The sequence below is a fragment of the Aethalodelphis obliquidens genome, unplaced genomic scaffold (assembly GCF_003676395.1).
Source record: "Aethalodelphis obliquidens isolate GAN/ISIS:26980383/991018 unplaced genomic scaffold, ASM367639v1 scaffold47, whole genome shotgun sequence".
Lineage (NCBI taxonomy): Eukaryota > Metazoa > Chordata > Mammalia > Artiodactyla > Delphinidae > Aethalodelphis > Aethalodelphis obliquidens.
Genome location: NW_020837991.1, coordinates 6,156,908 through 6,228,996, shown reverse-complemented (window position 1 = coordinate 6,228,996; position 72,089 = coordinate 6,156,908). Strand labels below are relative to the sequence as shown.

The following is a 72,089-nucleotide window of genomic DNA, read 5'->3' as shown; positions in this document are numbered from 1 at the left end:
CTCCCACAGATGAAGAGTCTTTATTCTGGCACTGAGAATAGTTATCCTTAAAAAATGGAATTAATAGTTATCTAATATCTGAGGAGATTTCATCAAATACTTGGTACTTCAGGGTTAAGAAGGAAAAACTGCTTCAACCTTCAGGTGAGAGGAGAGAAATAGACCATGATTACAGATCTTTGTGTGTTTCCAAATTCATTTCTGACATAGGATTTATGAATGTTCCCTGAGGGATTAAAAGGATGAGTACTAAGCAGTGCAAGCAGGGAGAAAACGGGTAGGAAACAACTTTCAATGTTGGTCAATTTTCATTTAATGATGACCATGATGTCCAAGCAGAAATCTGGAATGGTCACAAGAGACCTCAATTATCAGTTTTAGACAAGTTTTCATTAGTGATCTTAAGATATAGGAAAAAAAACAAAACAACAACTTTAGTAGTCACAATCTGAGGAGTCCTTAGTGCTCTCTTTCTTCAATCTGAAATGATGCATTTCATACCTGATTTTGGGCAATTCTCTGAAAGAGTTGAGCTCTAAAAGGAGGTGTAAAACTTTCTGATAATAGCACTGGTGTATTTTTAGTTTTTAATTTCTTCTTTGATTTCTTCATTGATTCATTGCTTGTTCAGTAGCATGTTGTTTAATCTTCACATATTTGTGACTTTCCAGTTTTCTTCGTGTAATTGATTTCTCATTTCATACCATTGTGGTTAGAAAAGATGTCTGATATGATTTAAACCTTCTTAAATTTGTTGATACTTTTTTTTTTATCCTAGCATGTACTCTGTCCTGGATAGTTTCATGTGCACTTGAAAAGAATGTGTATTTTGTTGCTTTTGGGTGAAATGTTCTGTATCTATCTATCTATCTACCTATCTATCATCTATCTATAATAAGTCCATCTGATCTAATGTGTCATTTAAGGTTGATCTGTCCTTATTCATTTTCCAATAGAATGATGTATCCATTGATGTTAGTGAGGCATTAAAATCCTATACTACTGTTGTACTGCTGTTAATTTCTTCCTTTAGGTCTGTAAATATTTACTTTATTCATCTTGGTGCTATGTTGGATACATAAATATTTACAAATATTAAATCTTCTTTTTTAATTGACCACTTTATCATTATATAATACCTATCTTTGTCTTTTATTCTAGTTTATTTTTTAAATTTATTTATTTGGCTGTGCCAGGTGTTAGTTGCAGCACACGGGATCTTCATTGCCACATGCAGGCTCTTTAGCTGTGGCATGCGGGATCTTTTAGTTGTGACATGTGGGATCTAGTTCCCTGACTAGAGATCAAACCCAGGCCCCCTTCATTGGGAATGTGGAGCCTTAGCCACTGGACCACAAGGGAAGTCCTTATAGTTTATTTAAATATATTTTGTCTGATATGAGAGCTACCCCAGCTTTACCTTGGTTTCCATTTGCATGAAACATCTTTTTCCATTCCTTCATTTTCAGTTTGTGTGTGTCCTTACATCTGAGGTGAGTCTCTTGTAGACAGTATAGAGAAAGGTATTTTTCAAATTATCATTTATTCAACCATTCTATGTTTTTATTGAATGTTAGTCCATTTACATTTAAAGAGATTATTGGTAAGTATATACTTTTTTTCTTTTGCCATTTTGTTAATTGTTTTCTGGATTTTATTTATTTATTTTTTTTGGCAATACGCAGGCCTCTCACCATTGTGGCCTCCCCCACTGTGGATCACAGACTCTGGACACACAGGCCCAGCGGCCATGGCTCATGGGCTCAGCCACTCCACGGCATGTGGGATCTTCCCAGACCAGGGCACGAATCTGTGTCCCCTGCACCGGCAGGCAAACTCTCAACCACTGCACCACCAGGGAAGCCCCTGTTTTCTGGATTTTTTTTTTGTTCCTCTCTGTTGCTTTCTTATTATCTTGCTTTCTTTCCTTGTGGTTTGATGACTTTCTATAGTGTTATGCTTAGATTCCTTCCTCATTATCTTTTGAGTATCTATTATAGGTTTTTGCTTTGTGGTTATCATGCAGTTCACATCCTACATAAATAGTAACCTGTCTATAGTTGGTAACTTTAATATTTGTTGCAGGAACCTGGTCAAGCTCCTGGAGATAAATCTGACAATTATCTCCCCCACACATCCCAACTGAAGTTTTTAACTGTTAATGCTGTTCACACTGAGCTTCCAACAATTTGTTAATTATGGTTCAGGTTTTCCTACCCCAGCACTGGTTTCTGAGGTGGATTTCTGCTTGTAAGTCTATGCTCTGGTAAGCCATGACACCCTGTACCTATCTGTCTCTCAACCTTGCAGGCAGGATTTGCCCTATGTCCTCTCCTCTTTTATAGACTCACAAAAAGTTGTTAATTTTTCAGTCTGTTTAGCTTTTACTTGTTGTTAGGGTGGACTGGCAATTTCCAAGCTCCTTACATTCAGAATTGGAAACTGGAAGTCATCCTTAGCTTTGTTTTTCAAGTGAATTTTCTTTCTACTGCTTCCTTCTCTGGAGTAGAAATCAAGATATAAGGGTGCATGTATGTTTAACATATGCAGGTTCTGTCTATAAATACGTATGTATATTTATGTTTATATGACCTGTAGTTAGATATGAAATCTGACTTCTATTATATTACCCAGCCCAGGGTCTTGAACCTTCTATATGTTTCATTGCTAAAAGTGGTGCAATCTTGTCCAAAACATTCTTGCTTGCAAACTGAAAAGTGTCAATTTGTTGACACCTCCCAAGGTTAGTTAATTGTTAAATTCCTTGTGCCATAATTTGGAATGACACCTTGGCCCCCAAACAAAAACAAAACCTGTTTAATGGTCTTGGATTATATACTTGAAAAATTTCCTCTGTGTGTTTCTTACAATCACCCATATTTATATAATTGAGAATTGAAGATCTCTCTGGTTCTGTAATTCAGTGATTTTTTGATACATTTATTGCTCACCCATTTCTGAGGTGTGTGTGTGGGGGGGCTTGTATTAGACATTAAATTTCAATGCATGGGGAAAAAAAAAGACAGAAAAGAGAAGAAAATCCAAACGTGAAGACCATCTCAGCTCAATGGAAAACTACCATCATAAAGGAAGCAATCATAAAGTTAGGTTAATTGAGCTCTTTAGCATTATGCCAAGCAAGATAAGCTGCCAGGACCTCATTCCATATCTCAGAGCTGTTCCTTTACACTTGTTGTTCCACAGTCTTTTTATTGTTATCTGTGGATGGTCACTGGCAGAATGATCTGTTTTATTTCCTACATTGTCTACTCTTTTATTCTGTACACTCCCCCACCATTCATAATGTGGCTAGTTTCTGTGTATACTTGTTTGTAAATTTACAGAACATATCCAACAAATGGTCTGAGACAGCTTTCAATAAATATAACATTAGGTACAAAAATAATAATAATAGACACATGGTACACAAGCATCAACCACTAATGGTTTAAGAAAGTAAATTTCATAAGCAAAACCCTAGGTGAATGTCTTTCTAACTTCTGGCTAGAGAACAGTTTCCTAAGTAAAATATAAAAATTTCTAGCCATCAAAAAATATTCATAAATTTAAATATTCCAAAAACATAATTGCCAATCACAAAGTGAAAAGATAAGCTACAAATCTCCAGAATAAATTTATAATCCAGATAACCAATAAATAAAATTATGATTATATAAGAAACTACAAAATCAATAATATGAAAGAAAAAACAAAACAAAACAAAACAACATGAACATTGTACAGAAGAGAAAATACAATTATCTAGTAAATATATGACAAGATATTCAACCTCACTAGTAATTTGGGGTGAAAAATTAAGGCCATAATAATCTATTATTTTTCTAACCATACAACTGGCAAAAATTAAGCAGTCTTAAAATCTGAAATGTTGGAAAGAATGTGAATCATATTAGACCAACTAATGATTGCTATTAGGAGTATTCTCATTTGGGGAATTTGACATTATTTTATGAAGCTGAATATCTATACACCCTTAGATCTAGCAGTACCATTCTTAATCATATACCTAAGACTCACAAATCTTTACCAGAAAGTATATGCAAGAATGCTTGTAATAGCAAAAGTGGACATGATCCAAATGTCCAAGATAAGGTAAATGGATAAACTTCTATGTTTTTTTAATTCTCAAAAATTTTTATTGGAGTATAGTTGATTTACAATGTTGTGTTAGTTTCCAGTGTACAGCAAAGTGAACCAGTTATACATATGCATATATCCACTCTTTTTTAGATCCTTTTCCTATATAAGTCATTACAGAGTATTGAGTAGAGTTCCCTGTGCTATATAGTAGGTCCTTATTAGTTATCTATTTTATATAGAGTAGTGTGTATATGTCAATCCCAATCTCCCAGTTTATTCCTCCCTCCCTCCTTTCCCCCTTGGTAACCATAGGTTTGTTTTCTACATCTGTGACTCTATTTCTGTTTTGTAAATAAGTTCATTTGTACCATTTTTTTAGATTCTACATATAAATGATGTTGAACAGGTAAACTTTTGTGGTATATTCACACAATAGGTTATATTACAACAATTAAACTGAAATACAGTTAATTTAATTTAAATACAGTTAATTTAATTTAAAAGACAATGGCATGCAACAATATAGATGAGCCATAAAATCATTTTGTGTGAAAAATGTAAATACCAGAAGATTATCTGCAATACAATACCTTTTTAAAATTGAAGTGTGAAAACAAGCAACACTAAACTACATTTTTCATGGTCTGGTAACCAAAAAACAAAAGAAAATTTATTCCCTCCTTCATAGAAAAACCCTATATACAATAGTGAAGCTGGACCTGGATATACACAATATCAGCCCACATTTAAAATAGAGAAACAGAAGGCTTATAGCTGTTATTGGTCCATGAAAATAATGAAATCCTCCAGGAAATTATTGGGAGAGTTCTCTGACCTCACAGTGGGTGAGTTCTCTGACCTCACAGTGGAGTTCCCTGACCTGACATTTCTCTAAACTTTGCTTAGACCTCAGTTATGTTTTCTGGGATATCTGTGTTCTATGCATTACCCTCCATGGCCCTATGTTCTGAGAGTTTTCCTTATCTGATTACACACATGGCCACTGCTGAAGTGGATGTTGAGGAGCGTGTCTTCACTGTGGGTATATAGCTTTTGCTGCCTCCTTCATGTTTGTGTAAATATTTCTTGTTATTATTATATAAGTCCCCAGCTCATGGCTTGACTGGGAATGCAATTTTTTCAAATTAATAATGAGATAACTTACTTCCTCAGTCAAACCATGTGCCATTAGTCATAACCAAATTATTTCTCAAACTTATTTCTTCCTTCCTTCCTTCCTTCCTTCCTTCCTTCCTTCCTTCCTTCCTTCCTTCCTTCCTTCCTTCCTTCCTTCCTTCCTTCTTTCCTTCTTCCCTTCCTTCCTTCCCTCCCTCCCTCCCTCTCTCCCTCCCTCTCTGCTTCCTCTCTCTTTCTCTCTGTCTTTTTCTGGATAGATTGATATAGAGATATCTACTTGTCTAGCTAATCTTTATGTATATGAACTCTTTCCCATTTTCTGGCATCTGTATCTTAATATAGCAAAGTCTGTCTGGAGCCCATCTGGCTTGGGTGATATTATCAAACGTTATACTTTGCCACATGGATAGTCTTTCAGAGGGACTTTGTTGCTCAAAGACTTTTTAAAATCTTTTTTTTTCTGTTTTATATCTGGAAACAGTTGACTTTTCCAACCAGTTGTGACCCCACATTTATAGACCTTCTCTATTTTGTTTCATCTCTGCTCTTGAAACAGCCACTTTTTAAAAGTTCATCTCTTATTTCTAGTATCTTATTAAATGCAGCCAGTTCATACCAAATATCCAACTAAAAGTCAGTTTTCCAAACTCTTCTGCTAGAACCATAGACTCAGTAAGCATGTGCTTGCTTTCTCAGGCTTGCTGACATTAGTTAAGTTTCCTGGAACTCCATAACATGAGACTCCCTCTTTTCAGACTCTGATACTGATTTCCTTGCCACTCCAGCATTGAATTACATAGATGAGGCTTTTTAAATAGAAGAAGCCCACTTAAGTTGCCAATTATATATTGGTTATGATAATGCTAGCTGCTATAACATATCAACCCTAGATACCTGTGGGTTAAGAAAAATGTAATTTTATTCTTTTTACCTGTTGGATAGTATTCCACCACTTGGAATTATGATGGTTTATTTTACTGTTCTCTTATTAATGGACACTTAGATTCCTTCCCATTATTGTGCTATTATAAACAATGCTTCAATGTATATCTTTTTAGTTACCTTTTGTATTAACGTGGGAGAGTTCTTTTAGCTATACAAATGACTAGAATTGCTGAGCCATATAGTATGCACATTTTCTTTTTTATTTAATTTTTTAAAATTTATTGAGGTTACATTGACATAAATTATATGTTTCATGCACACCATATTATATTTCAACTTCTGTATACACTGCATCATCATGTACGTTTTAAATGTTAGCTTATTGTGTTAAATTGCCCTACAAAATTGCTGTACAGATTTAAACTCCTGTCACCAGTGTGTTCCCTACACCTACCCCAATATTTGATCCTATTTTGAAATAATTCTCAGTCCTATGAGTAAAAACATAATACTGTGTTTTAAAATGCATTTTTGGGGTCACTACTGAGACTTAGTATCTTTTCATGAATTATTGACTATCTGAATTTCTTTTGTAAATTACCTGTTTATTTATACAGTGGCTATGTTTTTGTTTACTTTTTTCTTATACTTTTTTAGGTATTTTTATATACTCCAGATATTAAAGTTTTATCTAGATAATAAGCTGCAATTATTTTATCATTCTCTTCTTTTACCTTTTTTTAAAACTGTTATAACGTTTTCTTTTTTGTTATCCATAAGATACATTTTAACCTTGGTAAATCTATGTATTTTTCTTTAATATCTTGTGTTTTATTTTAGAAGACTTCTGTATCTCAATGTTTAAAGCATGTTATCCTATATCTTCCTTAAATATTTTAAGGTTTTTCAGAATACATTTAATATACCTCGATTAAATAAGTGTGTGTGCATGTATAAGAGAGAGAGAGACAGAGAGGAGAATGTATAAAATAAGTACCTAACTCCTGACTTTCTTGCCCAAATAACCAGTTCAAATATTTTTTTTATTGAATAGCTCATCTTTTCCCCACTTATTTGAAATGTCATACTTAATGCAAACTAAATTGTCATTATATGCACTGACTTCTTTCTGGATTCTATTTTTAAATCTTTATGTTTATTTTTGCATAAATCCCACTCTTACTTAATTACTATGGCTTTGTCATATGCTTTTGCAAACTAGTGCTCCTGGCTTCATTTGTTTCTTTTCCAAATATTATTTTCCTTTCTTTTGCATTTTGTTGTCCATTTTCCTTTTCCAAGAAAACTCCTCTAATACCATGCAGTTTTGATTAGACTCAATAATTTGGAGACAATTCTCAGTGTTGTATTATTGAGTCTTCTCATCCAGGAATATGCTATATTTCTATATTAAGATTTTATCTTAGGCTTTTAATTCAACTTTAATGTGTCTTCAAATTAAAATAATAGCAAATTCAAATGATCCTGATGTGCAGGCAGTAATGGATTATTTTGTCTTAGCCCATTGAATATGTATGCCCTTCTTTGATTAGTTAAATATGGATAATACTGTTAACCTTATTGGATAATATAAGGAAAGAAAGGTTGTGGTTATACATGAAGCCCTTATTATAATTTGAACAAGGTGTTAGAAACTGAGATAAAGAGAGGATAGTCTCAGCCTCTAGGCCAAGTAGCTGTTGATCTAGTTGGGTAAGCACATAGGCAAACAACAAATTGCAACACAATATGACAGGTTGCCACAAGGGAGTATATTTACAAAAATCACCAGACCTAGACTGGCAAGGTATTGGAAAAACTTCTTGGGGAAAATGATGCCTGAGTTTTGAGTACATGTAAAAATGTGGATTTTAAAACTAAATTAAATGAGATTTAATGTAGCTAGCTCCGAATCACACAGCTTGTAAAAAGCAGATCCAGGATACATACCTAGAACTATGTGGCTTAAAAATCTGTGCCAGGGTGGTGGCACCTTAATATTTTTATTATATTTTTAATCATTGTTGTTTGCAATTGAAGAGACTTAAATAGCTGATAGGGTATATATAGTTTTATTTCTATTCTAATGCTCCTTTTTTATTAGGTTACTAAAAGTGAAATTGCATGTCCTTAAATATTTGGAAGCATTTAAGGATGTTGCTCACCTTGAAATATTGCTAGATCCTAAAAAGAATGAGATATTGCTTCTTCCTGGGTTTAGGGATGATATTAATTTAAACAGACACTTACAGAAACAATGAAAATTCTACTTGCCATCAGACCCAACCTTAACTTAATAAAGGAGAAGTCAAGAAGCAGAATCAGACATTATAACAACAGTGACAATTAAGATTTTAAGGGGAAAACCCCTCAAAATCCCCAACACCGACCTGTGGTAAGCTGCTGTCAGAGAGCATTAATTATACCTAGAAAAGGTCTATTTTTCATGTTTAACACAAAAATTGTTGATGAAAACTCCAAATGTCAGCCATGTGATACCATATCTGAATATAAAGAGCCAAGACTGTCCTGAGGGCTTAGTTCACAGATTAATCAAAGAAGACTGGTCCATTTAGATATGAGCCCTATTGCTTGGCAAGAATATTGATTATATGCCATGGAGCAAAACCAAAAGAACTCTGCCTATTATTTCTTTTGGGGACTCCCATAGCCAGCGTCCTGAAGTGTTTAAAGCCAACACATCTTTATTCATATTGCCTCTGTTGTGGTCAAAAGAATTCTACTGCTATATGGAAGAAAATAAGTCTCCTTTTAAACAGGAATTGGCTCTTTCACAGCAGAACATTTGGAAAACCAGTTACAGTCAATAAACCTACAACTGTTTTTCCCAAAAATATGCTTCTATGTGTTAATCAAAGTCTTCCAATATGTTGAGCTTATACAACTGATACTGGTTAAATACTTGAGGTTCTGTTTTATATGAAATGTTAAAAACACACGGGTAAATGCAGAAATATAAAGGATCATAAGAGACTACTACAAGCAACTATATGCCAATAAAATGGAGAGCTTGGAAGAAATGGACGAATTCTTAGAAAAATACAACCTTTCAAGACTGAACCAGAAAGAAATAGAAAATATGAACAGACAAATCACAAGTAATGAAATTGAAACTGTGTTTCAAAATCTTGCAACAAACAAAAGTCCAGGAACCGATGGCTTCACAGGCAAATTCTATCAAACATTTAGAGAAGAGCTAACATCTAACCTTCTCAAACTCTTCCAAAAATCTGGAGAGTAAAGAACACTCCCAAACTCATTCTATGAGGCCACCATCACCCTGATACCAAACCCATACAAAGTTATCATAAAAAAAGAAAATTAAAGGCCAATATCACTGATGAACTTAGATGCAAAAATCCTCAACAAAATACTAGAAGACTGAATCCAACAACACATTAAAAGGATCATACATCATGATCAATGGGATTTATCTCAGAAATGCAAGGATTCTTCAATATATGGAAATCAATCAATGTGATATGCCATATTAACAAATTGAAGAATAAAAACCACATGATCATCTCAATAGATGCAGAAAAATCTTTTGACAAAATTCAAAACCCTTTTATGGTAAAAACTCTCCAGAAAGTGGGCATAGGGGGAACCTACCTCAACATAATAAAGGACATATATGACAAGCCCACAGCAAACATCATTCTCGACAGTGAAAAACTGAAATAATTTCCTCTAAGATCAGGAAAAAGACAAGGATGTCTACTCTCATCACTCTTATTCAACATAGTTTTGGAAGTTCTAGGCACAGTAATCAGAGAATAAAAAGAAATAAAAAGAATACAAATTGGAAAATAAGTAAAACTGTCAGTCTGCAGATAACATGATATGATACACAGAGAAACCTGAAGATGCCACCAGAAAACTACTAGAGCTAACCAATGAATTTGGTAAAATTTCAGGATACAAAATTAATGCACAGAAAGCACTTGCATTCCTATACACTAACAACTGAAGACCAGAAAGAGAAATGAAGGAAAGAATCCCATTCTCCATTGCAACAAAAAGAATAAAATACCTAGGAATAAACCTACCTAAGGAGGTAAAACACCTGTGCTCAGAAAATACAGGACACTGAAGAAAGAAGTCAAAGATGACACAAACAGATGGAGAGATACACCATGTTCTTGGATTGGAAGATTCAAAATTGTGAAGATTACTATACTACCCAAAGTAATCTACAGATTCAGTGCAATCCCTACCAAATTACTGAAGGCGTTTTTCACCAAACTAGAACAAAAAATCTTAAGATTTGTTTGGAGACACAAAAGACCCCAAATAGCCAAAGCAATTTTGAGGGAATAAAATGGAGCTGGAGGAATCAGTCTCCCTAACTTCAGACTATACTACAAAGCTACAGTCATTGAGACAATATGGTACTGGAACAAAAACAGAAATATAGATCAATGGAACAGGATAAAAAGCCCAGAGATAAACCCATGCACCTATGGTCACCTCATCTATGACAAAGGAGGCAAGAATATATAATGCAGAAAAGACTGTCTCTTCATTAAGTGGTGCTGGGAAAACTGGACTGCTACATGTAAAAGAATGGAATTAGAACACTCCTTAACACCAGACACAAAAATAATCAAAATGGATTAAAGACCTACCTATAAGGCCAGACACTATAAAACACTTAGAGGACAACATAGGCAGAACACTCTTTGACATAAATCATAGGAAGATCTTCTTGACCCACCTCCTAAAGTAATGAAAATAAAAACAAAAATTAACAAGTGGGACCTAACTAAACTTGAGAACTTCTGCACAGCAAATGAAACCATAAACAAGACGAAAACACAACCCTCAGAATGGGAGAAAATATTTACAAATGAAGCAACTGACAAAGGATTAATCTCCAAAATATACAAACAGCTCATGCAGCTCAGTACCAAAACATCAAACAACCCAATCAAAAAATGAGCAGAAGATCTAAATAGGCATTTCTCCAAAGAAGACATACAGATGGCCAACAAACACATGAAAAGCTGCTCAACATCACTAATTATTAGAGAAATGCAAATCAAAACTACAATGAGGTATCACCTCACACCAGTCAGAATGACCATCATCAAAAAATCTACAAGCAATAAATGCTGGAGAGGGTGTGGAGAAAAGGGAACCCTCTTCAATGCTGATGGTGGGAATGTAAATTGATACAGCCACTCTGGAGAACAGTATAAAGGTTCCTTAGAAAAACTAAAAATAGAACTACCATATGACCCAGCAATCCCGCTCCTGGGCATATACCCAGAGAATACCATTATTCAAAAAGACACATGTACTCCAATGTTCATTGTAACACTACTTGCAATAGCCAGGACGTGGAAACAAGCTAAAAGTCCATCAGCAGAGGAATGGATAAAGAAGGTGTGGTACAGTGGATTCTGATCCTCAGCCCCAGGGTCCTGGACCAGCCTGCTTCCCCTCCCTCTACAGTGGCTCACTGCAAACCTATTACAACTTTGTAGCCTTTGCAGTACAATTCTTAGACACAGCTCTGTGTCTTCTTCATGGAATCAATGGGAAAACCAGCAAGAGGACAAGAGAGCTGGTTCCATGAGCATGTGAGGAACTGGTTGCCATGCCATTTTTTTTTATTGGTTTACTTTTTAAAAAATTAAACTACAGTTGATTTACAATATTGTGTTAGTTTCAGGTGTACAGCAAAGTGATTCAGTTATACATATACATACATATATATTTATGTACGTGTATATCTATATATTCTTTTGCAGATTCTTTTCCATTATAGGTATTATAAGATATTGAGTATAGTTCCCTGTACTATAGAGTAAATCCTTGTTGTTTATCTGTCTATATATAGTAGGTGTATCTGTTAATCCAAACCTCCTAATTTATCCCTCTCCTCCTACCCCACCATTTCCCCTTTGGTAACCATAAGTTTATTTTCTATGTCTGTGAGTCTATTTTTTTCATAAATAAATTTATTGTATTACTAAACATAAAAAAAAGGGTACGGTACATATGTACAATGAAATATTACTCAGCCATAAAAAGGAATGAAATTGGGTCATTTTTGGAGATGTGGATTGACCTAGAGACTGTCATACAGAGTGAAATAAGTCAGAAAGAGAAAAACAAATATCATATATTAATGCATATATGTGGAATCTAGGAAAATGGTATAGATGATCTTATTTGCAAAGCAGAAATAGTAACAAAGACACAGAGAACAAATGTATTGATACCAAGGGGGAAGAGGGGGGTGAATTGGGAGATTGAGATTGACATATATACACTACTGATACCACATATAAAACAGATAACTAATGAGAACATAGTGTATAGCACAAGGAACTCTACTCAGTGCTCTTGGTGACCTAAATAGGAAGGAAATCAAAAAAAGAGGGGATATATGTATATGTATAGCTGATTCAATTTGCTATACAGCAGAAACTAACACAACATTTTAAAGCAGCTATTCTCCAATAAAAATTAATTTAAAAATACATGGTGAAGATAGAGAAAGTAGTGGGTTAAAATTTTCTCTTCCAGTTATTTCATGCATATTCATTATGATTGCATATTAAGAACGTATTTTTTCTTTGACTTTTAAAAGTATAAGGAAATTGTTAAGATAGAGTGAATCAAAGTAGTTGTTCAGACCCCATAATTATAATTCTCAATAATTTGGTAGGTATAATGTAAGTCTTCAAGAACAAGTTGGAGAAAGTTCTCATCACAGAGTAAAGAGATCATAATATAACACAACAGTATCAAGACACTGAAACTTTTGAGATAGATGTAACATTGTTCATTTGGGACCTAGTCTTAAAGGAAAACCTACTGACAAAAATTTATTAGATCTCAATTCCATAAAAATTGATGACATGATGAAGAAAAACAGATTTGAGAGCCATAGTAAATGAAAACAATTCCTGACCTTGAATCAACAGTCAGTATTTTTAAAATCTCACTGTAGAAAATGTAACTTCTACTTTACTGTGTTTGCTTTATTTTAAGTTGTGATCTAATTTAAGACTCCCAGTGTTCCTCAGGCAAATCACAGTCACTGAGAAATCATTTACCCTAAATGGTAAAGTTACCTAGGTAAGAGGCAGCTCAATTTCCAAATTACAGCTGTCATCCTTATCCATCCTTGTGACTTTAAATTCAGAGCTCCAGTAGAAAATCCCTCTTTGTGTTCTCTACCTACTGTGTCTTATTATGTACAGCATGCTTGCTCCTTCATCATACAGTAATTCTTTCTCATTTTCAACTTCTGTGCAAGTGACTGCCTATCTCTCTGATGTGCCTTTCACAAATTCCCATAGTTAATTTTATAAATACTGTATAGTCTGGATTTTAAGTCATACATCACTAAATGTCTCCCAATGTGGAGAAATTCAAATGAATAATCTTAAAAGATGGGGTGGTGGAGAGATAAAAATGTGATTTTATTTAAATAAATTATGTATTTAATAATCTGCATATATTTATATATATAGTACTATTCTATTCATGCTTTATAATATAAATGTTATAATGCTTTATAATATACTGTATGCATAGTGCATACTACTCTATTTATGCCTTCATTTGGGTCCAAATTAAAGAACCTCTCCAACCATTAACACACTTAGATGGCTGTGAATGAGTTGATCTAACTAGAATTTGTAGGCAAATTTGGATGGGCACACTAGCTAAACAGGATCCTTAATTAATATAACTGAATCTAAATATACTGCACTTTCATATACAATTTGTTAGTGGGAACTTTAAAAAATATGCAAAATATGTTTTACAGAGTCATGGTATCTCAATGAGGTATGCAATTGAAAAGGACCTGTTAATGGGTTTACCACCAAAAGTACTGAATATTATGCACACCAAGTCTAGCAAATTCCAGTTGCTTTCCTATTACACAATATCAATTATCACATTCTCTTATAATTATTAATATCATTTCTCACAGACATAAGCTTAACTTCTAATAAGAATTTGAAAATAAAATATATTCCCTTAATATTTCAATCAGAGTCATGGTAAAACACTTCCAAATTGACTCATTTTCAATTTAGGAAGTCTCAATCTATTACTTGATTGATGTCAAAGTTTACTTTCAAATTATTTTGTCATCATTAAATTTATTCAAAAACTTTTGAACCCATAAAGTTATAGCTTCTCAGCCAAAACATTCTCTCTTCTATATGATCTTCCATAGAAAATAATCTTCACAGTAAAAAGCATCACCTAGGAGAAAAAGGTGACTTGGCTAATTTGGATGCTGACCAAACACATATTTTAGGCCAAAAGAAAAAAGAATCTGAATAATGAGAGAGTTCTAAAAAAAAAAAAAAAAAAAAAAACAGCCTTAGTTATACAAATTTGCAACAATAATGCATGGTATATTGAGGTTAAAATATTAAACTACTATGAAATTTCAGTTTAATTTATAACTTTAAAAAATTATCTAATTATCTAATTTTTTAAAATTAGCAAATGATTTCTTAGACTAGTTAGACTAGTTTCTTTGTATGATATTTTCTGTCAACAGAGATTATAATTCAATAAATAGCTATACCCAATTGATTAGTGTTTGTGTGAATAGTGGTTATAAATGAAGAGTTAACTATACTTAGTTTATTAATGTCAAATGGTGCATAAATGCATTTCCTGAAAAGTGCTGAAATAAAAGAATGAAGGTTGCCAATTCAAAGAATGGCTGCATCAGTTTGTTTTGATAAAAAAAATATATTAAGCTAGTTAATTGAATAATTGATCAATACAATTTCCATTGTTCAATGTTTATTTTACTATCATGGTAGATATAAGCTTATGACTTTTACTTAGATGCTCATTTATAATAACAATAATAATAGACATTAATTAATTAATCCAATCAATCAATATTTCTTGGGTTTCTATGTGCTAAACACCATGCTGGATATTGCAGGAGTGAAAACAGAAAATCTCTATTTTCATGGAGGTGGAAGCAGAAAATAAAATTAAAATATCAGTGACAGGCTAAGGAGGAAAAACAGGCAAGGGAGATACAAAAGTGGGGAAAGATGTGAAATTTTAGAGAGGGTGGCCAGGGGATGCCTCACTTTTTAGCTGATATTTGAGAAATAGCCTGAGGGGATGAAGAAGTAAGCTATGATGCCATCTGGGGTGAGCTATGAGGATCTCACACAAAAGGATTAGTAATTGAAATGGTCCTGACACAGGAATAAGCCTGGCCTCTTTTAAGAAGAATGAAGAGGCTAGTATGGCTGAAGTGAGGTAATTCAGAGAGTGAGGAGTGTGATCAACTCTGGGTGGTGATGGAGGGTGAAAGAGGGTGTATCTTAGGAGGACTTGATGGCCTGAGTCAAGAATTTGGCTCTCATTCCATGAGAAATCCCTGAAGATTTTGAATAGAGAAGCAACATCTTTGATTTATATTTTAACAAAATAGATCTGGATGTTGTGTTGAAAATAGACTTATAAAAAGCACAAGTGGAAGTTCATATAACAGCAAACAGGTGTTTACAACAAACCCGATACAGGTAATACTGGTTCAGACCACAGAGACAGCAGTGGAGGTGATGAAAACTCATTACTGTCTATACATATCTTTTAAGTAAACTTGAGAGAATTTACTGATAATTTGTGTTATCAAGTCCAAGCTTGTACTTCTCGCCACATGACAAGCCAATAAATCGAGAGACAAGGTTTTGTGACAAGGAATAGGGACTTTATTTGAAAAGACAGCAGACTGAGCAGATGGTGGACAAGTGTCCCAAAGAACCATCTTACCCAAGTACTAATTCAGGTTTCTTTTATACTAAAAGAGAAGGGAGTGTGGCTGGTTGTTGCAAACTTCTTGGTGCCGGAATCCTTTTATTCTTGTAGCTGCCCAGGTGGGTATGGTTACAATGTTCCTATAAACCTCCAAGGAGATAAATGTTACTCTCTGTTCTGCAACGTTTTATCTCTCTATGAATGGACTCAAAAGTCAGAGCCCTGAGAATAGTCTCTCCTGTACATTTCAGGCTCTAGACAACATTCTTTTACAAAAGGTGCAGAGCCAGCATGACTAAGCACAGGCAACAGAGCCCAAAATTAGAGCTCAAGGAATAGATCCAATATGGAGTTGAGTTTGAACTTTACTGTTACATTTAGAGGTGGAATGTGAGAGAAATTGGAGTCAAAATTGATTGCAGTTGGCCCTCTGGTGAGTGCTTCCACAGCGAGTTAGAGAGGGACACTGTAGTATGCCATTTTTCATAAGGAACTTGAGCATCTGAGGATTTTGGTAATCCACGGGGGTCCTGAGACCAATCCCCTGTGGATACCAAATGATGACTTTATAAGGTTGACTGTAAAGATTGAGCTGCAATTAAATGACTTGCCAAAGACTATAAGAAGGGCATATTTGAGGGTGTGGGATACAGCAAGACCTTGGTTTTAGACAAGTCATGGAAATATACCTAGTGAGAATTTGGATATAGAGTCTGGAGCTCAAGGTAGAAGCCTGGATTGGAGACATACATCTGGAAAATATGAGCATATACCTCGTATTTAAAGTTATAAGATCATCAGAGGTGAGTGTAGAAAGAAGAGGGGAAAGATACAAGAATTGAATCTTGAGTCTCGAATTAGGAAGAAACTGAAAAGGTGTAGCCAGGTATTGGCAGGGGCGTGAGGGAGACCATTACAGTATGGTATCTTGGAAATCAAGTGAAGAAGGTGTTTTAAAGAGAGAGAGAAAGATGGATCGTGTCAAGTACTGCTAATGGAAGTAAACACTGAATTTGGCAATGTGGAGGTCATGTGCATCTTGACAGAAACAGTTCCCCTGTAGTGCTGGAGATGACTGCCTAACTGAGGGGAGTTCAAAAGAGAAATTAAGAGTGAAATTGGAGTCAATAGGTATGGACATGTTCTTGAAGAAACTTTGCTGAAAGGTAAGGAGAGAGAAATTGAGTGGTAATGGGAAGGAGTGAGATAAAAAGAGGGTTATTGTTAAAAGGTGCGAGTAATAAAAACATGTTTCTATACTCATCAACATTGATTATTCTAATATGTGTAAATAAAATGACCCTGATTTTCGTATAACTCATTTAACAATGCCAATGATTAGCCATGACTGGTAGATTATGTTTGACCTCTAATCCCATTTTCATGTGTACACCAAATCATTTACATTTCATCAGGCTTCTTGAAATTCAGGTTCCCAAGATATATGCTACTGAAATTTTAATTAACAATTAAATTTGAGCATACTAAAAATACAAAGGTTTTTAATGATGAATATCCATTAAACATTAATATGAATCTGCCACTTGGATATGAGTACAAAGCTTATGCTCTCTCAAGTGTTATAATCAACTATTCTTCTTCTAAAATAAAAGTGGTGATGTTACTTTTCAAGACTGGTGCACATATATTCACATAAAATTGGGCATGACTGAACATAATGGAAGAAATTAATGAAAGGAAAATTTAAGATGGAAAATCAGGATGAAAAAGATTTTAATGAAAATTAGTGAATGGTGCAATGATCTCCTATGAGGAAGCTCAGAGACGTCATATTTCATGCATAGCATGAAGAAAAAATTTGGGGGGGATCAAACCTTTTTGCTTGTCCAAGAAAGCAGAACATACCAATTCAATATATGAATTTAGAGGTGTCTTTTTTGAAACTCTGGTGTTTTGCAGCTTACAAGGGATGACAAAAGTGGTTTGTGTATGTACCTGCTACCCTCTAAGGAAAAAAGATTACTCTCTTGAATCTGTTTCATTTTCTGTTTTTTTACTGTAGGTTGAACCACATGAAATTACTAATGTTTTTGAAAGTCAGAAATGATTGACTGATGATAAACCATTAGCCAGACCCATCAAGACAAAAATGGAAAGGACTCCAATCAATAGAATTGGAAATGAAAAAGCAGAAGTAAAAACTGACACTGCAGAAACACAAAGGATCATGAGAGATTACTACAAGAAACTATACACCAATAAAATGGACAACCTGGAAGAAATGGACAAATTTGTAGAAAAGAACAACCTTCTGAGAATGAACCAGGAAGAAATAGAAAATGTAAACAGACCAATCAAAAACACTGAAATTGAGACTGTGATTAAAAATCTTCCAACAAACAAAAGCCCAGGACCAGATGGCTTCACAGGCAAATTCTATCAAACACTTAGCGAAGAGCTAACACCTATCCTTCTCAAACTCTTCTAAAATATAGCAGAGGGAGGAACACTCCCAAACTCATTCTATGAGGTCACCATCACCCTGATACCAAACCCAGACAAAGATGTCACAAAGAAAGAAAACTACAGGCGAATATCACTGATGAACATAGATGCAACAATCCTCAACAAAATACTAGTAAACAGAATCCAACAGCACATTAAAAGGATCATACACCATGATCAAGTGGGTTTATCTCAGGAATGCAAGGATTATTCAATATATGCAAATCAATCATTGTGATACACCATATTAACAAATTGAAGGATAAAAAACATAGATCTTCTCAATAGATGGAGAAAAAGCTTTTGACAAAATTCAACACCAATTTATGATAAAAACCCTCCAGAAAGTAGGCAAAGAGGGAACTTACCTCAACATAATAAAGACCATATATGAAAATCCCACAGCCAACATCATTCTCAGTGGTGAAAAAATGAAGCCATTTCCACCAAGATCAGGAACAAGACAAGGTTGCCCACTCTCACCACTATTACTCAGCACAGTTTTGGAAGTTTTAGCCTCAGCAATCAGAGAAGAAAAAGAAATAAAAGGAATCCAAATCAGAAAAGAAAAAGTAAAGCTGTCACTGTTTACAGATGACATGATACTATACATAGAGAATTCTAAAACTCTACCAGAAAACTACTAGAGTTAATCAATGAATTTGATAAACTAGCAGGATACAAAATTAATGCACAGAAATCTGTTGATTCCTATACACTAATGATGAAAAATCCAAAAGAGAAATTAAGGGCACACTCCCATTTACCATTGCAACAAAAATAATAAAATGCCTAGGAATAAACCTACCTAAGGAGGCAAAAGACCCGTATGCAGGAAACTATATGACACTGATGAAATAAATTAAAGATGCTACAAACAGTTAGAGAGATATACTATGTTCTTGGATTGGAAGAATCAAAATTGTGAAAATGACTATACTACCCAAAGCAATCTACAGATTCAATGGAATCCCTATCAAACTACCAATGGCATATTTCACAGAACTAGAAAAAAAAATTCACAATTTATATGGAAAGAAAAAGACCCCAAATAGCCAAAGCAATCTTCAGAAAGAAAAATGGAGCTGGAGGAATCAGGCGCCCTGACTTCAGACTATACTACAAAACTACAGTAATCAAGACAGTATAGTACTGGCACAAAAACAGAAATATAGATTAATGGAACAGGATAGAAAGCCCAGAGATAAACCCACACACCTATGGTCATCTTATTTTTGATAAACGAGGCAAGAATATACAATGGAGAAAAGACAGCCTCTTCAATACGTGGTGCTGGGAAAACTGGACAGCTACATGTAAGAGAATGAAATGGGAACACTCCTTAACACCAGGCACAAAAATAAACTCAAAATGGATTAAAGACCTAAATATAAGGCCAGACACTATAAAACTGTTAGAGGAAAATATAGGCAGAACACTCTATGACATAAATCACAGCAAGATCCTTTTTGACCTACCTCCTAGAGAAATGGAAATAAAAACAAAAGTAAACAAATGGGACCTAATGAAACTTCAAAGCTTTTGCACAGCAAAGGAAACCATAAACAAGACCAAAAGACAACCCTCAGAATGGGAGAAAATATTTGCAAATGAAATAAGTGACAAAGGAGCAATCTCCAAAATATACAAGCAGCTCATGCAGCTCAATATCAAAAAAACAAACAACCCAATCCAAAAATGGGCAGAAGACCTAAATAGACATTTCTCAAAACAAGATATACAGATTGCCAACAAACACATGAAAAGATGCTCAACATCATTAATCATTAGAGAAATGCAAATCAAAACTACAATGAGGTATCACCTCACACCAGTCAGAATGGCCATCATCAAAAAATCTACAAACAATAAATGCTGGAGAGGGTGTGGAGAAAAGGGAACCCTCTTGCACTGTTAGTGGGAATGTAAATTGATTCAGCCACTATGGAGAACAGTATGGAGGTTTCTTAAAAAACTAAAAATAGCACTACCATACGACCCAGTGATCCCACTACTGGACGTATACCCTGAGAAAACCATAATTTAAAAAGAGTCATGTACCACAATGTTCATTTCAGGTTTATTTACAATAACCAGGATATGGAAGCAACCTAAGTGTCCATCAACAGATGAATGGATAAAGAAGATGTGGCATATATATACAATGGAATATTACTCAGCCATAAAAAGAAACAAAATTTAATTATTTTTAGTGAGGTGGATGGACCTAGAGTCTGTCATACAGAGTGAAGTAAGTCAGAAAGAGAAAAACAAATACCATATGCTAAGACATATATATGGAATCTAAAAAAAAATGTTTATGAAGAACCTGGGGCAGGACAGGAATAAAGACACAGACATAGAGAATGGACTTGTGGACATGGGGAGTGGGAAGTGTAAGCTGGGACGAAGTGGACACAGGGAGTGGGAAGAGTAAGCTGGCATGAAATGAGAGAGTGGCATGGACATATATACACTACCAAATGTAAAATAGATAACTAGTGGGAAGCATCCACATAGCACAGGGAGATCAGATCCCTGCTTTGTGACCAGCTAGAGGGGTGGGACAGGGAGGGTGGGAGGGAGACGCAAGAGGGAAGAGATATGGGAACATATGTATATGTATAGCTGATTCACTTTGTTATACAGTGGAAACTAACGCACCATTGTAAAGTAATTATTCTCCAATAAAGATTTTAAAAATTAAATGATTGTTTATCATGTCATAATTTAACTTCATCCATGGTCTTTCTAAGAGCATCCTCACCTTTTGTCTAGCACCAAGAAATCTGCTAAGTTGTATACTGCCAGTCGAATAGATACTAGTCCTGTAGGTGTCTTTCTAACCCTGGTTTTGGTTTCCAATTTCTCTCATGCCCTTATCCTAACAGATACTTTGAGTCTCTTTTTTGATGTCTGAACTGACTCCATCTCTTAAGAGCTCTTCTCTTTTGTTATAAGTGTGGTTGCTGCACTTCTCTTTTCTTAACAGAGGCTGAATATTCTGTCTCAGAAAAAAAAAAAGCAGTTTATGGGAAGGTGTTTTATATTCCATGATGTCAAATTCAAAACCTAATGGACCTAATGTCAAAATACCTCTGGCTTCTGCTAATAATACTTCATATAACCATCATCTATTAAATCTATTACTTTATATTATTCTTCCTAAACATATTCACATATCTAAATACATCAGCCTATTTTAGAAGTAACCAGTTCCAAAGGTAAATATTTGTTTAAGTAGATTCTTTTATTCTTTATTGTGGGCCAACTCATTCTAGAATATCAAGACAGAGTGAACCTGAGTAAAAGGATGTGCTTTCCTTTCACAACTTTGCAAATTTTCCTTTTTGTCTCTCATTCTTTTCTTCTTTCTTTCTTCTGTCTTAATAATGAATTTTGGGGAAAGTAAACACTCAATTCATTTTCCCCTGCTTTAGATATGTATTTGGTAATATATTTGTATGTATTTTCAAAGTTGGTTCAACAGGTTGCAATCCTAATTCTCCGTCAGAGTTTTGACTAAAAGCAATACTGAGGTAAAGTCTTATGTACTTGGAGGGGGAAGGGCATTTCCTCACCATTTATTTATTTTACATCATTAAGTGCCTGCTCTGCATTATGCAGGCCTCTGTCCTTAGTTCAGACTACATAGAAAGACAGAACATAATACTTGGCCTGCAGAAACTTGTCTTCATTAGGGGAAAATTATGTGAAAAACATAATGAAGATCATGTGAGACTATTCACCTTGAAAATTGTTTCTATCAATGGTCTGAATATTATAGAATTCCTAATAAAAATTCCAGTTAGACTCTTAGTCTTCAGGAAGCTTATGAGACCTTTTTTTAAAAAAATCAATAAGTAATAAATATAAAGATAACTTAGAGTTAGTTGGACATATTTATGAATAAATGCAATATTCTAGTGACAGGCCAAAATATTTTCACTTAAACCCAATTGCATAAGAAGTTTATGGAAGATCAACAAACTTCTATAAATGTTCTTTTTTCCCACATCTCTACTCTGTGGGGGAGGAAGAAGCAAATTATCTCTATAGTTACTAAGGCCCTGGGATTCTAAAATTCTATGTATGCCCCAGTCTTCCTACATTATCCTTAGCTCTATTCTGTTGCTTTTTGGAGTGGCAGTGATTTGTCAGCAAGGGTCCTCTGCCCATTACCTTGTCTTCAAGGTTAGCCTGTGATCCTGGATAAGTTATTTCATGTCTCTGAGGTTTATATACGTTGTCTGAAAGTGTTGGTAACCACATATGATCATTGGTACAAGGATTAAATTAAGTAACGTAGTTCAAGTACCTCATTAAGTATTTGGTTAAGTGATGAGTTTCATTATGAAAGTTTAACCTGATGTTGAATTGCACAGCTCTGAGATGAGGTCAACTTTGGGATTCATTTTACTTCAAAGATTTACTGAAGGATGAATACATCTACGTTGTAATGGACAGTTTCATTTTTTTCACTTTTTTAAAAATTTCTGAAATCATTACAGATTCATAGGAAGTTGCAAAAATACACAGAGTCCAGGGGAAATAATCTGAAAAGAAATATATAGATGTATGTGTAACTAAATCACTTTGCTATACACTTGAAACTAACACAACATTTTAAATCAACTATACTTCAATTAAAAAAATACATACAAAAAAATACATACAGTCCATTTGCCCTTCACCTAGTTTCTGCCAAGGTGACAACTTACATAACTATAGTTCAGTATAAAAATCAGGGAACTGATGTGGGTGCAATATCATTAACTAGACTATGGACCTTATTCAGTTTTCACTATTATTTATATGAACCCATTTGTATGTGTGTGTGTCAGTGTGCATGCATAGGGGGTTGTTGAATTATATGCAGTGTTTCCCACATATAGATTAGTGCAACCACCCCTAAAATCAAGAGACAAAACTGCTCCATCACCATAAAGGAATTCGTCCTGCTACCATTTTATAATTGCACCATCCCTGCCCTCCAACACGGTCCCTGCCCACTGGCAACAACTAATATATTCTACACATCTATAGTTTTGTGATATGGAGAGTGTTGTACAAATGGACTCTTCATGTATCTCATACTTATTTCTTTTCTTATTTTTCCCTTTACTTTTCACTCTTTATGTAATCTTGTACTTCTCTCACCATCAAAGGTCACTTTCCCCCAGAGTCTACTATGTGTGAAAAAAGCTAATGTGTTTGTTTTACTTAAAAACATCTAAATCATCTCCTAGACAGCAGGAAGATCCTGATCAGTTTAAAATCTCTTCGATGACATCACTCAGTTTCATTTCAAAACCAAGATGCTCTTCTGTTTATTAGACAGCCATTTGCCCCCTGTATTTATTTTCTATTGCTGTGTAACAAATTACCACAAACCAATGAACCTAAAGCAACACACATTTAGTATCTTACAATAACTGGGTAGGAAGTCCAGGCATAGTAAGGCCAGTTGGTTTCTTTGTTAGGATTTCACAGGGTGAAATAAAGATGTGTGTAATTTCAGCCTCTTATCTGCAGGTTCTGTGGGAAACTTCACCTCCAGCTTCGTTCAGGTTGAATTCAGTTCCGTGCAGGTGTAGGGACGAGATTCCATTTCCTTGCTGGCTATTGGCCTGGTGTGGCACTTAGCTTGTAAAGTCTACTCACATCCCTTGGCTCACAGCTCTCTCCATCTTAGAAGCCACCAAAGTGCATGGAATCATTCTTGCTTTTTTTTAAGCTTTTTATTTTATATCAGAGCATAGTTGATTAACAATGTTGTGATAGTTTCAGGTGTACAGCAAGGTGATTCAGTTATATATTTACATGTATCTATTCTTTTACAAATTATTTTCCCATTTAGATTTTCCATAATATTGAGTGGAGTTTCCTGTGCTATGGAGTAGGTCCTTGTTAGCTATCCATTTTAAATATAGCAGTGTGTACATGTCAATCCCAAACTCCCTGACTATCCCTTCACCCACCCTTCCCCCCTGGTAACCATAGTTTTGTTCTCTAACTCTGTGAGTCAGTTTCTGTTTTGTAAATAAGTTCATTTGTATCATTTCTTGCCTTTTGGATTTCTATGATTTTGTCTTCAGAACCTCCTTTTAAGGGCTCATGTGATTATATCAGGTCCATCTAAATAATCTCTTTTTTTCCATAATGTAATGCAATCAGGAAAGTGACACTAGGGGACAGGGATGATGAGAGTTAATATTCTGCCTATCATACCTCCACTTTTTGTTTGTTGATTGGTTTGCCTATATGTGTGTGTATGTGTTTGTGTCTGTGTGTGTGGGTGGGGGTCAGTGTTGAGTCTCTATTTCTGCCTTGCTAACCAGTTCATCTGTACCATTTCCCCAGATTCCACATATATACGTTAATATACGATATTTGTTTTTCTCTTTCTGACTTACTTCACTCTGTATAACAGACTCTAGGTCCACCCATGTCTCTTCAAATGACCCAATTTCATTCCTTTTTATGGCTGAGTAATATTCCATTGTATATATGTACCATATTTTTTTATCCATCCCTCTGTTGATGGACATTTAGCTTGCTTCCATGTCATGGCTATTGTAAGTAGTGTTGCAATGAATATTGGGTGCATGTGTCTTTTTGAATTGTGGTTTTCTCTGGGTATATGCCCAGAAGTGGGATTGCTGGGTTATATGGTAATTCTACTTTTAGTTTTTTAAGGAACCTCCATACTGTTCTCCATTGTGGCTGTATCAATTTACATTCCCACCAAGAGCGTAAGAGAGTTCCCTTTTCTCCAAACCCTCTTCAGCATTTATTGTTTGTAGATTTTTTTGATGATGGCCATTCTGACTGGTGGGAGCTTATACCTCATTGTAGATTTGATTTGCATTTCTCTAATGATTAGTGATGTTGAGCAGCTTTTCATGTGTTCAGTGGCCATCTGTATGTCTTCTTTGGAGAAGTGTCTGTTTAGGTCTTCTGCCCATTTTTTCATTGGGTTCTTTGTTGTTTTTTTTTTTTTTAATATTGAGCTGCATGAGCTGTTTTTATATTTTGGAGATTAATCATTTGTCTGTTGATTTGTTTGCAAATATTTCCTCCCATACTGAGGGTTGTCTTTTCATCTTATTTGCAGTTTCCTTTGCTGTGCAAAAGCTTTTCAGTTCCATTAGGCCCCATTTGTTTATTTTTGTTTTTATTTCCATTTCTCTGGGAAGTGGGTCAAAAAAGGTCTTGCTGTGATTTATCTCAAAGAATGTTCTTCCTATGTTTTCCTCTAAGAGTTTTATAGTGTCTGGTCTTACATATAGGTCTTTAATCCATTTTCAGTTTATTTTTGTGTATGGTGTCCCAGAGGTCTCTTAGGCTGTCTTCATTTTTTTTTTCTTTTTCATTTTTTTTTCTTTATTCTCTTCTGAGGCAGTGAATTCCACCATTCTGTCTTCCAGGTCACTTATCTATTCTTCTGCCTCAGTTGTTCTGCTATTGATTCTTTTTAGTGTATTTTTCATTTCAGTTATTGTATTGTATTGTTGTATTGTTTATCTCTGTTTGTTTGTTCTTTAATTATTCTAGCTGTTTGTTCTTTAATTCTTCTAGGTCTTTGTTAAACATTTCCTGCATCTTCTCGATCTTTGCCTCCATTCTTTTTCCGAGGTCCTGGATAATCCTCATTATCATTATTCTTAATTCTTTTTCTGGAAGGTTTCCTATCTCCAGTTCATTTGGTTGTTTTTCTGGGGTTTTATCTTGTTCCTTTATCTGGTACATAGTCCTCTGCCTTTTCATTTTGTATATCTTCCTGTGAATGTGGTTTTTGTTCCACAGGCTGCAGGATTGTATTTCTTCTTGCTTCTGTTGTCTGCCCTCTGGAGGATGAGGCTGTCTAAGAGGCTTACTATTTTATTTTTTTAATTTACTTTTTTAAATACACTAATTTGTTGCTAGTCTCTGTGAGATATATTTCGGGGAGAAGTATGGATTTTTACTGATAATAGACAACAGTAAAATTGTCTTTGCTCTTTTTAAACAGCAGTAATTTTAATCTCCATGATGGTTTGTTGGTAGAAATGATAATGTACATAAAATTGGATTGAGAATCCTTTGAAATTTTAAAAGAATGTCTGCTTTAAAAAAATCATTGAGATTTAACAGATTAGACTCTTTTTGTTGCTGAACTGAATACCAAACATGGCCAAATTGTGTCTTACACATACAATCAGCAAGGAAGTTGTGCCTTTTTGTGCCTCCATTTTTACAGTAGGAGAACTTAAATATTTAATGGACAAGAAAGAGTAGTTAGTAAGTTACATTTCCTAACTGGTGAAGGGTCCTCCACTGAGCACAGCTACTGTTTATTGCAACCAGATATTTAAGAACATGCACAAGAATTGGCATGCAAGCAGATATTATAAATGGACCATAATTTACCACAAGTAGGTAGTTTTTCTAAGACAAATAAATTTGACAAATAGATTGTATTGTTCCTGATGGTAGTGTTTTTGGAATAGTACTTCACAAGGAAACATAATTCATCCTAGTGCTCTTCACAACTATGAACAACACTGTGGAAAACTTCTCTCTGTGAGTGGAAGCCAGAATTACATTTTCTGGAGTTAAATAGAAACATTCTTCTCTGTGATCAAATTTTAATGAAACAATTCAGAGGAAAACCATCATCTTACTTCAAAAATTGTTTTTACTGAAAATAAAATAAATTCAAGCCTTGAGACAAAATTAGAGCTTCTCCCTTTGGCTCTTCACTGCTTGTTGAATTAAATTGATGAAGACCTGCATTTCAACACTAGCCATGAATCCAAGGTCAATTTAATATTCACTGGACATTGATTAAAGTGCAATTCATATGTTCTCTCAATCAATAGAATAATATAAATTTTGGAATGTGGCCATAAAATGTTATTTAAGCTTCACTTTTTTCTTCCATAATTTTCAAAGTACATTTTCTATTTATTATTTCAACCACGATTTAATTCTCTGAGTCCCTGGGGATCTAGTTAGAAACACAGAGCACATAGCCTTAAGGTAGTTCAGAAATCACCTCGTTCAAGCCATATGCTGTACAGATAGAGAATGTGAGGTCCCAAGGGGGCCTGAATGAACCACAGTTAACTGGAAGGTCACCCAGGACAAGGGACTTGGTGAGCATACAGTCCTGAGGTGTTGTGAAGAATCTTGCTGCTTTACATCTTACAAAAGCAGTGAATTCATTTTAGAAGTATAATGTAATTTTTAAATGATACATATTTATTAAAACTGAGAAAAAGAAAAGCAGAAGGTCATGAAATACAGAAAAGTAAAGGAAGGAAAAAGGATGACCCAACTTACTACTTCAGAAATAATTATTTCATACATTTTATGAACTTTATTCCAGATATCTCTTATATCTATAAATAGAGGGCAGAGACGAGAAAAAGTGTGTAAAAGGAGAGAAAAGAGGCAGGGAGAGAACTTTAAATTTTAAGGAGAGAGAGTATGTAGTTAAAAGCCAGGATTATAGTATGTGTGTCATCTAAATAATGCATACATTTAATCTTATTTAAATTAATTTTATTTAATCTTATTTAAATTAATTAAATAAAAAACTGAATACAGATAGATATTTCTTTATTTCAAGGCATAGTCATGTAAAAATAGTCTTCAAAAAATGATATAAATATTTTAAAATTCATGCTAATTTTAAAGAACATGTTTTATCAGTATTGAGTATCCACTGATTCTTTGTTATTAGGCAAAGAAATTAGCACACAGGTAATACCTCTGTCTTCCCTCACTTTATATCCAGATTTTTGTTATTTAAACTATTATTTTTACATTGTTAAAATTTATCCATTTGTACATTCTGATCTACATTTTATAATCTACCAGGTAATAGTACTCATTATTCATTTAATGGAAGTAAACACTCACCACCAAACTTTTTAATAGTGTTCTTTATTTTCAAGTTATTAATTTGGACTCATTTCATAGCTGGATTGAGTTTTCACTTTATTTTTTTCTCAAATAAGGGTACTTTGGTATAGTTTCTTGAAATTTTAAATGATTATACATGTTTGTCTGTGAACTGCATATTAAAATGACAACTTACTTGGACATACTATTAGAGAATCAGTTGCTTACTTTTCCTCAGAACCTTGTAGAAATTGTTCCACTGTATTATTTTTTTAAACGAATTTATTGAGGTATGATTGACATACCAAAAGCTATACATATTTAATGTATACAACCTGATGAGTTTGAAGACCAGTCTACACTGTGAAACCATCAACACAGTTTACGCCATAAACATAGACTGCTTCTGCATGGATATCCAAGAGCAGACTTACTTATTTTCCTTCTGAATTGCTTTTACTCCTGGAATCCCTCTATGTTTGGAATTCAGTGACTTCAACGTTTCATTGCTCATTCTTCTGAAACCATGTTTTTCTTTGACACACAGAATGTCACTTGAAGCCATAAACAGAATTGCTCATTTAGAAATTATTTAATTAGATATATTTTTTTCTCAATTATCTTTGTTCTTTTAATCAAAAACATGATTGTAAGTATTTTAAATCTGTTTGCTGTCTTTTGTATCTTTTATTTCTCTAATATTAATTTTATATATTTCATATTTTTCATTTCCTCTATGTCTCTCCATATTCTATCCACTGTATTTATTCTGGTGTTACTTTTTCTACTGTGATATTAAATTCCAGAGTCTCTGTATTTCATTCTGACCATCAGTATTCCTTTCTACATCAGGGATCTCCTCTGTCATTCTCTCTCAACTAAGAAGCTGGTCACAGTCAAATATGACATCATTGTCAGTGTATGACTTTTCCTCCAGTTCCATGTCCCCTGAGATATTCCACTATTTACATAGACAGTGTCCCCATTTCCATTGGCCTAGGAACCTACTCAAATCTTACCTATCAATTAAATAGTCAGTGAGTTGGGAAAAGCAGTACTTATCTGTAACATGCAGTTTGGGATTTTAGCTCTGTAATTGTTTGGTTTAGCATTTTTTCATTTCATTAATTTCTTTGTTTTCCAGAATATAATGGAAATAAATGTATCTCATTAGAACCATTGCTGAGTAGTAATCACAAAGACATTTTCTTAAATTTATTTTCACCTGGGACGGGTCAAATGAATTAGAATTGGTGTTGGATTTGTCTTGGTCAGCTTTCACTTGATTATGCTTTGGTACCAAAAGCCCCCAAATTTCACTGGCTTGCAAAAACAAAAGTTTATTTACTTCTCAGGTCCCATCTCCATCATCGTTGTCTTTGTTTTGAAACCCTGGGTAATGAAACAACCCGTCTCTGGAAATTACTATTATAATGGCACAAGATACAGCAGAATGGCTTTTTAAAGTTTCTGCTGGCAAGAGGAATGTGTCTCTACTGATCATACTCATGAGCCCAAAGAAAGGCATATGACTAAGCAACGAAGACCCAACACAGCCAAAAATAAATGAATAAAATAAATAAATTTATTAAAAAGATAAGAAATAAAAGTAATGAAAGAGGACCACATGGAAATCACTGGTCCATAGTATTGATATCTATGAAATCTTGAGAAAGAGAAGCTAAGGGGTACCAGAATGGATCATGTGTCTTGATTAAGTCTCAGATCTTCTCTCCAGACCATTGTACTTCATGGCTCTTGGCTGTACTCTCTCTGAGGACCTTCTTTTTCTGTTTCCTTCTTGGCCAACTGTAAGAGGGCTTTCTCAGTCTGCTTTTCCCCATGAGAAAGTTGATAAAAATAAATTGATGTCTTAAACTGCTACTGTATCTTTTGATTCAGACTTGTGGTTCATTGAGCAGTACAATTCTCTCCAAACCTTATTTGATTTTCTGTCTACTGCATTCACCTCCAGCTAGTTCTGTGACTACCATTTTACTGATAGTTATTTTCCAGATAAGCCTCTCACTTTAGGTTTAGTTACAGGTACATTGAACACATCAAGATTCCATGGCAGAGACACATCTTAGATTTCTTCTCTGAGGGATATATTTTTTTTTCACATTTTAATCAATTCAGACATTTTAACAATAGTTGTGCCTGCAATACCCTTGATTTGATCCTTTAGATAAAGCTGGTTTTTAATAATACTTTGTTGCTTAAAGGCATTCCTAGTTTTATCTTTTAGCAGTTGTAAATAAAAATCAGTTGCATCATGCAAATCTACAAGTCCAGAGTCCTTGTTTCCTTTAGTTTTTGACTAATTAGGTGTCAGTTTTTTTCCTGAGTCTTCTATTTCTTGGAAAATAATATCAAATTCAGCCAACTGCATCCAAGTCATGTCAATTATTCCTCCGGCTCTTCACCAAAAATTCACAATCATTTAGTACATTAAATGGTTTCCACAGTACTGCTAGTGATACCCAACTATTTTGCCACCACTAATGTGAGTTGCCTTTTTTCCAATCTCTAACAGTAGTTTTATTTCAGCATGCATTTCCTGGCCTCGAAACAAGACTCGCATATACTTTACTTTGTTATTGTTACAATGGAACTGGACTTCTGGAACTAATTTCCATCTTGGCTTCACTAGTTTATGCCAAAGTTATATTTAAAAATTTCAGTGGCATATAACAATAGAATTCTTTCTTTCTCACATCACATATCCATCATGGTTTAGCTGTATATTTTCTTCATTCTGGTATGTAAAATAATAGAACTTCCCTAATCTGGTATAGATTAATATGGTGAGAGTAGAAACATGCAATATGCAATGTTGTATCTATGCAGTGAAATTTAAAACTTTTACTTAGAAGGAGGGTATGTCACGTATTCATTTTTATTGGCCAAAGCAAATTTCATGTCTAAGTATGATTTAATCAGGATGAGGAAATATAATTCTCTCATGGGAAATTGCAATATTATATGCATCAAGGATAGCAAGACAATCAAACCAAACAGACATTATCTGTGATCTGAGTACAACTGAGCTCATTATATTTAAAATAGAAACACACACACAATTCATATGGACAGAGTGGGATTCCTCTAAGAAGATGTACTAATTATGGCCGTTTCTTGAAATATTCTTCCAAATTTAAACCAGAATACTTCATCCATGTGGATGAAATTTAAAGATTCCCCTTGTTTTGAAGGATAGTGTAACAAAGTAAACACTACAACCATTTTCTGAGACTATTTATTTAGGAAGGTGATAAATTTGACTTTTCACACTGTTCTGAAGTGTCAAGAATTATCTTGTTTAGTCATACCTGGTGTGGTTGACCACTTGTTGCAAAGTAGAATTACTACAGTAGAGTTTTTTAGTCTTTTGTTTTTTTTTATAGCCCAAGTACAGATGGGCACAGGTATTAAACATTTCCATGACTCATATTTTGTAGGAAGGAAGCACACCTAATGAACATTTTTTTTTTTTTGTGGTATGCGGGCCTATCACCGTTGTGGTCTCTCCCGCTGTGGAGCACAGGCTCCGGACGCGCAGGCTCAGTGGCCATGGCTCACGGGCCCAGCCGCTCCGCGGCATGTGGGATCCTCCCGGACCGGGGCACGAACCCGCATCCCCTGCATCGGCATGCGGACTCCCAACCACCGCGCCACCAGGAAAGCCCCCTAATGAACATTTGAAACAAAATAATATATGTGCTTCTTGTCACTGCTGTACCTAAAATAAAAAAAATGTTAAAACAAAGGATGGGGAAATAAATCAAATGAAACTGAAAAACAAAATTCTCAAAACAGGGATGAAAATGTTCTTAGCAGATAGCCGAATTCGTTAAAGCATTGAAAGACGTTCATTTTCTATTGATAAGAGCTAGAAACCACAAAATAAAATATAACTCATAAATCTTTTAGCATCATATAACAGAGTATCAAAATGTGTAAAGCAAACATTGTTTGAAATGCAGGGAGAAAGCAGTCAGATGGCCACACAGTGGAGTGTTTAATATATAACCTTTAGTTTAACACAAACCAAGTAGACACAATTTATAAGGTCAGAGAGCATTTATATTATATAAATAATATTAAAATATATGAAATTTTAAAGTTGTCTATCTTATCAATACAGATTCACATTTTCAAGTGACAGTAGAACTTTTATTGCAAGATATCCATCAAACAATGCTTATTTATTTTAGAAAGTCAGATTGATACAGGCCATATTTTATGGTCATTTCTACCTTTAAACTAGACTTAGAGTCCAAACACTTCTTTCTTACTTCCATTTCTTGTGTCTTGGTCTGAGCCATCATCAACTTCCACCAGGATTACTGCATATATTTCTATCAACACATCTAATTTCCACTCTTGCCTTCTAAGAGTGTGTTTCCAACACAGCAGAAAGGTAATTATTTAAAACAGAAGTTAGGTCATTTTACCTTTATGAACAGACCCCTGATATTTATCCCCATCTCACAGAGTACAAGCTAGTGGTATAACAATGCCTTCAGGTTCTGACAGACACTAGCCCCATTTTCTTTCTAACCTAGAATTCTTCTGATGTTCCAGCCTTAGCCTACAGGCTACTCCTTCAACATCCTAACCTCTGCTTTTCTGTTTTCTCTACCTGAAACACTCTTCTCCTACAGAACTGTTTAGATAACTTTCTTGCTTCCTTTAACTGTTTTACTTAAATTTTAATTTCTCAGTGAGGTTTACCATTGCCACTCTAATTGTAAGCGCTCTTTGCAGGAAACTGCCCTCAGCAGTTTCCTGCCCTCAGCAGGAAACCCCTTTTCTCTTCACTGTAGCAAAGCTATATTGTAACTAACTTTTAAACCAGGCTTCCCCATGCTCTACTTATCTCTGGCCCAAGCACACATTTCAAATCTTTTAATCACGCAATACCTTGCCTAACTTGTGGGTTCTTTCTGTAGATCAAAGAAGTAGAAATGAAGAATAAGTATTGATAATTAACAGACGACCATATCTCTTCCCTAGCTTCCCCTTCAGTAATCTTGTGAACACACGGTATGTCCAGACTGTGAACATGATAACATCTAGAGGAAGATCATGAGGAGTCGACAAGCCTGCACACCATGGGGGATGGAGTTGACTCTGACCCCCATCTCAATGATGAACTGAGGTTACTTCCCTGTTCCCCTTTTAAAACTTTCATGACTGAGCAGAATCTTTGGAGGTGGTTTTTTGGGGACGCTGAGTCCACCATCTCCCCAGATGGCCGGCATTCTGATTAAAGGCACCTTTCCTTTCTACCATTTGTGAGTATTGATTTTGTAATCAGCTAGCAGAGGGACCCCCAATTCATTTGATAACAATTATTATGGGAAACAGTGCTCCCACACATCCCTAATCTCTTTATTTTATTTGTTTTCCTTTTCGTACAGTACTTATCACTGTCTAACACGCTCCAATACTCATTTATTATTTTATTGTCTGCCTCTTTCTGCTAGAATGTATGCTCTATGCAGGTACAGATATTTATCTACTTTGTGAGGAGTTACAGAAAATTGAATACTCAGTAATATCCTCTGAGCAAAGAACAAAAGAGTGATACATAATATTTACTATATAACATATGATTACCATTTACCTAGCCACTAGGGGTCACTCAATAAAAAATGACCATTATAATACCTCAGATGCTTTTCATATGTGATCCCATCTATTATGAAAAACAGTACTGAGGAAGGCATTAGTGTACCCACGTGTTAGATGAGAAAACTGAGACTCAGATTAAGTTACTACTAAGTAGTAGAGGCATGATTCAAACTAGGTTTCTCTCTCCACTCAAATTCATTGACATAAAACAACACCACGATCTTCTTAAAATAGCAACTTCTTGGTAACCCTGATATTTTGGAATAGAAATTTATTTACATCATGTTTATTATAATCATCTCTTTCTTGGGGAAAAATGAAAGAAAATATTTACATTAAATCTTTTGAAGTAATGTGTAAATTTTCTGTTTATAAATTGAACACAGACAGGAAATGAAAGTCTCGTTTGCATAATACAGTCAAATCACCTTATCCAGTCCTTTCCCCTGCAAATCTTTCAAAAATTGTAGAGCTTCCTGATGAGCTAAAATTGAAAATGAATTTCTACCTTAGTTATAATCGCCAGGGAAGCAAAATGGAATTACCAAAAATCCATATCTTGTGAATTTCAAATGGTATGTCTACAAGAATATTCTTAACAATAAATTTCATTAAAAAATAACCCTCCATGTTAAGTGTGTACCGAGACTTTAATAATACACATTTGGTTCTTCATTTTTCCCATTTCAGGATTCTCACCTTATCTTTTAACTTCCTTATCACCCATGGCTCTTTTTCTATTCCTCAGTCAGATAAACCATCTGCACTCACCTTCTGATCTAGCCCTCTGTGGTATGTGGAATAATGGATCTCTAAAGATGTCCACATTCTAATCCACAGGAAGAGACTTAGAAAAAGACTTTGCAGATATGATTAGGTTAAAGATCATGGTATGGGTAGATTATCCTGGATTAAGGAAATTCACCCAATGTAAGCACATGGGTCTTTATAAAAGGGGAGCAGGTGGATCAGAGTCAAGGCAATATGATGATGGAAGCATAGGTTGGAGTGATGTGATCTGAAGACAGAGGAAGGGGCTAAGAGCCAAGGAATGTGAGTTGCCTCTATAAGCTAGAAAAAGCAAGGTGACAGGTTCTCCCTGGGACCTCTAGGGGAAATGGAGCCCTGCCAATGCCTAGATTTTAGCCCTGTAGCAAGACTCACTTTGGACATTCAACATTCAAAATAGTAATTTGTGTTGTTTTGAACCATTTAGTTTGTGGTGATTTATTACTGCAGCAAGACAAATCTAATAAACCCTCCCCATTCTTCTCTTCTTTACCACCGATACCACATCAGTTTTAGAAAAAAGGCATAACAAAGTTCATGTGGAAAGCAATCTGTTATAGAAGTCCCTCATCAAGGTTTAGACAATGCCTTATTTTTAAGATTCAAGGGAAGGTGCATTTTAAAACATCATCGTATTAAACAATGACTTAACACAAAAAATTACTATCTACTTATATAAATTTAAACTGTGCCCTAAATGGGTGGTGATAGGTTCATTTTTTTTCTAGTAAAGAAATTTTTCCAAGTATCTATCAAATCACATGACCATTCTGTAAGATTGAAATCAGGAAAAGTCCACACATTCTGACAACTCCCAAAATAAAACACAACATATCGCTTAGTAATTCAACCAGGAAAGCAACTCATGAAAGCCAACAAGATGAGCAGTAAAGTACAAGGTCTTAGTCCAAAAGACAATGAGGTTCTCAAAAGTAGATGAAAAGTTTGCAAAACCTCTCTGATGGAGAAAAAATCTGGAGTGGGCCAGGTATAATTTTGAAGCTAGAGAGTGGTCACATGACTCTGGTTAGATTTTGGAAATTATAACTACAATGTTCTCGGCAGTTACGTGTATAATTAGGTGTTGCCTTCCCTCTGTAAATATATATATATTTTAATTAATAAGCTTTATTTTTAGAGAAGCTTTAGGCTCACAGAAAGTTAAACAGGTAGTAGAGACAGTTTCCATATACACTCACTCCTTCCCCCACTTATTTTCCTTTATTATTAACATCTTGCTTGGTGTAGTATATTTGTCACAGATGATTAATCAGTTTAGATACGTTATTATTAAATGAAATCCATACCTTATGTTAAGTTTTACTCTTTGTTTTTGTGAAGTTCTATGTGTTTTGACAAATGCATAACATCTTGTCTGCCATTACCATATCATATAGTTCCACTGACCTAAAAACCTAGTTTATTTTTAAAATGTATCCATATATTAATATTGTATTTCTCTTCCACTATTTTATAACTTAATTTTTGCTTATTTTCAACAATTTTTTTTGACATGCAAGTCCTTCTAAGATGTTACACCAACCTGTCCTTTTCCTCTGATTTCTCAAACCTACTTCTCCTAAAGGCAAACTTGTTTATTAATTGCCATGGAGACAATTGTTCTTTCTGCTACTATATCTTTGCCCATACAATTTTCCCAACTGGGAAGACTCCTCATTTTTCTCCATTGTGCAAATCATCCAAAAGTTCCTGTTCAAATTTCGTCTGTTTTGACTAGTCTGTGCCATGTCAGGCCTTGTTCTTTTATGGATTCCCAAAGCAGGCACTGTCTCCATGCCATTTATCTAACAGTTAATCCTGGATCATTCTGGCCCCCTCCTGTTACATCGTCTGGTATTGTTAGTTAACTTTCTGTTGTTTGAATATGTTGAATCATCATGAAGGTGAGGACTCTTATCTCAGTTTTTCATTGAGCTCAGCGGAGAGTCATCAGCAACTCAAAATCTTTGCATTGACTGCAAATAATAACTAAAAGACAATTATTTCTTTCTTCCTGAATACTGATTTTTGGTGCTGAATGGTAGGATTCTCCTCGAGGAAATATCTCAGGTGCAGATTATTTTATAATAACAATAATACAGAGGAAGGAAGTTTTCAGAGAAGACACTTAAAGATGGAAATAACACAAAGAAAGTTAGGACAGCTTGGTGGTAGACTGTTGATTTCACTATGCAGCCTCAGTGTTGAAGTTAATGGGATTCACAAGAGCATCTGTAGTCAGTATGACTAGAAGAAGTTAAAGAGGGCTTTGAGGGCCCTTTGAGGCGGTAGGGAGAATGTAAAGCCTCAAGTCTGCAGATCCTGCTTTTTCTATTGACTCCTTCTTTCTTCATTTGTTTATTCAGACATTTCTGCCATCCACATTACCTTTTTTTTGTGTGCTAGCTTAGCTGTCCTCTTTCCAAAGTCTGTGTGAGTGTTTGTGAGGCTGTGGCTGTGAACACAAAGCTCTCTTCAAAGAAACATGCATCTTCTTGTTTCTGTAGTTGTTTTCAAAGTTAGATGTTCCTTCACAAAAAGATCTCTGTGCAGATGGCTATCTCACCTCTAGACACAGACAGAGCAATTACCCACCAGTGATCTTCTCCCAGAGCAGGAGAGCAGAAGAACCCATGAGTGTGGGGTGGACATTTACATGTATTGTTTTTCCCCCTTTGATTGAACACTCACTCTGGGGATGCTATAGGTAGGGTGGAGGAGGGGAGGGAAGTGAGAGGCTGAGGATGGCAGTGAATGTGTTGGCATGCATGGTGTAAGCTCTGTGGACCATTCCCTGTGCTCCTACATTTTACTCTCTGCTCAAAACAGCCCTACCGGATTCCTTGTCTCCATTTACAGCAGTAGCTCCACAGAATGCATCCTTTTCCCAAGTCACAAGTCAAACAGTCTTCACATTCTAGTCTATGCTAATCCAAAGTTTATGTGCTTCCCCTCTGTTCTACATTAAACACTGTAGTAGAGTGAGAAAGGGATGCTGTTCAATAAGCCCAATGTCTGGCAGCTATAAAGTGGTGGAATCTCTATTGGAAACCAATTTTATGTGACCAAAGCCCAAGCTGCTCCTACAAGGGGTTAATTATGTAGGTTTTCCTTTCCATTTGATAAAGTGTTTTAAAAGTTAATGAAAATTACTTCCAAAGCACACCCTCTTTTTTCCCTACTGAGTTACAGTCTTATGAAGGAAGAAAATTAAAAATAAAAACAGAAACAAATCAAATAATTGGACCCGCAGTGCCAAAGATCATTAGTGGGTATTTTCATGAGTGTGTTTAAGAACTTGAGAATGAGGCTTCTATTGTTTGCTTTAATAATCTAAGAAACTCATGGGTGTCTCACATGTTACCTACTTCATTCAGGCTTTTAATCTAAACAAGGAGAGATTTGATAATTGCATATTCTATTTTTATTTTTTACCATGATAGATTGTCTCTATCCTAGCAAACTACTGCCATCTGCTTATTCAGTAACGAGACTATTTTGAGTTTTCAACCTACTAGAGAGCTCAGAATTTAACAAATGTTTCACGTGTATTTGACTACAACTGTTCATGGAAACAGATATGGCTACTGGAATCATTTATGTTATACCATAAGCTAGAATTAATATGTCAGTTACTAATACATCATGTCGCAATAATCACTGTGGGGAGTTTTTTTTTCCCCTCAGATGTTAGTAGGATTAATCACTATTATTTTTTCAATAAATATATGTATGTATGGAATTTTTCACTGTGTAGCTGTCACTGTGTTAATCACCACAGATTTTGTGCAGAAGTGTATATCAAATTCTAGATGAGGATACAAAATGTGTAAATAGATAATTGAATACACAGTAAAAAGTGTTTTCATGGAGCTAGACAGAATTCATGATCAGGTATTAGGCAAGCTTACTGTTTGTCACTCTGTTCTGCACAGAGTTGGGTTACTAAAAGGAGAAAAGCACAGAATACTCCTAGAATTGAGAGAGAGAGAGAGAGAGAGAGAGAGAATGAAGAACCTGAAAACCCCTTCTAAGAATCACTTAGACTTCACTAAGTTTAGTCCAGACTGAGGCTAATTAAGGAAACTATGACTATGATGCTTCAGTGGGTCTCTATAGACTTTTCTCACCAACTCTCATAACTCAAATGGATATATTGATCTGTATTACTATTTTTTGTCTGCATTTTTTATCCCAAGAGAAGTAGAACAACTTTTCTGATGTCACAGAATTGGTTATAGAAAATTCAGTGTTCTTATTCAGGCTTGTCTTCAAAGTTTCTCTCCACTCTGACATGTTTTAAGATGTTGTAGAAAATATAGCAACTAGTTGGTTCAACTCTTACTGATTCCTCTCCTTTTGATGAATACATTATTCTATACAGATGCTGGAACTATTCAGGCAGAACACTAACAGATCATTTCAGTTTGAACGTGATAATAAGCCATCCTAGTACTAATAAAAATAACAGCAAAATGAAAGCACACAATGATAACAATATCCAAAATGTAGTGGATACATACAATTTGCAAAGCAAAACACAACTATAAAATACATATTCTTGCTTTATATCTGAGGCAACAGACACAGAAATATCAACCAACTTGGAGCTGTGATTTGAAACTAGGAGTCGTGGTGAAAAAAACTCCCATGGTTAACCATCATGCAATGTTCTGCAAATATTTTCTTAGGTGCATACTACATAGGCATTTTTACCATCCATAAGGCAGCTGTGTTTTAAAAATATTCCCTTAAAAAAAAAGATGTTCATCTGCATATAAAATGCCCCATAGCTTCCTCAAAATGTTTATTTCTGGTGATAGGGTCATTTTAGATCTAGTTTTCTGCCTTTTCTCATTTTCTTTGCAAATCTCCATATCATTTGATTAACAAATCAATCTCCTAAAAGACCAAAAATTTCTGAGAACAGAAAAAAATAAGATGACTTCGTCTGTGGTCTCTTGATGCTCACACAAAAACATCTCAAGTTTTGAAATATAATCCAGACTCTTGAAGAAAGTCCTTCTCCATCAGAAGTTCATTACGAATAAGGAAAAGAAAATTCAGTAAGAGAAAACTGTGGTGTGAACTGGACTGAGGAAAGAGCTGCATTACAATGTTGATTCAAGGCTGTTAGAGTTTATTATTTGGAGTATTCCTTTGTCTTCCTGATGTATTATTAATACTTTGCAAATAAGCACTCAAAATATATCAGCTTACATGAATTTTCACTAGCCAGCCCTGCCCCAGGGAGCTATACTTGTTATAAAAGGAATAAAATCAGTATACTTCTTGTGTCATTTTGGTATAAGTCAAGCCTCATTCTCCTGGCAAAGGGAGAATTTTGAATTACAGCTGTAAGTGGATATGTTTGTTTTATTCTGTTGTAAACTACTTAAATCTCAGCTAAGCTAATCATTTTGCTTCAATTTGGGTTACATGATAGAACAGGGCAAATACTGCCTCCTGATCTTATGATGGACTTCAATATGCCCTCATTACATATTTTATTTCTGTTTTTCAAACATGCCCATTTGACAAGATAATTCCCTTTCTGTTGGTTGCCTTTAGCTCCCCATTGATTTCCAGTTTACTCTCTATCTGGTTTTATATGTTAATTTACTATTTCTGCCATGCTCTTGGGTTGCATTTATGTCAATTGAACCATAATAAATGTAAGTTTAATCATTTTATCTCATAAAGGAGGGCTTGAATTTTTTCATGGTTTAGTCCAAAAGATATCTAGTATTGTATACTCTCCAGAAGGTTCTTGATTTATATTGAATGATGGGACTATTGAAGTTGAACATTCATTTTTAGGAAAATATTAACTCAATATTGGGAAGGTGTGTATGTGTGTAAGCACACATGTGTCTGTTTCAGAGTTGAAGACATACATACAAACTCTAAATATTTGGAGGGGGAAACTATGGTTGAAAGGGACTAAGATTTTCATCAAACACCATGCTTGGAAGCCATAGATGTATCTTTCCAAGTCAATACATTGTATCCTTATTCAATAGATCCTTCTTCATTTTGGTACCTTCAGTCTGAGCAGAGTTTCTGAAGCCAGACTATGTCATAGCTGGAAATCCTCTTCCCAATACGTAGAAAGCATCTGAAGATATTAAAACAGAGGTAGTCTCCCTCCCCCAAACATATTTGATTTAGATGAGGCAAGTACCTAAGGTGTGAAATCATGTGGCATCAGTCTCTAGAGCCCAGGGTCTAAGTTACCTGAAAGTTTTGGCTGTCAAGAACGTGTCCTTAAAGAGCTAGTGTACAATGTGGTATCGATAGCAATGAATTGATTAAGACATATTTCTTTGAAGCGGGCAGGAGAGTATTACTTATTCATTATGGGCACCTAAATCATTGACCATAACAATAGCTGGGTTTGTTATGCTTCGTCCATGCCAGCCACTGTTTCAATGGTTTTATATGTATCAACTCATAGCATGCTCACAACCATCTTAAAAAGGTAGATACTGTTGTCCTTACTTGACAGTTGAGGAAACGGGGATGTAGAGAGATTAATTTGCCAAAAATCAAACAGCTGATTTATTTATTTATTATATTTATTTATTTTATTTAACATCTTTATTGGAGTTTCATTGTTTTACAATTGTGTGCTAGTTTCTGCTTTATAACAAAGTGAATCAGCTATACATATATATATATCCCCATATCTCCTCCCTCTTGAGTCCCCTCCCACCCTCCCTATCACACCCCTCTAGGTGGTCACAAGCAGCAAGCTGATCTCCCTGTGCTATGTGGTTGCTTCCCACTAGCTATTTTACATTTGGTAGTAACAGCTGATTTATTCCCAGAGCCTACACTCAATCACTGTGCTCTACTATCTCTTGAATCATGTTCGCCCAGATCATGGATTGATGTAGAGCACATCCTAAAGGTTTCTACCCCTCACTAAATGTAGGGTATCATAAATAACATAATAAGCTTTGTAGCTCCCACACTCTAGAATGAAGATATGTTTTCCACATAATTGTATGCAACTCATATTAAGAGTATTGAGTGTTTTCAATCAGTGTCCTGTCCAAGTACCCAAGACGTACTGTGTATTTACTGGAATGTCCACTTCTTTGCCTATTCTAGACAGTCCTCCATCTGAATTCCTCTCACACCTGAATGCCAAGGATGTAAGGTCTTTTACTGGGTCTTAAAAAGCCATCAGCTTGTTTTGTAACCGAAAGTGGAGTCCGGCTGCTCACCACTCAATAGCTAATAAAGAGGCAAGGTTGGGGAAGGGAAAGTTTGCTTTATTTTGGATGCTGGCAACTGGGGGGTGGTGGGAAGTGTGTGGACTTCTGTCCAAAGGCCGGCTCCACCCCACTGACAATCAGTGGACAAGAGCTTTTATAGAAGGAGGGAGGGGACTACATGCAGAAACAGCACAGTCAGCTCTGACAGTCACCTTGAAATCGGTCATGCAGTGGTCTGACCAGGGTCATCTTGATTGTTTTAGGTACAGTTAATCTTCAGTTCCAGGGTCAGTTTGTTCCCATTTCCTTGAGGCCAGTTCTCAGAATTGTGGCAGCTTATGTCATGGCTACAGTTTGGGCATCATGTAGTTAACTTCTTCTACCTGGTGGGGAGTTTAGTCTGTATAAGATAGCTCAAAGGATAAAGCTCAGAACAGTATCTATAGCCCATGAAGAGGAACTAAAGGTCTTTAACTTTGCTTAATGACTAAACTATTATTTTTTAGTCTTGTTGTACTGTTTTCCTTTGTTTCTGCATTTTCTCACTTCTCCGATTAAACTTATTCTTTGGCTAAAGTTTTTTCACTGGCAAAATGCAGGCGGAGGACATGGGGCTGGGGGAAGACCACAGGGTGCTGCTCCATTTCAGCTTCGCTTGGTAACCCAAAATGTGGATGCAAAATATTGTGGTTTTCTTGCTTTAAGCCAGGTCACCTATTAATTTACTTAAGCTTTCAAAACCTTAGCTTCCTCATATGTACAACGGCAAGAATAAAAATGATGCCTTCTTCATGGTGCCTTTGTGACTATGAATGGAGTTTATCACATGTAAATCATTTTGCATCTGTAATAACAGATGTTAGTTATCAGAGTAGGTACTGATACACTTCTTTTGTCACCCCATGCAGGAGAAATGAGAAGGGATTCATATTGGAAAGGTCGTGTTCTAATTAGAGTCTGAACTAAAAATGAATCCTCCATTGCAGGGCTTTATGGGTCTCTGGTGCTGCCCCATTCCACTGCTTGACACCAGCAGAAGCTGAGGGTCAGTGTGGCTCCTGTGCTGTTTGGACTACAGTAGTTGTTGACTGAAAAAAGAAAAGAAAAAAAAAACACAACATGAGAATTGTGAGTTAAGTTTTATTGAGGGCAAAATGTTTACTATAGCTTGGAAAACAGCATCTCAGATAGCTCTGAGGAACTGCTCCCAAGAAGTATGGGGTGTGAAATAAAACTCACACTATATGGAAAGACAAGAAAAATTTAAACGTAAAAATTCTTCTCTGCCCTTTGTCCTCCACTCCCCCAGCACTGTGCATTTTGTATCCCCATTATGCATTGACCAAACCTCCCCCATCAGCAGAAATACCTGCCCAACCCTAAACAGCAACATTCTCCCAGCATCAACAAGACAACTCCTTAAACGATAGCACTCCTCCTCGATCTTATAAAGGGTCACAGGACCCACTACAATTGCAGTTAAATCTGGATTGTGTAAACTGTCAATAGTACATTATTTAATGTACAGCCTTCTGTCTCAGAAAATTTATATAAACTGTGTCTTGACTTGTAATGGGTGGATCAGTTCTCAGAGCTTTCTGGGATGCTCTTCCTGTGTTATAATCCTCAAATTTGGCTCAAATAAAATTTTCCAATTCTTTCTTACACTGAATGATTAATTTTTTGTCAACAAGGGGAAGGTCAGTGTTATATGAGATTTTAGTGAAGGGGGACATGCAGCCAAGCACACATTTTGGCAGAGGCTCACTGCTAGTCATGAGGAGTTAGATATTTTCAGGAGAAGATTTTATCAGCCCAATTCTTGCATCTTCTCATATCTAGAAAAGCACTAAAATCATTAATGGTGACATCTGCTCCTCGTGACTAGCAGAAACCTTCTGAAAAAAAGTGTGCTTGATTGCATGTCCTCCCCCTTCACCAAAATCACTTATACTGACCTTCCCCCCTACCTCTTCTGTGAAGTTTCTCAGAGCTATCTGAAATGCTGTCTCCTGTGCTATAGTCCTCGGTTTTCCCCAATAAAACTTAACTCACAACTCTCACATTGTGTATTTTTTGCTCAGTCAACACATCAGCCAAGGAGAAAGGGAGAAAGTGAAATTTTTTTCCAACCTCCAGGTGTCTCAAAAGGGAGATAGGGTAAAATAAGATATTTATCTATTATTTTCAAACCACCCATTTAGGATTTTTTTTTCTGAAAATGTACACAAGTCTCAAGTTTTATTCATTTAAAGTCCTCTACTGTAAAATACTTTCACAACAGTTTCCAATTAATTTATATCACCTTCCTCCCTCAAAAATTTGTGAACCCACTTCTTTCCTTTGGTGCTAGGGATGTATGTTTAAGGGTTATTCTTGAAGGGTTTCATTTTTATAAGCAGTTTGTGTCTCAGCCTTCAGTTCCCATCTGTTCTCCTAGATAACTGATGTGGGAGTAGGCACATGGAAAAGTCTGGATCCAGATTAAATGCCAGCTGTTAATATAAACAGTGCTTCCTAGGGACCCACCCTTACTCCATGTAAGCTTTGCTAATCAGGAAGCACTCTCAGACTTAATGCCTCCTACAAGTGTGAGTAAGGAGGACCATGCTCTTTCTAGGTGTGACTTTAGATCCCTCCTAACTTCCATCAGTCCCCAGAAGCTATCCCAAGTTACTATTTAAAATGTTGTGCTTTATATACAATGCAGTTTCAAGAGGAACTGGAAATGACTGCTTCAATGAATCAAGCTTGATAAGTCAAAGCTTGATGGGTATAAATATGGTGTCCCTTACCTTGATCCTTTCTAAGTGAGGGACAGTTATTTAAATCTACTCATGAAACTGACACTTCCTGGAATGTATAATCAGAGGAGGGCATGGTCTTTAATAGAACTTAGACTAGGAGAACCCCCAGAAGTAAAAATTAACTTTGACTGGGGCACCAGTTTTTAAAATGGAGGGTTGGAAAATCAGAATCCAGAATCTATTATATAGAGAATGGATAAACAAGTTCCTACTGTATAGCACAGGGAACTATATTCAATATCCTATGATAAACCATAATGGAAAAGAAATGAAAAAAGAATGTATATATATGTATAACTGAATCACTTTACTATACAGCAGAAATTAACACAACATTGTAAATCAACAATATTTCAATTAAAAACAACAAAAACGAAAAAGATATGCAAAGAATCTGGAATGTATATGCTTTTTGAAGAGCTTGAGACACAGTCCCTAGAAAAGATTCACTTGATCTCTCCATAGCAAGAGTGAATATTCCTCCAAACTATTCACTCTCTTCCTCCAAACTATTCACTCTCTTTTGCCAAATTTCTAAGCAATTTCAAAAAGCTGCTTAGAATGTCAAGCAGCTTTCCTATTACTAAATGGGCTTTAGAGGTATCATACATTTAGTAGGACAAAGAATGCTTGGAGGAGGAGCAATAGTGAAGCATTCACTGGAAATAACATTCACTGCCCAACTTTTGTAAAGGGGTATCATGGTTAAAATAATAAGACCCTCATGTAAACTCAGTTTTCAAGAACTTGTTTGCAAATCTGACCTCTTTTAGCTGTGTCATGTTTTGTAAACCTCAAACTATTTCCATCTAAGAACTGCAGCCCTGAGAGACGCAAAGGAAGTCAGCTTCAACTCTTCAGCAGTCCCTACAGCATGTACAGGGCATGATTTCAGAGCCACCAGGAAATTCCTACTGCTCAAAAACTATTTCACCACTGCCTGTCAGAATTACTGAAATGTTACCATGATAAACTGCAATTTGGAACAATCAATGCTTGTCAAGATTATTGAAAGGTAAATTGTGATATGACTTATCCAGCTCATGCTGAAAACTGTCTGGTAAGAAGTATTCAGTGGGTACTTTGCCTCAATTTGGTAAAGTTCAATGGTGATTACCATTTTGGTGAAGTACAGCTGGTTTCTTGTACAAAATGATTTATGGCTCTAAACAGACCAGAATGATTGTCTCAATAGACCATTGCAGGTCTCAAAAGGAAGCTTGAAATGGACTGAAATTATCATCTTAGCTCAAGCCCTTGATGATCATAGTTTAAGGATTAAGACATGGCAATTATTAAAACACTATGTTTATTGGACACTTTAGTCATCATGCAGCATTCTTCGTGGCAGGACAAACATTTGTTAAAAAAGACTCTGAAAAAAAAAAAACTTACTCTGTTCCAATGACTGTGCTAACATCTCTGTTTATGCATCTCATTTAAACATTATGGGGGGTGGAGTCAAGATGGTGGTGTGGGAAAAGGTGGAGTTTGCATCTCCTCACAATTAGAGCACCTGCCAGCCACTGGTGAAAGACCTCAATGCACAAGGAGACAGAAGAAACCCCCAAGCGAACTGGTAGGAAGCAGGGGGGCAGAAGGGGGAGAAGAAGTGGAGGCCAGACAGGACCAGCGTCCCTGAAGGGTGGCTGAATGGGAGGAGGGTTTCCCACACCTGAAGGGACCCTTGGGTACTCAGATCAGGGAGAAACGTGCCCAGTGTGTCTCCTGCCTAATCACTCAGGGAAGTCTGCCCAGTTCTCAGGCTAGGTCCTACACCATCAGAGGCTCCCTCTGGGCTGTGTTGGCCCTGGGGGCATAAGAGGGAGGCCAGTGGAGAACAGGAGAGGCAGGTGGGAGGGGTCCTTCAGGACAGGGGAAGCAGGAGAGGAGAGGAGGGTGTTTGCCCCACCCACTAAAGCCAAGGAAGCCTGCTGGGCTCCCAGGTGGGGTCCCCTGCCCTCTGAGACCAGAGGTGGGGGACACACCTGGGCCCCTCTGTTCCATCGAGCCTAAGCACCACCTCCCACACCTCCAGAGCCTTTTCCAACACTGTGGGTCTTATGCAGAAGACCTACCCACTGCCTAAACCCTGCCCATGCTTAGGCCATGCCCCTCACAGCCAACATCTTTTCCACTTCTTTTTTTCTCCTCCTCTATTTTACTATTATGGTTCTATTTTACCTTCCAGTTGTTGTTTCATCTATATTATTAATATTCTTTCTAACATGTCTGTTAGTTTCCTAGTCTAATTTTGTTTTTTACTTTGTTATTGTTCTCTCTTTTTTTTTGGCCACCACATGTGGCTTGCAGGATTTTGGTTCATGAGTTGGGGGTTGGGCCAAAGCTCCTGAAGTGGGAGTTATGAGTCTGAATCACTGGAATAATAGAGAAACTCAGACCCCAGTATATATTCATCAGAGTGAGTTCTCCTAGAGGTCCTCATCTCGGCCCAAGACACAGCTCTATTCAACAGCCTACAAACTCCAGTGCTGGAAGCCTCAGGCCAAACAACCAGTAAGACAGGAACACAATCTCACTCATAAAAAAAAAAAAAAAAAAAAAAAAAAAAAAAAAAAAAAAAAAAAAAAGAGAGAGACAGCAAAAAAAAATATGTCACAGAGGAAGGAGCAAGATAAAGACCTACAAGACCAAATAAATGAAGAGGAAATAGGCAAGAAAAACAATTCAGAGTAATGATAATAAAGATGATCCAGAATCTTGGAAATAGAATGGAGGCATGAATCGAGATACTACAAATATTTAACGAAGACCTAGAAGAACTAAAGAACAAACAAACAGAGATGAACAACACAATAACTGAAATGAAAAATACACTAGATGGAATCAATAAAGATTAACTGAGGCAAAAGAACAAATAAGTGAGCTGGAAGACAGAATGGTGGAAAAACTGCTGAGGAGTAGAATAAATAAAAAGAATGAAAAGAATAGAAGATAATCTCGGAGACCACTGGGACAACATTAAGACACCAACATTCAACTTATAGGGGTCTCATAAGAATAGAAAAAGAAAGGGTGTAAGAAAATATTTGAAGAGATTATAGTCAAAAACTTCCCTAACATGGGAAAGAAAATAGTCACCCAAGTCCAGGAAGGACAGAGAGTCCTATACAGGATAAACCTTAGGAGAAACACACAAAGACACATATTAATCAAACTAACAAAAATTAAATTCAAAGAAAAAATATTAAAAGCATCAAGAGAGAAGCAAAAAAATAACATACAAAGCAATCTCTATAAGGTTATCAGGTGATTTTTCAGCAAAAATCTGCAGGCCAGAAGGGAGTAGCAGGAAATAATTAAAGAGATGAAAGAGAAAAACCTACAACCAAGATTACTCTACCCAGAAAGGATCTCATTCAGATTCGATGGAGAAATTAAAACCTTTACAGACAAGCAAAAGCTAAGAGAATGCAGCACCACCAAATCAGCTTTACAACAAATGCTAAAGAAACTTCTCTAGGCAGGAAACACAAGAGAAGAAAAGACCCACAAAAAAACGCAAAACAATTATGAAAATGGTAATATGAACATACATATCAATAACTACCTTGAATGTAAATGGATTAAATGCCCCACCCAAAAGACACAGACTGCCTGAGTGGTTACAAAAACAAGACCCACATAAATGCTCTCTACAAGAGACCCACTTCAGATCTAAGGATACATACAGATTGAAAGTGAAGGGATAGAAAAAGAGATTCCATGCAAATGGAAATCAAAAAAAAAGCTGGAGTAGCAATACTAGTATCAGATAAAACAAACTTTAAAATAAAGACTGTTACAAGAGATAAGGAAGGACACTACATAATGATCAAGGGATCAATCCAAGAGGAAGATATAACAAGTATAAATGTTTATGTACCCAACATAGGAGCACCTCAGTACATAAGGCAAATGCTAACAACCATGAAAGGAGAAATCGACAGTAACACAATAATAGTAGGGGAATTTAACACCACACTTACACCAATAGACAGATCATCCAAACAGAAAATAACTAAGGAAACACAAATTTTAAATGACAGAGTGCACCAGATAGATTTAATTGATACTTACAGGACATTCCATTTGAAAACAGCAGATTACACTTTCTTCTCAAGTGCAAACGGACCAGTCTCCAGGAGAGATCACATCCTGGGTCATAAATAAAGCCTCGGAAAATTTAAGAGAATTGAAATCATATTAAGCATCTTTTCTGACCACATGGTATGAGATTGGAAATCAATTACATGAAAAAAACTATAAAAAGCACAAAAACATGGAGGCTAAACAGCACACTACTCAATAACCAAGAGATCACTGAAGAAATCAAAGAAGAAATTTTAAAATACATAGAAACAAATGACAAATGAGAACATGACAACCCAAAACCTTGGGGTGCAGCAAAAGCAGTTGTAAGAAGGAAGTTTATAGCATTTCAATCTCCCTTAAAGAAAGAAGAAAATAAATAAAATAAACAATCTAACACTACACCTAAAGCAACAAGAGAAAAAAGAACAAAGAAAACCCAAAGTCAGTAAAAGGAAAGAAATCATAAAGATCAGAGCAGAAATAAATGAAATAGAAACAAAGAAAACAATAGCAAAGATCAAAAAACTAAAAGCTGGTTCTTTGAGAAGATAAACAAAATTGATAAACCCTTAGCCAGACTCATCAAGAGAAAAAGAGAGAGAAATCAATAAATTTAGAAATGAAAATAGGAGAAATCACATCTGACACCACAGAAATACAAAGGATTATAAGAGACTACTGCAAACAACTATATGCCAATAAAATGGACAACCACAAAGAAATGCACAAATTCTTGGAAATGTACAATTTTCCAAGACTGAACCAGGAAGAATTAAAAAATATAAACAGACCTATCACAAGTAATGAAATTGAAACTGTAATTAAAAATCTTCCAAAAAACAAAAGTCCAGGACCAGATGGCATCACAGGTGAATTATATCAAACATTTAGAGAAGAGCTAACACTGATCCTTCTCAAACTCTTCCAAAAAATTACAGGGGAAGGAACACTCCCAAATTCAGTCTACAAAGCAACCATCACGCTGATACCAAAACCAAGAAAAGATATCACAAAAATGAAAATTATAGACCAATATCACTCATGAATATAGATGCAAAAATCCTAAACAAGATACTAGTAAACAGAATACAGCAACATATTAAAGGGTTCATACTCCATGATCAAGTGGGATTTACTCCAGGAATGCAAGGGTTCTTCAATATATACAAATAAAGCAACGTGATATACCATATTAACAAATTAAGGAATAAAAACCATATGATCATCTCAATCGATACAGAAAAAGCTTTTGACAAAATTCAACACCTTTTATTATAAAAATTCTCCAGAAAGTGGGCATAGAGGGAACCTACCTCAACATAATAAAGGCCATATAGGACAAACCCACAGCAAACATCATACTCAATGGTGAAAAACTGACAGCATTTCCAGTAAGACCAGGAAAAAGACAAGGATGTCCCCTTTCACCACTCTTATTCAACATAGTTTTGGAAGTCCTAGCCACAGCAATCAGAGAAGAAAAGGAAAAGGAATACAGATTGGAAAAGAGGAAGTAAAACTGTCACTGTTTGCAGATGACATGATAGTATACATAGAAAATCCTAAAGATGCCACCAGAAAACTACTAGAGCTAATCAATGAATTTGATAAACTAGCAGGATACAAAATTAATACACAGAAATATCTGGTATTCCTATACACTAAAATGAAATAACAGAAAGAGAAATGAAGGAAACAATCCATTTACCATTGCAACAAAAAGAACAAAATACCTAGGGATAAACTTACCTAAGGAGGCAAAAGTCTTTTGTACTCAGAAAACTATAAAACACTGATGAAAGAAATCAAAGATGACACAAACAGATGGAAAGATATACCATGTTTTGTATTGGAAGAATCAGAATTGTGAAAATGACTATACTATCCAAAGTAATCTACAGATTCAATGCAATCCCTATCAAACTACCAATGGCATTTTTCATGGAATTAGAACAAAAATTTTACAGTTTGTATGGAAACACAAAAGACACCAAATAGCCAAAGCATTCTTCACAAAGAAAAATGGAGCTGAAGGAATCAGGCTCCACAACTTCAAACTATACTACAAAGCTACAGTAATCAAGACAGTGTGGTACTGGCACAAAAACAGAAATATAGATCAGTGGTTCAGGATAGAATGCCCAGAGATAAACCCACGCACCTATGGTCACCTAATTTACGACAAAGGGGGAAAAAACATACAATGGAGAAAAGGTAGCCTCTTCGATAAGTGTTTCTAGGAAAACTGGACAGCTACATGTAAAAGAATGAATTTAGAACACTCTCTAACACCATACACAAAAATAAACTCAGATGGATTAAAGAGCTAAATGTTAAGACCAGAAACTATAAAACTCTTAGGGGAAACATAGGAAAAATACTCTTTGACATAAACCACAGCATGATCTTTTTTGACCCACCTCCTAGAGTAATGAAAATAAAAACAAAAATAAACAAATGGGACCTAATTAAACTTAAAAGCTTTTGCACAGCAAAGGAAACTATAAACAAGGTGAAAAGACAACCCTCAGAATGGGAGAAAATATTTGTAAGTGAAGCAACTGACAGTGGATTAATCTCCAAAATATACAAGCAGCTCATGCAGCTCAATAAAAAAAAAAAAAAACCCAATCCAAAAATGGGCAGAAGACCTAAATAGACGTTTCTCCAAAGAAGATGTACAGATTGCCAACAAACAGATTAAAGGTTGCTCAACATCACTAATCATTAGAGAAATGCTCAGAATTGGGGGGAAATATTTGCAAATGAAACAATGGACAAAAGAATAATCTCCAAAATATACATACAGCTCATAGAAGTCAATATCAAAGCAAAAACCAGCCCATCACAAAATGGGCAAAAGACCTAAAAAGACATTTCTCCAAAGAAGATATACAGATGGCCAGGAAGCACATGAAAAGATGTTCAAATTCACTAATTATTAGAGAAATGCAAATCAAATCTACAGTGAGGCATCACCTTACACCAGTCAGAATGGCCATTATCAAAAAATCTAGAAACTATAAGTGCTGGAGAGGGTGTGGAGAAAAGGGAACCCTCTTGCACTGTTGGTGGGAGTGTAAATTGATACAGCCACTATGGAGAACAGTATGGAGGTTCCTTAGACAACTAAAAATAGAACTACCATATGACCCAGCAATCCCACTACTGGGCATATACCCTGAGAAAACCATAATTCTGAAAGAGTCATGTACCATAATGTTCATTGCAGCTCTATTTACAATAGCCAGGACATGGAAGCAATCTAAGTGTCTATCGACAGATGAATGGATAAAGAAGATGTGGCACATATACACAATGGAATATTACCCAGCCATAAGAAGAAACAAAATTGAGTTATTTGTAGTGAGGTAGTTGGATGTAGAGACTGTCATACAGAGTGAAGTAAGTCAGAAAGAGAAAATCAAATATATATACACTGTTGAACCTAGTGGCAGACAGGAATAAAGATGCAGACATAGAGGATGGACTTGAGGACATGGGGTGGGGAGGATGAAGCTGGGGTGAAGTGAGAGAAGCATCAACCTATATACACTACAAAATGTAAAATAGATAGCTAGTGGGAAACAGCAGCATAACACAGGGAGATCAGCTCAAGCTTTGCGAAGACCTAGAGTTATGAGATAAGGATGTTGGGAGGGAGGCTCAAGAGAGAGGGGATATGGGATATATGCATGCATATGGCTGATTCACTTTGTTGTACCACAGAAACTAACACAGTATTGTGAAGCAATTATACTCCAATAAAGGTCTATTAAAAATATATATATAAACAAGCATTATCACAACCTTGCAGGGTAAATTCTATATTCATTTTAGAAATGGAGAGACTGGGGCTAGAGGAGTCCAGGATTGGTTATGGCTTCACACTTAGGACTACATGACATCTAAGCCACCACATCCAATTATCTCATTTAGGACAAAATACACATTTTAGTACACATGTACTATTTGGGAGAGAATCAAAGTTCTATTAACTTTGGTGCTATGTAAATTTTAATTTTTGGATCCTTGTACTGTCTGGAAGGAGTAAAGAAAATTAGCTGATTTTTTTCCTCACAGAGAAAGAGCTTAATGTTTATATATAGGTAGTAATTGTAATATTTTGACTTTATCACCCTTTACAAAATAACAGTATGTCACCTAGGAAGATTACAATATGAAGGAGAAAGTGATCTGATTAAGACTCAAAATTCACAGAGCTGTCCTTCTTTTCTCTTACTAAGTCCTTTTGTTTATTTATTTTTTATTCAGTTAATCATCATAATCTGATAAGAACGAACCAGTTCAAAATGCATTTTTCCAAAGCAAAGGTTAGTTTGCATTGCACCCTCCATACTTTAATAAGTCTCCCTTGTGCTATCAAGGATGTGTGAGAGCAGAGGTGTAGGGACTAGAAAGTTTGGGATGGGAGCAGATGGCCAAGATGTCAATATCCTCTTTTTATTTATCATATATACCTTTCACATAGAAATAAATTTTATTGGCATCCTATTTTATAATTTGTGTAGTTGCCTCCATGCATTTTTTTTCGGTATGCAGGCCTCTCACCGCCGTGGCCTCTGCCATTGCGGAGCACAGCCTCCGGATGCACAAGCTCAGGGGCCATGGCTCACGGGCCCAGCTGCTCCGCAGCATGTGGGATCTTCCCGGACCTGGGCACGAACCCTTGTCCCCTCCATCGGCAGGTGGACTCCCAACCACTTCGCCACCAGGGAAGCCCCTCCATGCACTTTTGACGGTCAGATTGCAGTACTTGAATTTTCCCCTCTTGGAAAATTGATGGAGGGTGTTAAGATGTGAACCCGAATTCCTGTTACATATTCCTAGTTTATTTTCAAATCTTCCAAATACACTTTCACGTAAGGGAGAAGCTATGGATGTTAGCAGAACTATGATCTACAATCATGAAAACATTGCACAGGTAAATATTTAAGAAATAGGTCTAAACCTCACATATTGAACACAGACCAGGAAGACTCCCAGAAGCTAACTTTAATTTTGATTGGAGCACCAATTATTTGCTGCCATAAGCAACAAGCATAAGATAATTATGGTTTTATCTATTTAAATATTTACATCTATAACCATTTCTATCATCTATCTATCTATCTATCTAGCAATCATATCAATTATCTATCTTCTATCATCTATCTATCATCATCTATCTAGAAATTGCAAAATAGCATTTGGTCCATGTTTCTCATAGTTCACATTATTTGGTTCTGTATATGACAATTCTCTATTGGTGACATTTATGATGAAACACGAAGCATTCAAGGAAGCCTCAGAATGGATACTCTCTGGAGACAACTTTATGGTCTCTGTGTATTCAAGGTCTTCCTTATCCAGAGCTGGGTCCACCTACTCAGCTCCATCTTCCAGTTGGAAACATCTATTGGTGGAGGCTGCTTTCCTCTCCATCTTTCTCCTACTTTACACTCTCTCCTCCCTCTGTGGTTTGCTTATCTCTTCCTGGAGAAAAAATAATCTCTCTCCACCTATCCAGGGCTTATCCATCCTTTACCACCCATCACATATTCTCTTCCTTCCAGAACATGACTAGGGTACATAGTTCACTTTTACTTTTCTGAATTCCTAAAGCTTTCCAGTTCAGACATGGGTGTGTAAATACAACCACAATAAAAGCCATACTAATATCACTGTTCAGCTGTAAGTAGATGGTGAGCCTTGTCATCACAGTGATGTACGAACATGGTCTGTGAAGTGTGGCATCCATTCTGAGAGGAAGCCTTTCCTATACAACTGAATATAGGGTCATGGCTTCTTTTGTTCTAACACCACATACCTTAATAATTGTGTTTGCTTTTTCATGTTTCATACATGTAAATGTAATGTCTCAGACCACAAGCTACTTTTGGAAAGGGGCAGGTAATTTTTGTGAAACAATGCTCTCAGTGCCTGAATCATAGTGTAAATAAATCACTACTTGCAGAATAATGAAATTAATGGGTTGATGCCTCTTTCAAAGGTAGAAAGCATAATATAATCAAACATATTTTTAGTATGTAGAAGGCATAAATATTTAATAAATATCGAGTCAAATTTGATTAATAATACATACTTATATATTAATGTTAATTTTTATGTAGATTATTAGTGGTGCAAAGATAGGTCAATACATGTTCAAGTTCAGCCAGATATATATTCTGTCTCTAACCACTAACATTACCTTTAACATGTGTATTTCCCTTGTTTGGGGTTTTATTAGAAACACAATTGTAACTACAGAGAGAAACCAGGAAATTTTATAAAATAAATAACATAGGAATTTTTACTAAATAACCATTCGCCTATTATCAGGTCAGTTATCTTTGTGTCTCAATCTCTGATTTTGTATAACTATCATAAACAACCGTTTATTGTTTTGTGTACAAACATTGGTCACTAAAACTGGGAAGCCAGCTGGGCAAATAAAAATAAAGATACCATGAAATTTCCAGAAGAGAAATGCAGTGTAAACTTAATACCCTTTATCCAGACTATTCCAAGATGTTACACTCATAGTATTAGCATCTCCAACTAACAAGGGCTGGACCAGCTGTTGGACACACATCATTTTTCTTCTTGGAGGCAGGAGGGGTGGGTTCAAAGTGTACCATTAAATTAGGCTTTGAAACAGGTTCAGTGACAATAATAACAATAAGAACTCATCAATCAGAGTCTACAATTGGTACTTCCAGAAACATTTGACATTTTTCTCTTGGAATGCAGAAATACATGTGGCAAAGCATGCCAGAACTCTCTTCAGTGCCCCAGAGATGCTTATATAAAAGCTGAACTCAAATTAAATGCCAACTCTTTAGGTACCACCAGAGTTCCATTTAGCAATGTGTTATTCACTGTCAAGTTAACTTGCTGGTGGTGTTTTACTTTACGGTAGCAGAGCCGATATGCTTCTCGATCATTTGCTGTTTTCTCCCACAGATATATGTCGTATTTTCTTCCTGGCCACCCTGCCACTCTGACTTGATGTTCAGAGTGCCTTCCCTTCAAGCTGCCAGTGAAGTGAATGCAATAGCTTGGATCAGGAATGTTTTGAATAGGCAACACACAAACCCTGGTACAATGGATTTATTGCAGTAGGGTGTGTTTATATGTTGTAGAGAAACAAGAAGACCAAATGGAGTTGAGAGACTGAAAGATGAATCCTATTTCTTCATCCTAACCAAAAACAAAACAAAACAAAAAAACCAAACAGAAAACAAACAAATAAAAAACCCTCTATATATCTCCTGTCTTTTTATGATGTTTTTGTGTAGACAACCTTTTAACTCTCAATGACAGAAAGCACTGAAGTTCAGTTGTGATACTGCATTAGGCAGAAATCTCTATACTTTGCCACTTTGTAGATGAATATATATATACTGTACATCATCTCAAGAATCTGAATTTCCACAGTCTTTAGAATTCAAAACCTTGCTTGCCTTATTTAATTTAACTCTGCTTTCTTTTTTTTCTTTTTTACTGCAATAATTCTTTCTTTTACTCATCAGCTTGCCTGAGTCTCAATTAAGTATCTTTATTTTCTTACACACAACCCTTTAGTGTTGCATTGTTGATAGAATTCTGTGTTTCTTTTTCTTATAATTGTATCCTCCTATAGTGCAGTGTATCCCAAGAGTTGAACAGATAGTCATAAGCCTTATATTTGGTAAATATTTGTCGAACAATAATAAAAACTTCATAAATCTTTCACACCATTATAAATAACAAGCTATTTCAATTTTCATCATCAAATCCTTCTTTTATCTCACTCTAATTAAGCTCATGCCAGAAATAGTCCATTTTAAAGCCACCTCCCATATGAAAACTAAGCTCCTTTTATTTGCCTCTATTTCTTTCTGTCATTTAAATCCAAACCCTATTTTTTACCATAAGAAGGGAAGTAATGGATTAATGATTGGACTAATCTAATATTCAAGATTAAATTCAGGAATAACTTCTTGATGAGCAGGTGGCAAACTAATGTTTGAGTGGGAAATTAAAAATGGATTCCTATGCAAATCTAGTATTGTGCATCTGTAGCTCACTTAATGAAAGCTGGTATTGTTTTAATTAGGTTAATAATTTTGGATAAGTAGATTATCAGTTAAAATAGTACTGCTCAAGGGAAAAAGTCATATCTTGAATAGACAAATTTTCAAGGTTGAAGGCTCCAGCTGACTGAAGTGTCACTCTATTCACCCTGGTGTTAATTACCTTCATCAACTAACATGTCAGTCATGGCAATAATTTAACTTTTCAGTAAGCATGTGATCCAGACAAAATAGTTCTCTTCCTTCCCCATTGCCGACTCAGAAAGCATTTATCAAGAAATCTCTACATAAAATGCATAGAATGTTGGAAATAAAAGGGAACTTGAAGTTTATTTTGTCCATAACTATTTATTCAACATTCATCCAATCTGTTCCTCAGCATTATCCAGAGCTGATTGTATTGCTTTGTCTCAAACTCAACCAGACATGGGAAGCTAAATTTATCAGGACATAGTATCCATGGCTGGACAGCATCAAATAATTCTAAATTGCTTATACTGATCTCAGGCCTGCCTTTTTCATTGATGCTATTCTACCTGCTAGAATCTACACCAACAGCTTGAGATATATTTTTTTAGCATATGATACTTCTTCTAATATATGCATATGATTATCATGTGCTCCTTTAAAAGTTTAAGTTCAGAAGTGATCACAATATTCCAGATAAGTCTAGCTAATGCATATTCAATGGCAATATTTCATAAAGATATTCCTACAAATACACTTTATTTCCTCTTTCTGTCTGAATAATAAAAACTTCATCTGACTTAAAAAATGATTCCCCTTTTAATTTTCTATACTCTTATTTTTTCTGTGTCTAAGAACTCTTTGTGTATTTCTTGTAGAAAATATAAATGATAGGTATTTCACAGGATTAAAATTTTTCACTCAATGACTTCCACATGTCATTCCTAAGTCTCCACAGATTTAAATTTTTGCCATGATCATTAGGGGTGGGGGAAGTGAGAGAAAGAGTCTGATTTTCTCAACTCGGGAGGATTTCTCCAAAGTTCCTTAAAAAATAGGACTATTTGATACCATCAAAATGGTAAATATTCTGTTCAATAAGGACAATACATTTTTAAATAGATTTTTTTTGTATGTTGACCAGTGTTTCTAAATAATTTACCAGTTAATTTGTCATTTTATCCTAAGAAAATACAGAAAGATTCAGAAAAAGAATAAGTGAAAATTCCAACATAACAAATTCATAGCTCTGTGACGTGGACAAGAAACTCGTTTTTCCAAGATTCAGTTTTTTCTCATGTGTAAAGTAGGCTAATTTGTTACTATTTTGCAAGAACATTTGTGTGGATGAAAAGAGGGAAATAATACATGTAAACCATATAATACGGGGTCTACATCAAGATAGACTAAAGAACACATTCCCTTACTTTTACAATGTGGAAAGTTAAATTAGCAGGATATTTTATGTTAAATAGTTTGGTTTCTGACTAATTTAAGGAACAAACATTTCAAAATAATATCTGTCTTACTTTGCTTGAAACTCAGCTGAATAATGAATAACTGAATTGTCAGCTATATGAAGAGAGAAAGCAACTATGCAGGTTAGAGGAGAGAACTTAGGGGACAAGACATTTTGAGGTAGTCATTTTGGCACATATGTCTACTATATGAACATTTTGGAAACTATATAAAAGTTTCAGAACTTTTAGTACCAAATGGTATGAGCAACCGATACCTCCCATCATAACACATTTCTTATTCTATCCCTGATTCACACCACATCTTTTGTTCCATTTTCACGTTGCATAGGGTAGGATCACAGTAAGGGCAATACTCAAGGGTAGCACTGGATTGGATGCCCTGAAAAGTGATGTTAATTTGCCTCTGTAGAGGCACACACAGAGAGTGGAAGTTCATCATCCATCCTGCCAAAGCAACTGAAAACATAAATCAAGGTTTACCAGATGTCTCAGCCAGTTCCTTCTGGTTCACATATCATATTCAGGATGATGCTATAGTTTTCAAAATACTGCAGAGGCAGATTAAAACATTCAATATTTTCAAAGGACATTTGAGATAATGAAAAGAGCAAGTGTGGACCATCTTTAATGAGCTACTCTCTCAGGGGTGATCTGAACCAATAAAGGTAAATTTCTGAGTCCAGAGATCATATCTCTTGCCAAAACAATGAACTTTACAGCAATGTAGTGAAGGGTGGAAAAATGTGCCATTCCAAAATATGCCACTTGAACATAAGGGTTTTTTTTGTCTAAAGGCACTTGAGAAACAGCAGATGCATGAAGGATGTTCTAACCTCTGTTTTTTTTTTTTTTCCCTGAAATCAGGAGATAAAATGCTTCTGTGAAATACACTCTCTCGGTATCAGGAGAAAACAAACATTCTTTGACAGGGAGTTAAAGCTGAGAAAATTCTGTAAAAATAAAACTTGTTAAAATAATTTTTATTTTCTTTTAGCCTCTCCATATAATTTTGTTACTTTTTCTCAATTGCTTCTCTTTGTTCAACCTAGAATAAAAGCATTTAGGCTTTGCCACTTCTTTGAGTCTTCCTTATGAGAGCTCTCATATCATAAAAATTTCATTAAGTAAATCTGTATGTTTTTCTTCTGTTAATCTGTCTTGTATCAATTTAAGTTTTAGGCCCAATCAAAAACTCAAAGAGGATAGAGGTAAATTTTTTGTCTCCTTTGCAAGTCTCTCAAAGTTGAAATTATGTTTCTGCTTCTGCCACTATACTGCTCATGTATCCTGGCTATGGTGTACTGAATTTACTTATTCATTTTCACAATGCCAGGCAAAACTCCTTGTGTGTGTTACGTATACATTTTTAATGTTGGGAGATAAGAGGAGATGGATCAAAATGTATAGTAAATGGTCCTTAATGAGCATCTACTACGTGACAACGACCACACTGTCTCCTACATTTACTATCTCACTAAATATTTGCTACATTATTAAAAGTAATGACTATTTATCCTTTTAACAGACAAAGGAACCAAATCATTGAAGAGGTTGAAAAAGTTGCCAAATACATAAGTTGGTAAATAGAAAAATTGGAATCAATATTCTTGTGTAATTAATTCTAAGTCCTTATGCTTTCTGTAATCATTTGTTGCCTTTCTAGAAAAAATGCACTGCTTATTAAAGCTGCAAAGCATCTTTTAATAAACCATAATGGAAAAGAATATGAAAGTAATATAAATATAATTATATATTTTATATATAACTAAATCACTTTGCTGTATGCCGGAAACTAACACAACATTGTAAATCAACTATATTTCAGTGAAAAAATAAGAATAAATTTTAAAAAATAAAGTGGAAAGATATGAAATGCATTTATAAATATTTTCATAAAAAATAATGAAAATATCAAAAGCTCTGTTTTCTAAAATAAGAAACCTCAGTTATCAGAAAAATTAACTTCTATGGAGCATATCATTCTCTAACACTGCTGCATAAATAAGGTATTACAATGACTGAGAAAGAGAATAAAATGATTGATGAATCACCAAATGTCACATGTGAACTTGTTTTTGAAATTTAGGACTATTCTTTGTTTGATGAGGATTCATATCAACTGGATTTTATGTCTGGAAACAGATAGCTCTTGTGTAAAAAAATAAATTCAACACTGACAGCATTAAGAAAATATTTGCATCCATATATTTTTACAATGGATTCTATGTTACTTAGATTCAATTAAAGCTAAATGGAACACAGACTGTCACGTTATTGGCTGAAATGTTACTTGTCAAAGTTAACACAGCACTGTACCAGGAAGACGAGTGCAGTGTTTCTGGAGATGCGATTGTAAAATACATACATATATATATATATATATATATACACACACACACCTCAAGCACAAATTGTCACATAATGAGGTTACTTGGAAATAGATTTCCAATATACAAATGAAGAAGGGCAAAATGAGGAAAATTTTAAAAGAAAGTGAAAAAACTAGAAATCATATATCAATACTAGAGTATTTGCAATCTCTCTATCTAGCCCCTGGGTCCTTTTGATACATATATTATCTGCCAGTAATAGTGATTATTGAATACAATTACAACATTTGTTAGGCAACTGCTTAATTATAGACTGCATATGCTTTGCCTCACTTAAATCTCACAACTAGACAGAGTTGATACTGTGATCTGTGAATTATGCAAGGAAATTATAGGGCACATTGGTAGGTTCACCTCTATTACCTCCATCATTACTAATCACTTACAGGAAGAGGAGTGTTGATTCTGTTATTACTTTGTGCATAACAATTGGTACAGTGTTATATGTCTTTTGAATGAAGATTAATATTTTATTCTGTGGTAACCACAGTGGTTAAACCAATGCACAGAGTTTGTTAACTACTTAATATAATTCTTAATTATACAGAGAACCCCCTTAAAGAATGGCTTTGTATCCTATAGAATACAGTCATGTGAAGTGGCCAGTGATCATTAGACTGATATTTCCCATTGGCTAAACTACTTTACTTAAAACAAAGCAAAACACAAACTGGTTTGTTGTTTCTCCTTGGACTGGGGAATTTCAGTTGGGAAGTGGGTGCTGGTTATTATTGTTTGCTGAACCATTCATTTACATTCCCTTAAGGATTCCCCTGAGGTTTTTGTGCTCAGTGTTTGTTAGGTCGGAGATGCAACCCAACAACTTGGGCAGGGAAGAAGATGAACTTTTTGAATACTGTTATTATTTATTCAAGCAGGCAAACCATTCTCTCAGATATGGACCTGCAGTTAACCTTACACTGTGCATTTTCTTGTAAAGAGATGAAACAATTCAAGAAAATGGCTAAGAGGGAGTTTCCAGCAATTCTGTTGCCTCAATCTTTCAGTTGAAAAGTCGTTGAAGTCTATTATACACATCTGTTAAGTCAAACACATTTTGTGAAATTTAGAAAAAGAACAAAGAATTTGCATTACTTATGATGTGGGAAACTTTTCTCTCAATTTGCTTTTTCTCTTAACTTTCTTATTTTTTAGTTAATTCTCCTCTTGTAGAAAGATTGTAGGCCTGAGCTCCTGAATGCTGCCTCTAACCTCCAATCTCCCAAGAAATGCTTTCTGTTCCTGTTCTGAATAAAAATCATTTTCCTACATATGTTCTCTTTAGAGCATGGAATTGTGCAGTGTTTCAGGAACTTCTATGTAAATAAAAATCACTTTGAAACTATAATTACAATGCAATTTCCCAGACCTCACTCTTCTTTTCTGAATCAGGTCCTCAGGATGGTGCCTAAGGACGTTTTAACTCAGATGACTTCATATACTGCTTATGGGAAGCACACCAAATCAACAGTCTAAAACTGGGGTTGACAAAGTATGGCCAGTGAGTGAAATCTAGCCTAATGCTTGTTTTGTTAAGCAAAGTTTTATGGGAACACAGCCAAGTTTACTTGTTTACATGTTGTCTATGGCTTCATTCATACTCCAGGCAGAGAGCTAAGTAATTGCAACAAAATACTTAGGATTGCAAAGCTTAACATCTTTGCTCTCTGGCACTTTCTAGAAAAATTTGCTGACTCCTGTTTTAAAATCCTGAAATATATTTGCATTATGCGTTTAGGCTCTTGTACAGAATATCATCAAATACTACCCCTATCAAAAAATGAAATACTTACCCTCTCAGAGATACTTGTTTCCATGTGGGTCTTCAAATTCTTCCAGGGAAGCTTCCCTTGCCATGAACACTGATCTAAAGGAACTAACACAATCACAAAGATAGCTTCTCCTCATCTAATGGTAAAATAATTGACCAGGTAAATCTGTGTACATATTCTCTTCCACCCTCCCACTCTAACTGTAATTTGAAAGTTGGTCTGACTCTGAAGGGATTTAGTTGTTCCTGGTCCTATCCAGATATAAAGGTAAATAATTTTAGGGTGGGTAGTAGACTGGATCTGTGCTTGTCTCCTGGAGTAATCTTGACACTGAAAGGTAATAAACTTTGGAGTGAAGATGTTTCAGCCTGTAACCAACCATGAGCTGGGATATATGATGTTATAAAATCAGCTGTCTGTGATAACTACATATTGTTGATTATACTAATGATCACCTCAATATCTCAAAGTTTTTAATCATTTAATTTAAAAGTTCTTCTTGACCTTCAACCATACCATTTTTAAAAATTATTTATTTATTTATTTATTTATTTATTTATTTATTTATTTTCATTTGGTTGTGCTGGGTCTTAGTTGCAGCTTGTGGGCTCCTTAGTTGTGGCATGTGAATTTTTAGTTGAAGCATGCATGTCGGATCTACTACCTTGACAAGAGATCTAACCCTGCATTGAGATCATGGAGTCTTAACCACTGTGCCAACAAGGAAGTCCAAAACATACCAATCTTTAAGTTACAATTTCAAATCTCATCCACTGCACACTGCTTACCTTACAACCATCCTAAAAATCTATATCAATCAGGACATCATGTTTGAAATTTAAGTATCTATCTATCCCTATAATTTTATAATTACCCTGACAGGACAATGTAATACTTAACACAATTAAAAATGCATATATTTTTTAGTCAGAAAAATGGTGAACCAAGCTCCATGCTCTTGTTCCTCCACAGAAACATTGAAAAAACCCAAAGATGTCAGAATCAACTTTGAGCTCTGAAAAATAGTCAGAAGTTTACAACAACAAATCAAATACCAAATCAAGATTTTTCTTCAAAATGGCAGGAAAGTATTGTGGTATTAGTATTTGTCCTTGCATCAGCCCCTGCATAGCCCAACAGTGGTCTTCATCTTGAGCAGTTGCCAGCCCAGTTCTAAGTCCTAACTTTCCCCAAACCTCCTAAAACTAGAAAAAGCAAAGCAGAACATTACTTGCAAATTATTGTGTACAGTTGTCATAACTTGCCTGAGGGACACTTGAAAGACTGATACAATATATGTATCTGTTTTGCGTACCATGGTAGGCAAGGGAGGAAAGTGACAGGCACTGCTTTTCAAACTACAAGAGGACTAAAAACCCAGAAAAGCTTGGGGCAAGAGATTATGGGTGGAAAAATATAATAGACCATGTAAGTCCTGAAGGAAAAGAAGGGATGAGACTTCTGTGGGAAGTTAAAACATTCAAAAGCAATTGTATATATAGCCACACACATGCCCGAGGAAGTTGCATGCTCATCAAAGCCCTGAAAGGGGCTTTGGCTTTCATCTTCGCCAATCCAGAGGCCCAGAGGAAGCTTAGCTAAGTGAAGAACCAGCACAGTGTCCATCTGCAAACACTGGGAGAAGTAGTTGTTCTCCGTTTTATAAATATATATTGGGTACTTCATCTATGTGTTCATTTGTTTCATCTCTTAGCAGTCCAGGAAATCACTGTCAAGCCTTAACTGAACACACGCTAAAGTAACAGAATTAAGAAATCACATATGACGAGGAAAGTCTCTATAAAAATAATTTGGAAAAGTCTGAAAAAGAAAGGATTACTACAGCGTTCAAAAACCAAAACCAAAACCAAATCAGAACTAAAACCAACCAGCAAACCCCAAGGAAGAAGGAAAATCTTATATCCAGTGTAGTCATGTTATAATAGTCAAATACCCAAATCTCAACAAGAACAAAAAATTACAATGCATGCAACAGGAAGAGTTACTTAATTCAGAGGAACAACTAAATTGACACACACACACACACACACACGTGTGTGTGTGTATTAATATTTATTAAGCAAGCCTAGATATTGGGCCTACTAGTCAAATACTTTAAAACACTTGTCTTAAATATATTCAAAGAGCTAAGGGAAAAAATGGACAAAGAGCACACACACACAAAGAAACAAACAATAAAAAATATATGGAGGGCTTCCCTGGTGGCGCAGGGGTTGAGCGTCCGCCTGCCGATGCAGGGGACACAGGTTCGTGCCCTGGTCCGGGAAGATCCCACATGCCGTGGAGCGGCTGGGCCCGTGAGCCATGGCCACTGGGCCTGCGCGTCCGGAGCCTGTGCTCTGCAATGGGAGAGGCCACAGCAGTGAGAGGCCCGCGTACCGCAAAAAAAAAAAAAATATATATATATATATATGAAAAAAAGGGGAATATAAACAGAAATAAAGATATTACAAAAAGTATGCAAACAGCAGTTCTGGAGTAGATATCTACAATAACAAAAACAAACAAACAAATTTACTATATGAACCTGACAACAGGTTTCAACCAGCAGAAGAAAGAATTTGCAAACTTGAAGATAAGAAAATTGAAGATACCAAGTCTGAAGGAAAAAAAAAAATGAAGGTAAAGCACCTAGTGGACTTATGGGACACCACCAAACAGACTGATATAAATATTATAGGAGTTATAGAAGAAGAGAGAGAATGAGGCAAAAGACTGTTTGAAGAATAATAGACATAACCTATCGAATTGGATGAAAGAGTTGAATTTACAAATCTAAGCCATGCAACAAATTCTAAGTGGGAAAAACCCAAACAGACCAGATGGAGACACAAATGGCCAATGACCAAAATAAAGGATACATTTTTAAAAGCAGCAAGAGAGGAGCAATTTGTCATATACAAGAGTTTCTCAGTAAGATTATAAGCTGATTTCTCTTGAAAAACCATAGAGGTAAGAAGGCAGTGAGATGATCTATTTAAAGTACAGAGAAAAAAGAATATTGCAAAGGAACAAAGAATTACTCATCCAGTTAAATTGTCCTTCAAAGTTGAGGGAGAATTTAAGATATTCCAAGATCTTTAAAAAGCTGAGGGAGTTTACTACCATTAGGCCTGCCCTAAAAAAATACAAAAAAGAATCCATTATAAAAGGATGTTAAAAAGTAACTCCAAAACATATGAAGATATAAAATTTCCAGTGAAGGTAAATACATGAGCAAATATAAAAAAACAATATTATTCTAATTATTATTTGTCACTCCACATTCTTTCTATAGGATTTAAAAGACAAATATGCCATATATGTATATATATACATATATATATATATACAAATATATATATATATATATATATATATATATATATTTGTGGCATCAATAACAGAAAAAGGGAAATGGAGCTATATAAGTTTTGGTTTGAGGTTGAATTTAAGTTAATATCAATTCAAATTAGATAGTTTTAACTTTAGGATTTTATATGTAATCCTGATGTTAGCCACAATTAAAATATCTGTAAAATACTCATGAAAGAAGATGAGACTGGAATTAAAATGTGTCACTACAGGACATCAGCAACATTAGACTAGGAAGCTCCAGGACTCCATTCCTTATTTCCCCATAAAAATGCCAAACAACAACATAAAGACAAAAGTAGCTTTGTGGAACACTGGAAACCAATTAGAGATCTGCAGCCACCTAGTGAATGCCTAACCGAGACAAAGCCATATTCAAAATGATAGAAAATTTTGTGACATTTTTGGTTACCGTTAGCCCAGCCCCATACCCAAGACAATGTGACATGGTCAGGAAAAAGCCACCTAGTTCCTATCTTCTCCCTCAGGATGGAAGAGAAAAAAGAAACTTGCTTTCAAGTTCCATATTAAGAACTGGCCAAGTGACTGCCTGAGCGTGTCTGTCTCTCCTAACCCAGAGTGCTAACAAGAAGGGCGGCATAATATGACTATCATGATAGAGGCCAATGAAAGGCACTGAGGCATAAGATTGCTGCAGAGGTAATGCATTACCATAAGTGCCTGAGGTCAAGAGGTTAACCACCCAGGAATACAATAGAACAAATAGCTAAGGCTCTCAGAAGAAGCAAGGATAAGATGGTTAGAAAATTAAGACATTTCAAAATAACAATGTATACAGTGAAACTGGAATCTAAATACAGTCTCAGATTCAGGGAAGAAACATTCCCAAAAAACATTTGAGAAGACCCTGAACTTTTATAACTGGCTGATTAGCAAAGTTCAGAGCACAAAGAATGGGAGAAGTAGCTGTTTTCTCAGATGCCCAATTTTCAACAAAATATCACAGGACATTAGAAAGACACACACAAAAATAACACAAAAGGAGAAAAAGGGAAGATGGCGGAAGAGTAAGATGTGGAGATCACCTTCCTCCCCACAAATACATCAGAAATACCTCTACATGTGGAACAACCCCTACAGAACACCTACTGAAGGCTGGCAGAAGACCTCAGACCTCCCAAAAGGCAAGAAACTCCCCACGTACCTGGGTAGGGCAAAAGAAAAAAGGAAAAACAGAGACAAAGAATAGGGATGACCTGCCCCTCTGGGAGGGAGCTGTGAAGGAGGAAAGGTTTCCACACACTAGGAAGCCCCTTCGTGGACGGAGACTGCGGGTGGCGGAGGGGGAAAGATTCAGAGCCACGGAGGAGAGCACAGCAACAAGGGTGTGGAAGGCAGAGCGGAGAGATTCCCGCACAGAGGATCGGTGCTGACTGGAACTCACCAGCCCGAGAGGCTTGTCAGCTCACCCGCCGGGATGGGCGGGGGCTGGGAGCTGAGGCTCGGGCTTCGGTCGGAGCGCAGGGGGCGGATTGGGGTTGGTGTCGTGAACACAGCCTGAAGGGGGCTACTGTGCCACAGCTAGCCGGAAGGGAGTCCGGGAAAAAGTCTGGAGCTGCAAAAGAGACAAGAGACTTTTTCTTGCCTCTTTGTTTCCTGGTGCGCGAGGAGAGGAGATTAAGAGCACCGCTTAAAGGAGCTCCAGAGACAGGCGAGACAGGCTATCAGCACGGACCCCAGAGATGGGCATGAGATGCCAAGGCTGCTGCTGCCACCACCAAGAAGCCTGTGTGCAAACACAGGTCACTATCCACACCTCCCCTCCCGGGATCCTGTGCAGCCCGCCACTGCCAGGGTCCCATGATCCACGGACAACTTTCCCAGGAGAATGCACGGCACACCACCTCTGGCTGGTGCAACGTCATGCAGGCCTCTGTCGCTGCAGGCTCACCCCGCACTCCGTACCCCTCCCTCTCCCCGGCCTGAGCGAGCCAGAGCCCCCAAATCAGCTGCTCCTTTAACCTCGTCCTGTCTGAGTGAAGAACAGATACCCTCAGGTGACCTACATGCAGAGGAGGGTCCAAATCGAAAGCTGAACCCCAGGAGCTCTGTGAACAAAGAAGAGGAAGGGAAATTTCTCTCAGCAGCCTCAGGAGCAGAGGATTAAATCTCCACAATCAACTTGATGTACCCTGCATCTGTGGAATACCTGAAAAGACAACGAATCATCCCAAATTGAGGAGGTGGACTTTGGGAGCAATGATATATATATATATATATTTTTTTTTTCCCTTTTTCTCCTTTTGTGAGTGTGTATGTGTATGCTTCTGTGTGTGATTTTGTGTGTATACCTTTGCTTTTACCATCTGCCCTAGGGTTCTGTCTGTCCATTTTTTTAACTTAAAAAATGTTTTTCTGAATAATTATTTTTTATTTTAATAACTTTATTTTATTTTACTTTTTTACTTTATTTTATTTTATCTTCCTCTTTCTTTCTTTCTTTCTTTCTTTCTTTCTTTCTTTTCTCCCTTTTATTCTGAGCCGTGTGGAGGAGAGACTCTTGGTGCTCCAGCCAGGCATCAGGGCTGTGCCACTGAGGTGGGAGAGCCAAGTTCAGGACACTGGTCCACAAGAGACCTCCCAGCTCCATGTAATATCAAATGGTGAAAATCTCCCAGAGATCTCCATCTCACCCTTAAGGCCCAGCTCCACTCAACGACCAGCAAGCTACAGTGAATGACACCCTATGCAAAACAACTAGCAAGAAAGGAACACAACCCAATCCATTAGCACAGTGGCTGCCTAAAATCATAAAAAGGCCACAGACACCCCAAAACACACCATCAGATGTGGACCTGCCTACCAGAAAGACAAGATCCAGCCTCATCCACCAGAACACAGGCATTAGTCCCCTCCACCAGGAAACCTACACAAAGCACTGAAACAACCTTAGCCACTGGGGACAGACACCAAAAACAATGGAAACTACGAACCTGCAGCCTGTGAAGAGGAGATGCCAAACACAGTCACTTAAGCAAAATTAGAAGACAGAGAAACACACAGCAGATGAAGGAGCAAGGCAAAAACCCACCAGACCTAACAAATGAAGAGGAAATAGGCAGTCTACCTGAAAAAGAATTCAGAGTAATGACAGTAAAGATGATCCAAAATCTTGGAAATAGAATAGAGAAAATACAAGAAACTTTTAACAAGGACCTAGAAGAACTAAAGAGCAAACAAACAGTGATGAAAAACACAGTAAGTGAAATTTAAAATTCTCTAGAAGGGATCAATAGCAGAATAACTAAGTCAGAATAAGGCATAAGTGATGTGGAAGATAAAATAGTGGAAATAACTACTGCAGAGCAGAAGAAAGAAAGAAAAGAATTGAGGACAGTGTCAGACACCTCTGGGACAACATTAAATGCACCAACATTCGAATTATAGGTGTCCCAGAAGAAGAAGAGAAAAAAATGGGACTGAGAAAATATTTGAAGAGATTATAGTCAAAAACTTCCATATTATGGGAAAAGAAATAGTTAATCAAGTCCAGGAAGCACAGAGAGTCCCATACAGGATAAATCCAAGGAGAAACACACCAACACATATATTAATCAAACTATCAAAAATTAAATACAAAGAACAAATATTAAAAGCAGCAAGGGAAAAACAACAAATAACACATAAGGGTAGCCCCATAAGGTTAAGAGCTGATCTTTCAGCAGAAATTCTGCAAACCAGAAGGGAGTGGCAGGACATATTTCAAGTGATGAAGGAGAAAAACCTACAACCAAGATTACTCTACCCAGCAAGGATCTCATTCAGATTTGATGGAGAAATTAAAGCTTTACAGACAAGCAAAAGCTAAGAGAATTCAGCACCACCAAGCCAGCTTTACAATAAATGCCAAAAGAACTTATCTAGGAAGGAAACACAAGAGAAGGAAAAGACCTACAATAATAAACCCAAAACAATTAAGAAAATGATAATAAGAACATACATATTGATAATTACCTTGAATGTACATGGATTAAATGCTCGAACCAAAAGACATAGACTGGCTGAATGGATACAAAAACAAGACCCGTATATATGCTGTCTATAAGAGACCCACTTCAGACCTAGGGACTCATACAGACTGAAAGTGAGGGGATGGAAAAAGATATTCCATGCAAAGCAAAAGAAAGCTGGAGTAGCAATTCTCATATCAGACAAAATAGACTTTAAAATAAAGACTATTACAAGAGACAAAGAAAGACACTACATAAAGATCAAAGGATTAATCCAAGAAGAAGATACAACAATTGTAAATATTTATGCACCCAATATAGGAGCACCTCAATACATAAGGCAAATACTAACAGCCATAAAAGGGGAAATCGGCAGTAACACAATCATATTAGGGGACTTTAACACCCCACTTTCATCAATGGACAGATCATCCAAAATGGAAATAAATATGGAAACACAAGCTTTAAGTGATACATTAAACAAGATGGACTTAATTGAAATTTATAGGACATTCCATCCAAAAGCAACAGATTACACATTCTTCTCCAGTGCTCATGGAACATTCTCCAAGATAGATCATATCTTGGGTCACAAGTCAAGACTCAGTAAATTAAAGAAAACTGAATTCATATCAAGTACCTTTTCTGACCACAGTGATATGAAACTAGGTATCAATTACAGGAAAAAATCTGAAAGAAATACAAACACATGGAGGCTAAACAGCACACTACTTAATAAACAAAAAATCACTGAAGAAATCAAAGATGAAATAAAAAAATACCTGGAAACAAATGACAAAGAAAACACAATGACCCAAACCTGTGGGATGCAGTAAAAGCAGTTCTAAGAGGGATGTTTATAGCAATAAAATCCTACCTTAAGAAAGAAGAAACGTCTCAAATAAACAACGTAACCATACACCTAAAGCAATTAGAGAAAGAAGAACAACAACAAAAAAACACACTCAAAGTTAGAAGTAAAGAAATCATAAAGATCAGATCAGAAATAAATGAAAAAGAAATGAAGGAAATGATAGCAAAGATCAATAAAACTAAAAGCTGGTTCTTTGAGAAGATAAACAAAATTGATAAACCATTAGCCAGATTCATCAAGAAAAAAAGGGAGAAGACTCAAATCAATAGAATTAGAAATGAAAAAGGAGAAATAACAACTGTCACTACAGAAATACAAAGGATCATGAGAGATTACTACAAGCAACTCTATGCCAATAAAATGGAAAACATGGAAGAAATGGAACAAATTCTTAGAAATGCACAACCTTCTGAGACTGAACCAGGAAGAAATAGAAAATATGAACAGACCAATCATAAACACTGAAATTGAAACTGTGATTAAAAATCTTCCAACAAATAAAAGCCCAGGACCAGATGGCTTCATAGGTGGATTCTATCAAACATTTAGAGAACACCTAACACCTATCTTCCTCAAACTCTTCCAAAATATAGCAGAGGGAGGAACACTCCCAAACTTATTCTACAAGGCCACTATCACTCTGATACCAAAACCAGAAAAAGATGTCACAAAGATAGAAAACTACAGGTCAATATCACTGATGAACATAGATACAAAAATCCTCAACAAAATACTAACAACGGCACATTAAAAGGATCATACACAATGATCCAGTGAAGTTTATCTCAGGAATGCAAGGATTCTTCAATATATGCAAATAAATCAACGTGATACACCATATTAACAAACTGAAGAAGAAAAACCATATGATCATCTCAATAGATGCAGATAAAGCTTTCAACAAAATTCAACTACCATTTATGATAAAAACCCTCCAGAGTGTAGGCATAGAGGGAACTTTCCTTAACATAATAAAGGCCATATATGACAAACCCACAGCAAACATCACCCTCAATGGTGAAAAACTGAAAGCATTTCCACTAAGATCAGGAACAAGACAAGGTTGCCCACTCTCACCACTCTTATTCAACATAGTTTTGGAAGTTTTAGCCACAGCAATCAGAGAAGAAAAAGAAATAAAAGTAATCCAAATCGGAAAAGAAGAAGTAAAGCTGTCACTGTTTGCAGATGACATGATCCTATACATAGAGAACCCTAAAGATGCTACCAGAAAACTACTAGAGCTCATCAATTAATTTGGTAAAGTAGCAGGATAGAAAATTAATGCACAGAAATCTCTAGCATTCCTATATACTAATGATGAAAAATCTGAAAGTGAAATTAAGAAAATACTA

General features: G+C 35.8%; 1 long non-coding RNA gene across 1 annotated transcript; it reads left to right on the top strand.

Annotated features, from left to right (window-relative positions):
- Positions 1-30,168: 30,168 nt before the first annotated feature.
- Positions 30,169-47,285, top strand: LOC113607233 (uncharacterized). The gene is made up of 3 exons (XR_003427846.1): positions 30,169-30,178; positions 37,477-37,480; positions 46,976-47,285. It is a non-coding gene; the product is annotated as an uncharacterized LOC113607233 (long non-coding RNA).
- Positions 47,286-72,089: the final 24,804 nt, after the last annotated feature.